Below are 70073 nucleotides of genomic sequence, written 5' to 3' on the forward strand. Positions count from 1 at the left end.
TCAATCTCTCAGGGAGGCAGCTTCAACACTTTTGGAACTCCCTGTTGATTGATACCTGGCAAGTGCCTTCGATGTGCTCTTTCCAGTGCCTGCTAAAAACAGCTTTCTTCAGGCAAGCCTAGCTGGGCGTTTAAAAACCGACATGTGTTTGTAATCAGTTTCTAGTGTAAATGTTGATTTTAATTATATTTTGATGTCCCCCCCCCCAGAATTCCTGTTTTCAACTTCATGTTTTATTGACAATTTTTATTTATTTATTGCAATCCATTTAGAGCTTCTATTTACACAATCAAGCAGGATATAATTTTTGTGTCGAGTAAGCAGATTACCAGAAGAACGAACAGGCTTTGTAGAGCAGGGGTGGAGGAGATTTTTCAGCAGCCCTTGGGGGGGGGGGGAACACCCCCCCCCCATGCCGGCCGGGACCAAAAGTGAGCGGAGCAACACTTTGACCTCTTTGACCTCTCTGAAGTAGGTTACTTTCTTGCCACGCAAAAAGCCAGCCAGGGGCTTCTACAAACATGCACACACTTCTTCCAGACAAGCAAGTGGCATCATCCCAGCTCATCTGCTCTTACCAAGTTAGGCAACAGTGTTTCAGGAGGGATCACTGAGGGGTTGCAGTCTGGGAAAAGAGTCCCGGGGCCCAGGCAGCTGAAAACAGAATTCCTAAATTAGTACTGCACAGACCTGCTCTATTGCTTTGGCTGACTCTGGTTTGGACACTTAATCTACCTGGGAGATCACTCTTGGTTGTGTGCGTTTGCACATTGTTTCCACCTATAATTACCATAACGGTCGTCCCCTTTGCAGGACATGGGGGGGGGGGGGCTATTTGTAGCTGCTCACCTGCAGGGCAGGTTTGGCTTTCTAAAGGCACCTAGAAGATTTGTGCAAATATATACGGTATTTCAAAACTCCCTTTAGGTCAGATCTATACTGCTGGAGTGGAAACAGTCCTCTTCCCTGTGGGAACACAGTGCTCCAAGTGCCCCCTAGTGGCGACTGTATTCCATAGCATGCCTTCAACCTGTGCTGTACTGTACAGTATATGCCAGGGGTCCCCAAACTAAGGCCCGGGGGCCGGATGTGGCCCAATCGCCTTCTAAATCTGGCCCGTGGCTGTCCCGGGAATCATGTTTTTACGTGAGTAGAATGTGTTCTTTATTTAAAATGCACCTCTGGGTTATTTGTGGGGCATAGGAATGCGTTCATATTTTTTTTTTCAAAATATAGTCCGGCCCCCCACAAGGTCTGAGGGACAGTGGACCGGCCCCCTGCTGAAAAAGTTTGCTGACCCTTGGTATATGCCTTTAAGGCACACTGAAAGAACACACACACACACACTGTAGTTAAGGGTTACTGGGCACTGTAACTCTGAGATGGGTAAATTACAGCGCCCAGGATTCTTTGAGGCAGGGGAATGTGCTTTAGAGGTACAGGCAGCTCTTCTCTGCTTCATATATCCCTCTCTGCTTGGACTTATAGCTGTGGTCAGCAACTGATTTGGCTGGAGGTTGCTGGAGCCACAGTCCTCAACCACCCTGATTATCTTCCTTGACTGGCTGCAGCACCGGTCACTTAGATCCTTGGAAATGCCAAGAATTGAATCTGGGACCGCTGGAATGCAAAAGCATTGCACTCTACAAAAAATCCTCCTTTCCACACCCTGAAAAACCAGAGAGCTTATAAAAGAGCTCACCTGCTGACTAGCAGGTTCAATGGGGAGTTATTATAAAGTAACTCTGGACAGGATTTCTGCATCAGGAAATGGGATGACTCATATTAGTTTGTGTTATTATGCAGTCCATTTTTTATCTCACTCGGGACAGCCTCCAAGCCCATTTTATCCCCACAACAATCCTGTAAGGTGGGTTAAGCCTTCTTCAAATATCTGAAGGGCTGTCACATGTGGCAAGTTTGTTTTCTGCTGCTCCAGAGGGTAGGGCCAAACAATAGATGCGACTGGTTAGAGCAGGCGTCCTCAAACTCGGCCCTCCAGATGTTTTTGGCCTACAACTCCCATGATCCCTAGCTAGCTGGACCAGTGGTCAGGGATGATGAGAATTGTAGCCTCAAAACACCTGGAGGGCCGAGTTTGAGGAAGCCTGGGTTAGAGTGTGGTGCTGATAATGCCAAAGTCATGAGTTCGATCCCCTGGCTTACAGGCCTGTCGCATATCCCTGCGATGCAAGGCTTTTGACTGCATAATCCTCGGCGTCCCTTCCAACTCCACAGTTCCATGATTCCAAGTCTTCTTGTTGCAGCCATTGCTCTCCCTAAACTTCTTTCATTTCTGAGATGGTAATCTGAGCCTTATGCTTAATAGCTTAGACCTCTTTTGTACATAATACTGCTTACAGGGCTTGGGGTGGAGAAAGAGAGAGCACTGGCCTTTTTCATGGCAAGATTTATCTTGGAACTATGACTCTAGGGTGAATGTTCCTTAAAACAACTCACACTGCAATCCTAGGCATGCCTACTTAGAAGTTCCCCTATTGCAACCTTAAGCTCTCCTTTTATAAAAAGCCTCAAGGCTAGAAAGGTGTGTGGCTATTATGCTGCCATGCCCTGATAGTTAAAGCATATCCATCCAGAAAACAATTGTTGGCAAACCGATAGCAGCCTCCAGGGCATGGAATAAAAATATTTTTTGATCCAACTCTTGTGTTGTTTCAAGGTGCATGCAAGTTTCATCTCTATCTATCTATATACAAAATGTAAAAGGGACATGTTTGTTGGTCTCCACTTTTCACCGAAACTGCTTGACCGATTGTGTTCAAATTTGGACACAACGTCACACGCGGATATGCGAGGGTTTGCATACCATTTGCGTAGATAGATGTCACATCTATGGCAGGTAAAGCAGGTAAAACCCACTGTTCCAGAACACAAAACTCAGACAGCTGGGGATGCTGGGAGCACAGGAGAGGTTGCAAAACAGCGCTCTCTAGTGACGGCTACACTGGTACTGCAGCTAGTAAAGCTTCCCTCTCCACAGCATCTCCGCTTGGCTTTGCAGACTGGGCTGAGGGGGCGGGATAGGTTATGGGTTGGGACAGGATGGGTGCAGTCACAGGGATGAGCCACAGCAACGTGTGGCCGGGCCAGCTAGTGTGAGTGTGTGTATATATATATAAATCATAAATCATAGAATCATATCTTCTACATTAAGAGAAGCTGGCAGAGGTGGGAGGGTGGGAAGTGGGAGGCACTGGCCCAGAAATGCCATGGGGTGCTTGGCACTGATTCTGAAATCACCTATTCCCATCAGCTCCAGCCAGCATGGCCAGAGGTTAGCCCTCAATGAATCACAGAATTGTAGAGTTGGAAGGGACCATGAGGGTCATCTATTCTAGTCCAACCCCTTGCAATGCTGGAATCTTTCGCCCAAAGGGGGGGGGTTCGACCTCAAACCCACAACCCTGAGATTAAGAGTCTCATTCTCTGCCAACTGAGCCATCCCAAGTTATAGTCAACCAACATCCTGGAGGGCCACTCATGGGTATACTTGGGGGGGGCAGGGAAGGGCAGCTGCCCCCTCCCATATCAATAAACTGAGGTTCTGTCCCCTCCCCAACAAAAGCCCCCCCCCAAATCCTGGTTATGCCAATGGGGGCCCTGGTCATTATTTATAAATTTGAAACTCCACATATAAATGAGCGTATGCAAATTTTATGAAAAACTGCACAACTCTTTTTCCGTGGGGGACACTCCAGTGCACAAGTGGTCACCCTATTCGTTCTTGCCTTCTTAAAACATAGAAATGCCTCCGTGTGGTTCTTGCCTTCATTAGCTTTGCAGGTGTCCAGTAGGAGAAATATAAAACAAACTGCAACCTACACACGGGTTACGTTCCAGGGATTGTGCCTAAAGTCAAAATCTTAAAATTGTAGAGCTGGAAGGGTCCCCAAAGACATCTAGTCCAACCCCCTGCAATCAAACCACCAACCTTCTGGTTCACAGCCGGATGCACTGACCCGTTGCCCAAACCTACTGAGTCCAATGCTGGGTGGGACTGCCAAAGTCATTTCCCCCAGAACCCTGCACCCATTCTCTCCCATTTATTTATTTAGCCACCTGCAAAAAAAGCTGAATATGCGTAAGTTAAATGCATGCTAAGTTATGGGCTTCCGCTTACTCACTGTGCTGCAACTAGCATTCTCCCAGAGTCCCTGTCAGGGTGGAAAAGGCAGTGTATGAATGAATAATATAATTAGTTCCCGTGTTTTCCTCCTTGCAAATAGACGGTAGAGAAGAGCCCCACTCCATTTGCTCTCTGGAAATGCCGAAAAAACTACATCTCCCAAAAACTCCCTACGGAAGATACGCAGTGCACGCCGGGAGCAACGCCGCTGCCCCAGTGTGGCGCTGCATGTCGGGAGCCCTAATGCCAAGGAACCACTCTACAAGCGAGAATGGACCGCCCCACCGCATAACGCGCCTGCCCTACAAGTGTGGCGGGCCTGAAGGGCCTCGCGGGCCGTGCCCGAGCCACAACGGCCTCCCATTGCCAATTGCGGCCCTGCTTGTCGCGGTGCACGATGGGAAGTGTAGTCCGCTAATTGTTGGAAGGACGGGGGGGGGGCTCCGCCGAACGCGTCACGGGGCGTCCGCGCTGAGCGTATTGGGAAAGCGGCGGTCGGCCGCATCGACGCCGTCTCCCATCGTGCACCGCGCCGCGGCCTGATGAGGCCTCGTTCCGGCTCCATTGGGCTTTGAGGCGATAATGGATATCAGAGCGAGATGGGCTCAAGGTTAAGTCTCTCTTGGTTTTCTGATGGCCGAGCTGCGTCTACGACACTCTCCGCCCCGCGGCTTTGTATGACCCTCTTGGCTTCCCGTACGGGAAGGCTCGAGCTTCCTTCCCAGCCTTCCTCTTTGCCTCACAAGAGGGTCATTTTGCTCGCGTCTCCGGATAGGTTAGCCGTCCTCGCGCGGGAGACGCTGGGAAACGCAGTCCCTCCCTTGCGCTCTGCGCTGGGGAGTCCTGCTGGGCTGTTCGCCGAGTGACTCCATCTCCCGTCCTTCCTCGCGGCGGCCGCCCAGCGGTGCGCTCAGCATCCTGGGATGCGTAGTCCCCTGGCTCTAGCGGGCAGCGGGGCGTTTCGGGGCCAGGGGACTCCATGTCCCATCATGACCTTCGGCAGGAGGCCGAGCGGCCCGCCTCCGCGGCGCCGCTTGTGGGAAATGGAGTCCCGCCTCCCTTAGCGGGTAGCGAGGCGGATGGTGGCCGGGACTCCATTTCCCATCCGCTCCCGCGACAGGGCCGGGCTGGGCCGGCTCCCGAGCTGCCTCAGACGGAGCCAGCCAGCCAGCGCGGCCCCCCTTCCCTTTTCCCCGGTCCCGGCCTCACCATGAGTAGCGGCAGCGCCGGCTCTTCCCGGCCCCGGACGAGCTCCTTCGCAGACCCGTCAGGCGGGGCTCCCGCCACAGCGTCCACCGCGCCAGGCCCGACCTCGGGGGCAGCGCCGGGGGCGAAGCCCGGGGGGGCTGCCGGGCCTGGCCCGGGGGGAGGCGGGTCCAGCACGGCAGTCGGCTCCTTCCCGGGGCTCAAGCTGGGCCGTAAGTACCGCCTGGGTCGGGGGTGGCAATGGGGAAAGGGGAGGGGGGACAAAGAAGGGGTGGGGGAGGGGAAGGGGTGGCTTGAATGAAATCGACCAGAGGAAGAGGAGAAGGGCAGGGGGCTGGAGAGAGGAGGTTGGGAAAGGGCGAAAGAAAAGAGGGGTGCTAGGGAAGTGGGGGGATGGACGAGAGCTTGGGAGGCGGGGACAAAGGAGGGGGAGATGTGGGGAGAAATGGGACGAGGGGGAGTATTTGAGGGTGCTTAGCGTTTGGGGTGGCTGGCATAGGATGGTAGGGAGGAGTCTCCCTGAGCCACACCTGTTCTTGAGGGTGTTGCAAGTTTTGGGGGCTCCGGAGGTTTAGGGAAAGGGAAGCGGGGTGGGGGGTCGGGGTCCTACTTGCCTCCCTGGGCTCCTTTGGGAGGAAGGGTGGGATATAGGCCTAACCAATGAATGAATAATCGAGGAGGGAACAGGTTGGAAATGTGCCCCTTAGGTTTGAGGAGGTGTGTGTTTATTTTGGAGGGGTTTGCTAATGGGCACCAGCGCAGGAGAGAGCAGGGTCACTTGGCATCTCAGAGTGGTGGTGCAGAAGAAAAGTTGGCCTAGGTTGGTGCAGGGAGAATCTGCAAGGGCTTGAGGTTCTCAGCTGGTGGGACCAGGACTCTGGGAAAAAGGCTATTTGAGGTCAGCAGCTGGACAAGTGGTCCAGAATTATACTGGTGACGTCAGGATGAAATCATTGAAGCCGGGAGGTTAGTAAGGGTAGCCAGGGGTGTTCATTTCCATGGGGTTGAAGGAGGCAGCCTGTGACGGCTGCTGGAATTGTCTATGCTTTCCTTAGTGCCAATCTGGTGCTGAGATGAGCTAGTTTGCGTAGGAATGACACAGTGCCCTCCAGGAGGGGGTTGCAATGAAAGATGGGCTGGACCATGAAGGGGAGGGAGAGGAGGGAGAACGACTGCTTGGGTGAAAGAGCAAGGAGAATTGGAGCAGGGTCTGGTTGCCTGGTAACAGGCAGTTCAGAATGGGCGTGGCTGTAGCAGCACAGGTAAGGCAGTGCAGGTGTGTGGTTGAAAGATAGTGAGGGGTGGAGGTGTTGGGTGGAGGGAGGCTGAGGCTCGGCTGGACACTGAGAAGGGAAGCAATGTGCAACATGAAAATTTAGGCTTTTAGGGGCACAATCATAATTCTATCAATTAGCAATGGCACTTTGAGAAGAGTGGGTGTAGACCAAGACCCTCTAAACCTCCTAATCTCAAAGCACATTTTGTGGGTGTTGCTGTCCACTCCCTTTGGATTACCAGTTGGGAAAAGGACAACCACCCTACCTAAAAATCAGATTTTGGGTATGCAGTTGCTGGTCCCTATTATCAAGTGCTTTGTAAGGTTTAGCTGTAACGTAGGGAGTTACGATGTGACATTTTTTGGTTACTCATTTGGGTTGCCTTAGGAATGTTGTGTGTTCGGCAACAGCTGTTTGGTACGGGTGTGTAGGCCATTGAACTCGGTGATGAAGCAGCTAGGGGGTGCTGAGGGTCACCTAATGGTGTCCTATTTGGAGCATGTTGACACTGTGTTGTGTTGAGGGTGTGGATATGTGTTTGGGGAGCGGAAGTCAAGTGGTGCTTGAGATTCCCGCAGCATCTGGAACTCCCACCCCTTTTCTCAAACATTCCCCTTCTTCCAGGAGATAGCGGCAAGGTGACCACCGTGGTGGCCACGCCAGGTCAGGGCCCCGACCGCCCCCAAGAAGTTTCGTATTCTGATATCAAGGTCATCGGCAATGGGTCATTTGGGGTCGTCTACCAGGCCCGACTAGCAGATTCCGGAGAGCTGGTTGCTATCAAGAAGGTGCTGCAAGATAAACGCTTCAAGGTGAGTTGAAAGGGAAAGTCTGTCAATGTGTCTTGCTGATTTTGCCACTTGGGATTCTGTAGCTCACCTCAATCGTCTTGCTTTCAGAACCGAGAGCTGCAGATCATGAGGAAGTTGGATCACTGCAACATTGTTCGCCTGCGGTATTTCTTCTACTCGAGTGGGGAGAAGGTACGGGCAGGGGAGGAAATGGAGAATGGTTTGTTCAAAATGTCTGGCAACATTGGTTCCTGTTCATTGGCCACTCTTGCTGTGGCTGATGGGATTTAGGGGGTCCAGCAACATCTAGAGGGCTGCAGATTCCTCACTCCTGAGTTAGGCTGAGAGAGCAGCTGTGCTAAGGCAGCCTTTGCCTAACTGATTCCCTCCAGATGTTTGGGGCTACAAGTCCCATAGTCCAAAGGGGAACAAAAACTATGCCAGGCACCCCCAAACTTGGCCTTCCAGATGTTTTGGGACTACAGTTCCCATCATCCCTGACCACTGGTCCTGTTAGCTAGGGATGATGGGAGTTGTAGTCCCAAAACACCTGGTGGGCCAAGTTTGGGGATGCCTGGACTATGCTGAGGTCATTCATTCAGCTCTATGGCCATATGGGAATTTGAATCTGGGTGTCCTCAGTCCTACTCTATTTGCTATGCCCTTCCATTCTGGTTCTTTTATACCTGAGGGTCCAGTGGGGAAAGGTTTACGACGAATTTGGATGATTTAGCAGTACAGTGGTACCTCGGGTTAAGAACTTAATTCATTCTGGAGGTCCGTTCTTAACCTGAAACTGTTCTTATCCTGAAGCACCACTTTAGCTAATGGGGCCTCCCGCTGCTACCGCCCAATTTCTGTTCTCATCCTGAAGCAAAGTTCTTAACCTGAAGTACTATTTCTGGGTTAGCAGAGTCTGTAACCTGAAGCGCCTGTAACCTGAAGTGTCTGTAACCTGAGGTACCACTGTATATAGTTCACATGATTGGCATGATGAAAGCCACAGTCAGATTGTCAACACTTTGTTCTTACTCTAGGGATAGTCTTACTCTACTTTGGTAATCCGAAGTGGCAATAGCTGTTACTTTGTGTTCCTTTGTGCTACTTCCTAAATCCTGGCTGTTGGGGTGCAGGCAAAGCTAATAGCGATAACAAAATTGAGACTTCTCTTAATTGACCTCTTTGTTTCCAGCCCTTTGGTGTTTTTGCCAAGATCTAATTGAGGCGCATCTCATCAGAGCTCAGCTACAGGATGCGTTTTCATTGCTGGAGCTGAACTCGAGAACACCTGGAAATAGCAGAATGCCTTTGAGCATAAATACGTAGCACTTAAGTGCTGAGGAAGCACCTGGGACTTGAGCTCTGCCTTCCAGATAAGCGGGAGCATGCGATACATTTCTCGTTTTAAAAATTAAGTCCTCATTTTTCCTGTTGCACTTCTATCCTTCACTGCTGCAACCATATGAGCTCTTTATGTAAAAGTCATTTCATACTATATGAGAGTCTGTATATCTTTTCGAGATGAAAGCTGGCGTTAGGGCAGTCCTAAGAGGTGTATCGTCAGGGTTCCATGTTGCCCACATGTTGTAAGGTGGAGTTTGTCTGGAGGTTCCCTCACTTCCCTCTTTTTTGCAATCTGTTGCAGAAGGATGAAGTTTATCTTAATTTAGTCCTGGACTTCGTGCCCGAGACGGTCTATCGCGTGGCCCGACACTTCACCAAAGCCAAACAGACCATCCCTGTCATCTATCTAAAGGTGAGCGTCATTCCTGCTTCAAAATGTTCCATGCCCAAGAAGACAGTGGCACCCAGGACCACATTTGCACATTGCACTGAACCACGCATTGCTCTCTTCCCTCCTCGTCTAGCAAGAGTGAAAACAGCAAAACACCACCCCGGACTTAGCATTGCGTCTGAACCCGGGGTGGTTTTGCTCAAACTAAGATCAGGAAGCCAAGGACGAACCTTTGCTTCACGTTGTGGGAGGAGCCTGCTGAATCAGACCAAAGGCCTATCTTGCTGAGCTCTCCATTCTCACAGGGGCCAACTGGATAGGAAAGCCTGGAGCAGGATTTTCCACCTGTGATTCCCAGCAGCTGATATTCAGAGGCGCAATGCCTTCAGCAGCAGAGGTAGAACATAAAACTTATTCAGCTGCCACATTATAACCCCACCACATCTGTAAGAACTTGATCATTTAGTGCGGCAGCACCAACACGTTGGAACTCCTTGCCTACTGATTTCGGGCAGGTGCCTTCATTGTATTCTTTTCAATGCCTGTTGAAGGTATCCTTTTTTAGATAAGCCTGTCCAGACGTTTAGAAAGTTTGCATGAGTTTTAAATTGTTTTACTCTATTCTATCATGGCCTTAACCTTCTGTATGTTTTAAATTATGGTTGTAAATTTTTAGTGATAATTTTATTTGTGGTTTTCTTTTTATAATCAAATGGTATATAATTTTTATGAAATAAATAGCTAGTCCTTCATGGAGTTGCCTACTTCCCTGTGGTTCTTAGATGGAGGGTGGTGTATAAATTTAATAAATAATAGTAACTATTATTATTTATTAAAAACTTATTTTATAGAAAGTTGAGGTTTCCTGGAAGCAGGAGTTGAGTGCCCATAATGTCATATTTTGCATGCTGTACAACGACAGCATATGCAGAGTCCTGGGTGTGATGAACGCTTCAGAAGTTCTGTCTGCGATGCAGACAGACGAGCCCCTGGGCCCATTATAGAGCTGCTATTCCTGGTTACAACAAATATCTCATGGGAAGATGGCAATGGCCAGAAGACGTCTTGTGCCCCCTACCTCCTTTGAAGGGGCAAAAGCCCCCCATGCGTTCCCATTTTATTGTGCATAATCGGAAGGCTCTTTCTTGCCTCCTCAGGATCTTGCAATGAGCCTCGGGTATTAATAAAGTCGATTAGGATCTCCCATCGTTTTTGAAAGGTTTATTTGAGTAACACGGATCGAGAACATGCACCTTCATTGAGTTTGTGGCAGCAAACACCCTCATTTTAAAATAAAATATCCCTGTTGGAAAGGGATGACGAAAATATTATTTTAATTTATCGCCTGCCTTTCACCCCAAGATTAGCTTGTAAGGAAAAAGAAGTGTTGGGACCTACCCCCTTCTCTGATTTTAAATATTGCATGTTATGTAGCAGGTGTGTGGAACCTTTGGGCCTTCGGATGCTATTGAATTACAACTTCCTTCATCTGTAGCCATTTGCCATGCTTTCTGGGGTTGATGGGAGTTACAGTTCATCAACATTGAACAACCAAAGGTTTCCCCCCCGCTTCTTATATAGGAAAGGGAGAAACCACTTTGCTAACATCCACTGATCACAGTTTCCATTAGCCCCAGCCAGCATGCCCAGTGGTTAGGGATGATTGACATTATAGTCTGTTGTTGTTGTTTTAAGGGAAAGGGCTTTTAAGTAGTGCTGTGCTCTTTTTACTAGTTCTGAATTTTACTAGATCTGTTTTATATTGTTTTAATACTATTATAGTCTTAATTGCTTTTTAACTGGTTCCTTTTATACATTCTTCACCTTCTGTGTTTTATCTATGTTGTTTTAATTTGTGTAAGCTTCCTTGAGTCCTGGTCTGGGGGGAAAGGAGGGATACAAATAAATATAATAATAGTCCAGAAACATATGAAGGATTAAAGGCTCCCCAGCCCTTCCCTGAGGCACTCATGTTGCCCCTTCCCAAGCACAGCTATCTTTTCTCCTCCTTTTGCTAACCTTTCTGAGTGAATGGAGTGAGGTTTTCATTTTTCATTTAATACTTTCTTACTTGCCCTTTCCCACAAGGTGCCAGGATGGGTTACGACAGGATATGCAATTTGTAAAATAAAATAAAATATCACTATAACTATAAAGCATGAAAAATTGTTCCAAATCGAACAGGATAACAGACATTTTTGTCTCTAGCTAATTTTTAGACTCCCATTAACTATTTTGCATTTCTAAAATACTGTATGTGTATATTCATATAAAGCTGTGTCATACTGAGTGAAGCTACGGGTCCCTGTAGCCAGTATTATCTTGCCTGACTGGCAGTAGCTCCCTGGGGTCTTTGAGGGCAAAGAAGGGTCTTTTTCTGCTCCTTCAGATGGGATATGCTGTGAATGGTACCTTGTCTTTGTGCAGTTCGTCTGCTGGTGGGGTTTCCCTATCAATAGCGAATAACATCTCTGCTTAAGTATCTGTACTGACCTATGAAATGTATCTTAAACATCAATAGACTTCCCTTCCTGATCCCGCCCCTTTTCTCAGTTAATTTTGAATTTTAATGGCACTTCCAGTCCTTTTGAAGCTTCTCCATAGATGAGGTTTCTGTGGTTCTGTTTTCTTCGATTACTGCTGATTTTGTTTTGTTGGTTTTACTTCTCTTGCAGTTTCTGTTTTTATTTGGAAGCAGCCCTGAGTTTGATTTTATTTTTTTCTTTTATCCTAGAAAGGCAGTGTGTAAATAAAATTGGTGCCAAGTCATTGTAGCTTTTCTGATTGTAGGGAATCCTAAGAATAGGAATGGCAAGGTTGGGTGACACATTTTTTTGCCCAACAGTGGCCAAAGTGAGGTTCGTGGTTCTGACGTGGCAATGATGCCCATTTGTGTTGTTGAACCACGGTAGCTGGGAGTCAGAGGTATATTGTAGTTGGACGTGGAGATATGGGGTTGTATGTGTGTTTCCCTTGGTGGCAGAAGGCTCTTTAAGCCGCCAGAGGCCCCAGTGAACAGAAAGGTGGAGGGGGACATGATTTTGTTGATTTTCCCTTATGCTCCCTCCTCAAATCTCCTCCAGTGGGTTGGGGGACCCTTTGAACAGTGTGGAAGATGGTGCTGGAGCTGCAGGAAAAAGGGGAAATTTACATAAATCACCTCTGCCCCCCCTTTCCCATTCACAGAAGCTTCTGCTGGATCAAAGAGCCTTTCCACAGTTGGATACAACCCAGTGCTAATTAGTTCGTGTGGATGACAGCCACTGATGAGAATCTTATGCATTTGCAGAGTGCCGCAGTTCAGGGCAAATGCAGGGAACAACACGCCCATGTGCCACAGTCTCTTTTACACTGAGGTTTATAACCCGCTCCCCCCACCCCAACAATGCAGATGCTGAAAGCGGCTAACAAAATGGAAGCAAAATAAAAATAAAACAAAAAAACAGTCCAAATAGATTCATAACAACAACACACCAGAAACAGAATTTTAAAGAAAACGCCTAGCTTTTGGTAGTTGCTACCAGAAGATGGCTGTTTGGTAATCAATATGTGAACTTTGGCCTTCTTGAATGGGATACGTGTGTATGCCTGTTCTCTTTGAGTTTTTCCTCTCGTCTTAGGCTTCTCTCTCTGGCCTGCTTTCTTTCCCCCTGAGACTGCTCCCTCTGTTGGCCTTCCCAGACATGTTTTCACCTCTGCTGGACATTGGCTTTTCACACACACACACACACACACACACACACACACACACACACACAGAGAGAGAGAGAGGGGGGGGGGCTTCCTAAGATTCTCTGATTTGCTTTCAGTTTAGAATCGGAGCAGCTTAGCAAATGGCAGCAGGACAGTCTTCCTCTTTCCGAGCCCTCTGTGACATTAAGGAAGCCCCATGGGGTGCACCACACCGTAAATCTTTTAGTTCAGGATGTAGAACCTGTGGCTGCCTCCAGGTGTTGCTGGACTACAACTTCCATCATCCATGGACATTGGAGCATGCCAGCTTGGGCTGATGGGACTTGGAGTCCAGCAGCATCTGACGGTGGCCACATCCATAGGGTTCCCACCCCTGGCTCCGAAGTCACATGCTGACGACCACTGCATCATCCATGACATTAAACTCCATAGGTTGGTTATACGTTGAGCCTAAAGTGCTTTCCCTTGCTTGCGTTTTTAACTTGCTGCATGACTGAGCCAGGGTCTCTGAGCAAAACATCTCTATACACATTATATCATTTAAGTTATTGTTTTAACCTAAAAGCCTGTCTCTTCCCTCTCTCCCAACTAGGTGTACATGTACCAGCTGTTCCGCAGTCTTGCTTACATCCATTCTCAAGGCGTGTGTCATCGGGACATCAAACCCCAGAACCTACTGGTGGACCCCGACACAGCAGTACTGAAGCTTTGTGATTTTGGCAGGTGAGAGAGGCACGGAAGAGGCTGTTCACAGCCCACACACCCCCGTACAATGGACTTCGGTCCTTGTGTGATGGATTTACAAATTACCTTGGTGCTGCAAATACACAAGTAGACTTGTTTCTGTCCGTGATCCATAATTCACTCAAAATATTCAGCCAAAGGTTTGCTTGGTTATGTCATACTCATATGTGCGACTTGACTTCTGCCGCCTCTCAAGCCTCCCTTTTCCCTCTTGCCATTGCATAGCTCCATCATTCTACAGGCCTCAGATGAGGCTTCTCCACCAATTAGATCCTTCCTTCTTTCCTTCTTTCCTTCTTTCCTTCCTTCCTTCACAGTGCTTTCCCTTCACATTTTTGTTTTTTTTAAAAAAATATTTTTATTAATTTTCCAATTAAAACCAATTATATCACATTCAATATTTCAAATTATACACATATATATATCAATCAAACCGAATGTTATGCCAAATCATCTAAAGAATTTTTTATTTGGGTTCCCATGCTTCAAGAAATTGGGAATTCCTCGCAACTGTCCACTGCCGTCTTTTTTCTAAAGTTCAAATCGTCCTCCAAGTTCATAATAATCCAGATCTTCCCCTTACAGTCACATAGATGTTTTCCACTTTCATCCGATTGTTTCCCAGCCGCTGAGATAAATATCAAACAACGTTTCACAGATGTTCTTTCTCCTGTGTGAGTTAATCAGTCCAGCCTCCCCATAAATCTTCTTAATGGAGCTCCTTGTTGCGTCGAAGCAGCCCGAAGCAGCGCCATCTCAAAAAGCTCAAATCACTTTCGCTTTCTCTCATAGTCATGAAGATTCACGATCATTATAGAATTTACAGCTTTTTCAGGCAGGAGACCCAAACATCAAACCATAAACTCTTGGTAAATTAATGGATCTCCTTGCCCTATAGCTGAACTTAGCTTCAGGTCGCTGCTCCAATTTAAAGTGCGTCACAACTCATAAATCCTCCGAGCGCGTCCAGAACTCCTTCCGCCCAACTAGGGGGAGGCTTTTCTCATCGGCAACTCCACATCTTTAAAAAAATATGCTCAGTAACAATAGTTATAAAGTTCAACTCACACAGTCTTTTGCTTCTCTTTCACTCCAAACAAGCCAGGACATCGCGTCCGGGAAGGTACGAGGCAACAATATGAAGGAAAAAAAAAAAAACCTCGCTTCCCTTATCGCTCCGTCCCCATCAATCCTTCTTCCAGATGCAGTACAATCTTTGACTCCTCTCCTTTCAGCAGCATAAATTTCTCAGCAGTAAACAGCGCTTCTTCCCCTCCTTCTGAAGTATGTCCATAGATTTAAGCCTAATTATCTTCTTTAACCATGGAAATCCCCGCCATGCAGATTAGCGTCCGGGAGTCCTGGCCCTCGTAAGTGCTCAGCCCAAGCTCCCCCCACTCCAAAAACAGTCGGAGTGGGTCTGGGGGCATCGCGGGCCAGCGGCCCCTCTCCGTAACCCCCGGAGAGGGTAGGGGGTTGCCATTTACTCCCCTAGCAACCGCCAAATTCCTTACGAAGGTCAGAGAGATGGAAAACAGGTCCGCCATTCCTGCAGGCGGAAACCGGACTTCCCTTCACATTTTTGACCGACCTTTCTCCTTCAGCAGTTTGACCACCCTGTGCCATCTCAGGGTGGAAAAGGAAATGGAGACTTGTAGGCTCCAGTCTTTAATAAACAAAGGTTGCAGCTGGCTGACATACAGTGGTGCCTCGCAAGACAAATGTAATTCATTCCGCGAGTCAACTCGTTTTGCGAAAAATTCGTTTTGTGAATCGCGGTTTCCCATAGGAATGCATTGAAATTTCTTTTTTTCGCCCATAGGAACGCATTAATTAAATTTCAATGCATTCCTATGGGAAACCGCGATTCACAAGATGAACTTTTCGCAAAACGAATTCGGCTTGTGAGTCACCATCAGATCGCAAGATGCATTTGTCTTGCGAAAAATTCGTCTTGCAGGGCATTCGGCTTGCGAGGTACCACTGTAGTTGGGGTTCCGAGTTCCGGATGCAGGTTTACATACAATTTTGTGTGTTTTGTGCAGGGTGGATTTGATTTAAATCACATCAATTTAACTGTTTAAATCAAATCAATTTAGACTGTTTTAAATCCTTATTTCCTGATGAATAGTCTTTGGACTATAATGTAACTTAAACAGAAAACTAACTTTAAAAAGATTTTTCCTCCAAAAGCATTTTATTTTTAAAAATCCAATTTAAATTTAAAAAACCCAATTTAAATAAAAAAACTGATTTTATTTATTTTTTAAAAAATCATTGATTTTTATCCATCCTGATTTTGTGGTCATAGGCCATCTTTTCCCTCCCTTCCCTTTCATCTTACAATGACTGGCAGCTTACCTTGCAGTCGACGAACTTCATGCTGCTTTCATAACTCACTCAAGCAGCTATTTGGTGTTGTTTTATGCTGGTTGACCTCTTTAGGGGTAACATCTTAAACCTGCTTTGGGCCCCTTCTTCTATTATCCTCATCAGCCCTCTGAGATGGCGAGAAAGAGAATAGCCAGCCCAAGGTCACCAGCAGCAATTTGAACTTGGGTCTCCCCAGTGCTAGTGCAGCACCTTAATTATTACACTATGCAAGCTGTTTGGTTAATTCATTCAATTGATGAATTAGTGACTTCAGCAGGTGGTTATTTAAAAGTCCTCAATCAAACAGTAGGCTTACTTGAGCTATACATTGTATACAGGAGATTCGACTAAATATTCGGAAAAACTTTCTGACAGAGATGTTCAGCAGTGGAACAGATGCCTACGAGAGATTCTGGACTCTCCTTCCTTTGGAGGTTTTTAAGCAGAGGCTGGATGGTCATCTGCCATGGATGCTTTAGCCAAGATTCCTGCATTGCAGAGGGCTGGACTAGAGGACCCTTTGGTCCTTTCCAGCTGTAAGATTCTATGACCCTCACAACAATCCTGTGAGGTAAGTTAGGCTGAAAGAGAGAGTGAGAAAGTGCAGCTGGTTGAAAGGTCACTCGCTGAGCTTCAAGGCTGAGGAGGCATTTTACCCCAGGTCTCTTAGTCTGACACTATAACTCAGTTCTCAGAGGATGTGATGTGCCACACTGGTGTGGCAGGAGAGGATGGCAAATGTGGGAAGATTCAAGGATACTCAAAAGAAACATTCAAACATTTCAGTGTAGTATACTGTAGTATCTTTTTTCTTTTTGCAGCATACACCTAGATACCTTTTCACAATGAGACAAGAGCATCATGTGATGTTGAGGACAATCCTAGTTGTGTTTTCCAGTGTATTTCTTCTCAGTGGCACAAGCAAAGTTTGATTCTGAAAGAGTGGCCCATAGAAAAAAGTTTGAGAACCACCACTCTTAACTGCCGCAACACACCGTCTTTATCACAGCCATCCATACTCTGTTTTCCTTTTCAGTGCAAAGCAGCTGGTGCGAGGAGAACCCAACGTTTCCTACATCTGTTCCCGCTACTATCGTGCTCCTGAGCTCATCTTTGGAGCCACAGACTACACCTCAAACATAGGTGAGTGCCTGACCCCACCCACCCCCTGCATCTTGCATCTCTGTGAGGTTCAGACGCCTCTGCAGAGTGAATGTCCTTTCATTGTAACAAGTGAGTGGGACCTGGTGGCTGACAGAAGAAAGCTTTTCTGAATTCTGTAATGCCCCGAAGAGGTGGATGCCTGAAACGTCACCCACTGTGAGATGCAGTACGTCCCAGCTGGCATTATGTCATAAAGCAGGGGTGGGGAGTATGTGGCTCAGCAGATGTTGTTGGACTCCCCACCCCATCAGCCCCAGAGGTTGTGGTCCAAGAACATCTGGAGGACCAGAAGTTCCCCATCCTTGCTATAAGGAAGCTGCCTTCCAGAGTCTGCACCATCTAGCTCATTGCTGCCAACACTGACTGGCAGTGGTTCTCCAGAGTTTCAGACAAAATACTCTTACTAGCTGGATTGGAGATGCTGGAGGATCTAACCTGGGTCCCTTCCACCTGCGGAGTTTGTACTCTACTTCTGGTCTATGGCAGGAGTCTCTCTCCTCTGCCCACCCACTGCTAAAAGGAGAAAGTTGAAACTTCTAGGCATGGGTGCTGCTTCCCTCCCAGGACACCAGCTTTCAATGAAGTCCCCATCTGCTTCCTTCCTAGATATCTGGTCTGCTGGCTGCGTGCTGGCAGAGCTGCTTCTGGGGCAGCCTATATTTCCTGGGGACAGTGGAGTGGACCAGCTGGTGGAGATCATCAAGGTAACAAATTGATCACTTATTCTTTCTCACTGGGCCACTCCAGCTCAAGTATTCAAATAGATAATCTTGTGGGCTCCCTTAGTGGTTTTCAGAGATCCTTCAGGAAACTACTCTTGCCTGGTGAACCCTGTGCATTGCAAATGAATTCTGGTGTGCCCCTGCTTGGTTTATGTGGGTTATAGTCACACACCTTACCTCCATGCACAACCAATGTGACAGTAGACAGGTGATGGTGCACAAAATGTATTGGGGTGGGGGGAAGCGGCAGTCTCCCCTTGATCTTGTCAATGAGGAGCCACTGAAAATAACTTGAAGCCCACCCAGAACACAGTTTGAAGGCCACTGGCGTACTCTTTCCTGTGCTATGAAATGGACATACCTGGTTAGAAAGGGTTTGTTACATCAAACAGAGGACTGGGTCATCCTTCCCTTCATGACAGGAGCGAGCCAGCAGTAAATCACGCCAAGCAGGTTGGCGTTATCTCTTTACTAGTGAGAACAGGATCTGCACAGGTGTGTCAGGCCTAATGAGCGCAGCAACTCATCTCTGGCAGGTCTTGCCCCATGAAGCCATTGCTGAGACTGAAGGTCACTGCCTCCCCACAGCTGCCTAAGTTTCCTCCTCGCTAGGGTTTTCCCCAAGCTATCTGAGACTGCACCTGCGTGAAGCTAACTTCTCCACCCTCTTCATGCCTCTCCTGGTTCTGGGAGACGAGGGAGTGGAGCTAGTTGCAGCAGGAGGGGGAGACACCTCTGCCTCTTCCCCAGTTGGACTCATTTCAGCCTCTTGGCCTCCTGTTCTGCTTCTGATTCAGATTCTGCACTTCTCTCTGCCACAGACTCTCCCTGCTCACTAAACCCTGTTGCCTCTTCAGCTTCTGGCACCTCCTTTCCCAGTCTTCTCCCCCCCCCCCCCCGATCACTCATCATTGTCCCACCATCACCACTCGCCAGGCTCTGAGCCTTCTTCCTTTGGGGTTTCCCCAGCTGGTTCCTCCCACCATCCCTCTGTGTCCAACCAGTCTGTGACCCTTCATTTGGACAGAATTCCTCCCATCCCATCGAGATGCCAGTAAGACATTGTGGGTAGAGGAGGAGAACCGAGAAGTCATCCTGATATGCTTTGTGACTAAAAAACGTTTCCCTTCTGTGATTGTTGAGTGTGACCCCCCTTTCTCTCTTCCCCCACCCCCCAAAGGTGTTGGGGACACCAACGCGAGAACAGATCCGAGAAATGAATCCCAACTATACGGAGTTTAAGTTCCCCCAGATTAAAGCACACCCCTGGATAAAGGTAAAGATGATGGGGGAAATGCCGGGATAGGTGGAGGTTCCTGAGAATGTTGCTGTCCTCTGCTCAAAGTGGGGGGAGGCTCTTGCACAGGCTTGGGGAATAGCATCTACTACGCTGGATCCCTCTCTCCCCACTCCCCACCCAGTGGGCCAGGTTGGGCAGGCATAACACCGCATAATGACACTGCATAATGCTGGGTGTAGTGCAGGTGGGCCCAGTTAGGCCTGAGGCTTCCCCACAGCTGCTCAAGGGTATCGTTGGAGAGGAGTTTTGGGAGTTTGCAGCACAGGTTTCACTCTCCATTACCTTGTACGTTCCAGAGGTTTCTCCTAATTGCTTGCCATTGATAACTTGAACCCACCAGTTAGGGTCTTGTCTTGTGAAGCAGCAGGAGAAAAAAAAATCATTCTATCTATGTCAGCATTTCCCAAACTTGGGTCTCCCACCTACAGCTTGGGAACTCTAGTCCCAAAACAGCTGAAGACCAAAGTTTGGGGAACACTGCTATGTGACAGCAAATACCGTATTTTTCCGTCTATAAGACGCCCCCATGTATAAGATGCCCCCTAATTTTGGACATTTTAAGGGGGAAAACCTACGTCTTATACACGGAAAAATATGGTATTTACATATTTATCCCACCATTCTTTATGAAGAGCTCAGGGTGTCAAAAAGGTCTTTATCCTTACAGCCAACCTGTGAAGTAGGTTAGAAGAGAGCAAGGGAGAGAACAAGAGCGATCCTGGTGCAAGGTCACCTGATAATCTTCAAGACCGGACAGGATCTCGAGCTCTGATATCCCTAGACCGGCTACATAACTCTAGCCACTATGTCGTGCTATCTTTGAGAGCGCACACTACTCTCTTCAAGACTTTTACCAGGGACTCCGGCAGTTCTCTGCTTAAAAGTCATTGGCCGTGATAAAGGTGGGCATATTGCAGAAGATGCACATGTGAAACCTGTTCCTTGCATGCAACTCAAGTAGCATTTTTCAAGTGGACAGGGAGTGGAGCTGCATTGCATTGTGGATGACCTCTGGTGCCCCCCATGCCAGGTGTTCAAGCCTCGCACGCCGCTGGAGGCCATCTCGCTGTGCAGCCGGCTGCTGGAGTACACGCCCGCCACCCGCCTCTCCCCACTGGAGGCTTGCGCCAACAGCTTCTTCGACGAGCTGCGTGAGCCCAATGCTCGGCTGCCCAACGGCCGCGACCTGCCCCCCCTCTTCAACTTCAGTCCTGTGGGTAAGTGGTTGGCATCTTGGAAAGCAGGCAGAGTGGTGGGGTTGGGGGTGTCAGGCAGGGAAAGAGAAGGAGGCCTATTGTCAGGGTCCTAGAGGAAGCACAAAACATTTGCTAGAGAAGACTTTGATGCAGGTTAAATTCCATCCCCAGATGTGGCCTCACTGAGCCAGGAAATGAGTGGATGCATTTGAATGTTGATTATTCAGTTTATTTTGCTACTCCTCTCCACAGTTTTTCTTTTGCTGCTTCATTGTCCTCCCCATTTTGGGTCTTTGTTATCCCTGCTTTGGGGTCAGAATGTAAAGCTCGTCCCACAAGATGGTTGTGGGCAATGTGGGCCTCTGGGGGTAAAGTCAAATCACTGTGTTAGCAGCACCAATGTGACCTCCCTGGGGTGCAACCCTGAGCAGTGTACATGAAGGTCTTGGACTTCCCAGACAATGACCCCACTCACAGCCTCGCTGATGTGGTCCAGAAAGAAGCAGAGCAATGTCTGGCACCAGCTTGGCTGCAGGAGTTGCTGGAAAGAGTTGTACAAGGTGCTATCCAACAGCCTTACAGACTCCGCTGCAGATTTGTGCAGCGTGTACTCCTTAGCCTTTTCTTCTTCTTAAGATACCCTGTGAGGCAGTGGAGGTTTAAGATCAGAGCTTAAATGGGCTCCCTTCCCAGATTGACAAGCCCCACCTGCCCCTCACTTCCCTCTACAGCACGTATAGAAACCACCTTCTTGACTGTTGGACCCACTATTGCTCCAGTCTGCTGGAGCCTGTTGCCACGTGCAGGGGAAGTCCCTAACTCACTGAGGGTTTGAGACCCAGTGCCACATCGTACTCCATGTATTCTCCACAATGGAGGTAGTTAACCTATCCCTACTCCCCTCGTTAACTGTTTGATCAGAACATTAAGAAGAACCTCAAGCTCAACCCTCTTAACAACAGTTCAGAACCTCTGGAAAATTTCTGAAACACCCCCACCCTATTTTTTGCAATTGTGGACTAGAACTCACTTCATCAGATGCATGAAGGATTATCATCCCTTGACAGATACCTGTATGGCTGATCCAGTCTCTCTTCCCTTGCAGAGCTATCCATCCAGCCAGGGTTGAACACAAACCTCATTCCACCACACATTCGATCCCAGGCCAGCTCGGTGGGAAGTGTGCCTGGCTCCACATCTTCGCACAGTGAGTGCCTTCATCCTCTTGAGATTTGGTGCAAGAACAATGTGGGCTTGGGTGGGTTGTTCCTTTCAGTGGTGAATGGGTGCTCAAGTAAGGCCACTCTGATGCATTTTGGGAACGGAGTAGAGGGTTCAGTATTACGCCTGAGGCCTTTCCTTTCTCTCTCTGCAGGTGAGGGGAGAATGGGAACCGACAGGAGCCAGGTTACACCCGGAGACGGAGCAGGACCCATCGCCAACACATCCTGAGGGGCTGCTGGGCCGGGGGGCAGGTCCCCTCCACTTACCCCCTACCCTCCAGGCCACCCACATGGACTTCTCTGAACTGTGAACGGTGGGGGGGGGGAAGCAACGGTGTGGCCTGGGGGATCATGTGGAGCTTGCCTCCCGTTGGCCAGTGGGGAGGCCAATCGGAGATGAGACGGCCACTTGGATGGGAAGGGGGAGGGGGCGGAATTCCCTGTCTCCCTGAATCACTTTGCGGTTCCCTCCCATGTTGTCCCATGATGCCTCGGCACGGGGAGAGGGCAGAAAAAAATCCCATGGCTTAAGGGCTCCCTTTTTCAAAAGCAGTCAAGGTTGGTGCCTCTGGGGAGGGGGAGAGACCCAAGAGCTGCCATCCCACCCCACCCCCATTTCTCTCCTCCCCTCCCACTTTTCCCAAGGATGGCCCAGTTCGATTTTAACTTGCTCGTTTTTAACATCCCCGAGGGATACAAAAAATGTTTTATTTCCAGTCTCATGTCACCCACGCTCTCCGAACTCCGACCCTGTGGGCCTCTCCCACCGGTCTGGTCCCTCACTGGGTGTCCCTCTCCCACCTGAGACCTGTCTGCCTCTGAAGCACGGATGCTGTATTTTTAAGCGGGTCAGTCTTTTCCCCCTTTGGTTTTCTTATTAACCCCAATAAAATTCAACTTGTCACTTTCAGGTGGGGAATTAGGACCATTCCTTTTCCCTGAAAGGCCTCCCTCCCCTCATCATTTTGCTGGCTGTGCCTCCACCACAATCTCTTAATGGGAACAAGAAACTCCTATCCCCCTTGCCTTGGACTGTGAGGGGGGCACAGCCAACCACACCTTCCTCTTCCAACCCTCCCCTACGTCATGGCACCAGGATTTCTTGTGGGAAATCCTCTCCCCTTGCCCTCAGTACAGGCTGGCGTTGGAAGCTGTTCCTTCCCCAGGCAGGTGGATAAATTTACAGCAGAGCTTGCATCTGCTCCCCAGCACCGCAAATCAATGATGTGGGTGGATGAGGGGGGATGCTCTCTCAAAGCGGGTGGGAGGAGAGGGAAGGAGAAGACAAGTTTTAATTCCATGCCCTTTCCCTCTCCTGCTGTAAATACATCTCTTCTTCCCCACCCCTCTCCCTCAGTGGCTTCCTTTCACCATTCTCCCTGTAAATAGATTATACTTTTTTTTCTTAATGCAACGTTGCAATGATTGCCCCAAACCCCATTTCCCTCTCCATCTTCAGATCGCTCTAGGATTGAAGGTCCCCCCCTGGGGAGCCAGGGTGCAGCCTGTGGATAAATTCCCCCCACCTCCCCATGCCCATTCCTCATCACTGCCCCCCCTCCCTTCCAACATTGTGTGTTAGTTTCTTTCTTAGGTTTTTTGGCTGTGTACAGACATCCGGTTCAATAAATTATTGGCATGAACGGAAAGAATGGCATGGAGCTCCTTATTATGGGTTCGGACCAGGGAAGGTCTTGGTAGTGTGGATGAGCTGGGAAAGGCAGCAGGGTGAAGCCACTGGCAAGGAGGGAGATTCCTGGTGGTTAAACGTTTGGTGCTTCCAACCAGAGGCGAGACAATGGGCTTCATTTGCTTCCAAGCTTACTTTCATACAACCACGGCTTCCCTATGCTTAAATGTCCCCTTAATGTAGGGACCAAGAATTGTGTGCCATAAGCATGGAGGTAAAGCAGACTTTGGTAACTAAAGCTCCATTGTCAATGAGCGTTGGACGTTGCATCCTAGAATTGTAGAGTTGGAAGGGACCGTGAGGGTCATTTAGTCAAAACCTCTGCAATGCAGGAACCCACAACCCTGAGATTAAAAGTCTCATGCTCTGCCAGCTGAGCATATAAAGCAATTTCTACACAAGGAAAGACTTGCAAAATGTGGCACTGTTTTTGTTCAGTGTCATGCATGTACTACAGACCCAGGAGTAGGCACTTCACTAGCACTGCATATGATGACATCTGCTTTAACCATTCCCGCTAGTTAAACTTGAAGCAATTTCTTCACTGATGTACGCAAGGAGCATTTGCATTTCCTCATAACTCCAAATCCTTTTTATAGCTTGTTTCTCTTGACACTGTTCCCTCATGGTGAGATCAGGAGCCTCAAGCTTGCATGCTCCACTCCCCTTGCAGAGAACACTGAACGACCAAACAGCGAGATTCTGCAATTACTTGAGTTGTGGCTTCTGCCCAGTCTTTGAGCAGCAAAGCCCAGGGAGTAACTCAAGTTCAAAGAACAATGCAGTTTCCTGATTTTGTTGCTGATGTCTCCCATGAGGGAAGTGAGCACAGGAGCTTAGGCCTGCTTGTATCCTTTTCCTAGAGATTACCTTAGCCTTCATGCCACCTTTCTGCATAATTGCACACTTGGAATACTATTTTTAAAAGAAAAAACTGCTCCAAGGCTACAAGTTGGTTCCACACCCAGCTGCAAATGGCAGTGCTGGATTTCCTGGATTCTGCATAACTTTTGCGGGGCAAGAGGGTGAGGTAGAAAAAACTGCCTCCCTTCAAAGAGGTATAGATTTGTCTGCAGTAACACCAGTGCCTAGATGTTAATTCACATAAAACATGTGTACATGCTATAAATAACTGTGGCCTCACACCAACAAATGGATATTAAATAGTTAGTGGAGAAAAGCCCTTTATTTAGTCCATCAGTTTCACAATGTGGTACCTCAATGTAACTAGTTAATACTCAGTTTTGTTAGCATGAATCTTTGCAGCCTGCCACCTGTGTGTTCCTGGGCCGATTAAAATGTTAACTAGATTTTGAAAACCTGGCTCTGAGTTTGAAATAACCTTTTAAAATTTGACTAATATGAGCTCTATATGTTTCCCTGTCATAACATGTCCACATGCCCAAACCAAGTGTCCTGATGCCCAAGGATTACATCTCACATAGGGCTCATTCAGACTATGGCTTTCCCCCAGGGAAATTGACCTTTACCACTGAAACGGAACAAAATTCAATTGGGTTTTACATTGATTGATGTTTGCTCCAATTCAGCACTAAATAGCAGGTTTTCCCAGGGAAAGTGGCAGGGCAAATAAAAGATCGCTCAGACCTGTACCTCAAAAGCATGGGACAAGCCGAAGTGTAGACAATAATGGGCAAGCATGCATTTTTCACCATCTGTAAACCACCACCACCCAGCTTGCTGTTGGGGATACCACTAGCCTCTGTGGAGTTGAAAATCTGTGCATGTTTTAAGCTGTATGTTGCTTGTGATATCTAGGGGCCCAGAGGCACAAGAAGGCTACAGTACTGCAACAAGGAAGGGATGGGAATAGATTGCAGGCATAAGGAACCAGTGTCCCTCCAGATGTTGAACTAAAACTACCATCCCTGAACATTGGCCAGAATGGCTGGGGCTGATAGGCGATGGAGCCCAAGAACCACAGGTTCCTTGTCCCTGATCTGAGGTCCCAGCACAAAAATTAAACCAAAAGGCTCTGGGTATGTTCAACTCTGCAGTAAATGGGACAGTGGAAGCGTAGCTCTATGGTGTGTGTTCTGTGAGTTATAATAATGCAAGCATGAACCAACATTTGCTTTCCAAAATAGTCTTATGACTCTTCTCCTTCCCTCCCTTAATTGCAAGTGGCTAAACACCTTTCAAAGTCTATCCTGCGGCTGCAGCTAATTTTAAGAACTCTCCATAAGAACTTTACCAGCAAAGGTTAAACCTGAACCTCTCTGTACAGTGTATATAACACACGGGGCTCTGGACTAGCCAAAGAGCAGCTGCGTAACTTGATTACAGTTACTGCAATTGGACTGGTTTTCCTCTAAAAATACCACAGGTTTTGCTGCTATATTTCAGGGGTGTTTGCCATTAACTGAAAATAGTGATACACTCAACTTTTGTATCAGAGGTCAGTCTCCTATGCATATTTGTTCTAGTAACGTTACAAATACTGGAAGTATTGTGCATTTCTGGAAGAAAAATGAGCTATCCTTAACTAATCTTATCCTTCCTGTACACAGATAAAAACACTGTAAAACATAGCTAAAGGAACCAGTCTGTAGGTATGCCTCTTTCACAGTGGTGATGTAAATGGCTGTTCCTAGAAAGATCCAATATAACCCACTCAGCACAAACAGTTTCCTGGCAAATGTTCAGGGCTACAAAAGCAACAGCTTCCTTTTCCCCTATGCTGCTATCTCCTGCCCTGAAAAACATCTTAAACTAAAATCCAAGATTCCTATCAGTAGTTGAAATAAAAAAGACAAATTCAAATTGATCAAGGTACCCCAAGTGACCTAAACAAGATATTGGTCCCATTCCCCCACTTTTATTTAAGAAAAAAATAAAAATAAAACTGGACCAGACCTTCAGCAAGGGTTACATCTTCAAAACGAAACAGAGACCCTGTATGTCAACCTGTTGCACAGTAGGGACAGTTTTAACAAACATGGCTCATCTGGTGAGAGGAGCTGCATGTGTCAACCCTTCTTTCTGTAAAATTATCAAAGAAGTATTTTCTCATTAGGGTATCAAAATCAGGCAACAGTACCTCATCATGAAAAGCAAAGGCTTTGCTTTCATTGCTCTCTGATCAACAGGAAATTATGCCATCTATTTCCTAGGAGTGGATGAACAGTACTAGAGAGTTGAATTTTACAGACAAGCTAGCAGCAGGCAGGCACATTCCTAGAGTCTCATAATCAGAGACACAACAGGAATAATTTAGCAGTACAACAGAACTTTTTGCTTCAATTTACAATAAACATGTAAGTTGTGGCAGAGACAAGCAGTCTGACGCCATTCCACAGCACTGCCCGCTGCACACAAAAAAGGCATTGCCTCAAGAAACCTCCAGGTGAGGCTATGAGCCAGGTTCCACCACAAAACTGAACAGATTGCATCAGGACACTAAGATTGGTCTGCAGGCTCTGTCACTGGTAGACCATGCTAAACTGATGCATGGAGGAAAGGGAGCTGTACTCTCCCTCCTGCTGACCTGCATAGAGCCCTTGAGCAAAGAAGAGACTGTGTCTGCTCAGTCCCTGTACAAAGGCAGTCACCTAAATGTTGCCTTCTAGTGTCGTCTGGTAGATCTCTATAGTTTCTACCAAGGGGAGGTGCTCAGTGCTTTCAATGATAGCAATAGCCTCCCCAAACTCAGTGCACATGATAATCTGGGTGGGCTGGCCAGTAGCCACGAGAGACCCTGTAGACTGGAGCGCCTCCTGACTAGAAGCCAGTTCAGTGTGAGTCTTGCGGTGACTTCGCAGGTTGGAAAGAGTCTTGAAGGTCTTGGGGCAAAGTGGGCAGGGGTGGGGGCGCTCCCCGGTGTGAATGCGCCGGTGCTCAGCAAGGTGCATGGACTGCACAAAAGACTTGCCGCAGTCTGGGCAGCGGTAGGGGCGCTCACCGGTGTGAAGGCGCCGGTGCTCCCGCAGGTGGGTAGCCTGCCGGAACGCCTTACCGCAGTCAGGGCAGGGGAAAGGGCGTTCCCCTGTGTGGATACGCTGGTGCAGCTGAAGCCCAGAGGCTGCCACAAAAGTCTTGGCACAAACAGAGCACTTGTGGGGGCGCAGGCCAGCGTGGCGCTGTTGATGCCGGCTCAGCCCGCTGGGAGTGGTGAAGGCTTTCCCACAAAGTGGGCAAGGGTAAGGACGCTGGCCTGAATGTACCAGCTGGTGTAGCGCAAGCTTGGCCAACGAGCCCATGTACTTGCCACAAGACATGCAGAGGAAGGACTGCAGAGTCGCCTGGTCACGGCGCCTAGCACAGCGGTGCTCCTGCAACTTGGAAGCCGTAACAAAGAGAGCCCCACAATCCGGGCAACGGTGAGGCTCATGCCCAGAATGGCTGAGCCGGTGCAATTCCAGGAGGCGACGGCGTGGGAAGGATTTGTCACAGTCTAGGCAAGGAAAGGGCAAACACCCCGTATGCACGGTCCGGTGCAGAGCCAGTTGATGGGCTCGGGAGAAAGCTACTCCACAGTCTTCACAGGAGTGAGGCCCCTCTCCATTAGGTGCCATATGCAAGAGGCGGTGCTGGCGAAGATTAGAGGACTGGGTGAAGCGCTTATTACACACCTGGCACTGGTAGGGGCGCTCTCCAGTGTGCGTCACGTGGTGCCGTGCTAAGTTTGCCTGGGAGACAAAGGTCTTGCCACACTCAGAGCACTGAAATGGCCTTTCACCAGTGTGTGTCCGCATGTGGTTCCGCACATGCACCAGCTTCTTGAACTTTTTGCCACAGGTGGGGCATTTGTGCTTGCGCTCCAGAACGTGCACCACTCGCTTGTGCCGCACCATCCGGATGTGGGTGGAGAATGCCTTTCCACACTGAGGGCACAGAAACCCAGCACTGGGCACTTCTACTGATGTCCCTGGCAGGGAGGAGGCAGTGACGGCAGGGGAAACTGAGCCATTTACAGTTGATTCTCTGTCGCTGGGCGCTGGTTCAGGAGGTTGGCTGGGTGCCTGATCCCCGGCCCCACGAGTGGGTGGAATGCCACTCTTGCCAGCATGTGTGCGCCGATGGTAAAGGAACTTGGTCATGTTGCTGAAAGTCTTGCCACAGTGGCAGCGGTGCAGGGGATTGGCTGTATGGCTCTTGCGGTGCATGATCAGAGTCATCTCAGTAGAGAAGCCAAGCCCACAGTCCACGCAGAGGTAGAGTGCCTCACCTTTGTGGATGCGCATGTGCTGCTCAAGGGATGCTGCCTTTTTGAATATCTTGTTGCAGTTGGGACATTCGTACGTGCCATCTACGTGCACTCGCTGGTGAGCCAACAGCCGCTTGGCTGTTGTGAAACCACGCTGGCACTCGCCACAAAGAAACTCTTCACTGCTCCCCAAGTGCTCCTGCTGGTGCCTCCGCAGCGCCTCCACTGTCCCAAAGGCCTGCTTACACTCACGGCAACAGAAGGCCTGAGCAGGTGGAGGCACAGCAGGGGGTTCTTCAGGGCATGGCAGCGGGGACACACGTTGACTGCAAATCTCCTGAGCTGCTGTTTCAGATGACTCACTGCTCTCTTTCTCAATCTCAGTGAAGTGTTCACCCTGGTGATCTAGCAGCTCCTCAGGAGTTGGGAAGAGGCAAGAACACTCTGAGCACTCATAGGGATGCATGAGTGGAGTTGGCTGAGGTGTTGGAAGTGAAGCCTGAGAGGGTGGTGGGGAGGATGGCTGGGAAGGTAGTGGAACAGATGATTGGAGAGGGGGCAATGGAGTTGACTGGGAGGTTGGTGGGGCTGACATGGGAGCCTCAGGTGAAGTCTCTTGTTTCTGGTGTGTTTGGCGATGTGCTAGCCATAGGCTGGTAGAAGGAAAGAGTTCATTACACTCATTGCATTGGTAGCGGATCTGTCCACTGGTAGCTGGCGGAGGTTGAGGCCGGGTTGGCACCTCCCTGGGGTGCACTTCTTGGTGGGCTAGCAGTTCGTCAGGTGACCAAAGGACACAGCCACACTCCAGGCACTGGTAGCGGTTGTCCTGCTGGGGCCCTGTGTCTACAACAGTGGCAGCAGCTTCAGGCTCATAGGCCTCGCCTAGATGGCTCTGGTGGTGGATCAGCACCTCCTCCAAAGTATTGTAGAGGAGTCCACACTCTGAGCACATGTACTGATGCTGGAAGAACAAAGAGGGAGGCAGTTCTTCTTCCATGGTAACTGCAAGCTTTCGCCTGCAAGGTGGAGAGAAAAACCAAGGTGAGTTAAAGGACCATGATAGATTATAAAAGAGAAAAGCAGTGTTTGAACACTCTGTATAAATGGATAGTTGTTTCAGCCTAAAAATAAAAAAAGAGGAAAGGAATATTAATTTTTGGAAGACACCATCATGTATTGAGAAAGATAAGGGAATAACAGGAAAGGTAGATAGATTAGGAGTGTCTGTCTGTAGTAAATGATAGTGGGCATTTTGATAGGGTGTATTATTTTAATGCCTCTTGCAGGGTTGCTGGGAGGATAAAGGGAGAAAGTCATGCATAGCACCATGAGAGTTCGTATAATGGAGGTACAAAAAGAACAACAAAAAGAGCAGGGAGATGTCTGCTGCGGTATGCAGAAGTACCTAAACAGCTGAGAAGAGCGATGATACCAGGAATGGAAAAAACTGGTGTCAACCCCAGGCGATCCTGAAAGAGTTTTACACACAACCCTTCAAGAGCTCCTTGTTCCCCTTCTTTCAGTGCCACTGCTATGGCCATTTAAAGGGGTGAAGGGGCGGCCCTGTTGGGTATTGCTAGTATGCCTTTGGCCCCGCAGATCTGTGCGGAATTCACTGCAATGCCGCCAGGAGGAAGAGGGGGCGGGGGGCTCGGGTGGTGGGAGGAACGCCACACTCACCCGGCCCGTGGGCCTGTCCCACTCCTGCCACAGCTGCTCGCCCGCCCTCTTGCCTGCTCTCAGTCTCTCTCTGTCTCCTCACACAGGCCCTGCTTGGCCTAGGCTGCACCGCGCCCTCTCATTGACTCCTCCACAACCGCTGGGAAGCCAATCAGCTGCCTCGATACTAAGGGGGCGGTTCGGCTCCAGCGGCTCGGTGACGTGAAGTCCAGCCCGCCCTCAGGTGGGGCCAGCAAGCACAGGCGGGGCGAGAGGCACCCATTCAGGAGGGAGGCAAAAGAAGCGTACTGGCGGCTCTCTAGGTCCGCCCAGTCACGAGGAAGGAGGTGACAGTACTGCGCTTTGCCGCCCCGCCTCCCTCTTCTCCCTACGCATGTTACGTAACTCCTGTCGCCGCTGCATCGACGTACAGTATCTATTTTCCCGGTCCCTCGCTTACGCAATCAGCGCCGTCTCCTTCACACCGCACGTCCCGTTTACGTAAACATTGTAAGTCTGAGGGAGAGAGGCGCCGAGTAGGGGGAACTGCGCTGCGCTTATAGCGCAAAGCCGCCCTCAATTGCTACATCACACCACCCAATCAGCTAAATTAAGCCGTCACGTAAAGAGCGCGGCGTACAGCGGCGCCGGCTACGAGCGAGAGCAATTTATCAGGTCTGCAGTTGCTTTTGCTGCCGCCGCCGCCGCCGTTGAGGTTCTTTCCAACTCAAAGGAGGCTCCTCCCCCGCACGTGGGTCACGCGGACACCAGCGGTCTGTCCGCGTGAGCCGGGGGAGGGCGACGCACGTGCCGCCGCCGGCGGTTATTCGGATTGGCGGCAGGGCCTGCGCGTGCGCAGCCTGGGATCCTGCGACGCCAGTTGGGGGAGTGGAAGACGCCGGACAGCCCGGGCGCATGCGCGACGGGTGAGGTGGTGGGAGAACCGTCCCTGCTCTTGAGGCTCGGTTGGCGCAGGCGCAGTCGTGTCGAAGCTACCAGAAAGATCGGAACGGCGGCGACGTCCGGCTGTAGCGGCGGTGGAAGACCCGGTGAGGGGGATTTATTCGTGTGTGGGATTTATTTTTATTGGGGGGCGGGCGGGTAGGGAAATAGGTTTGGGATAGGAATGGCGACAGGGGAAAGGAAACGAGGCGACTTCTGTGGTGCGGCTTTGAGGGGAAGGGGTGGGGGGGGGACGGCTGAGGGAGCCGTTTTTCCCTGAGGTAAACTGGGAAACGGGGCTTGGGGGGCCGGCAAGAGAATATAGGCGAGGGAGGCAGAGGAGCGTCGAAAAGGGGAACAGCTGTGAGGCGACGAGGGTGGAAAAATACTTGAAGGAGGCGGGGGGGGGAAGTGTGTATATGAAGAGCGGGGGTGGGTGGTGTCTCGTGGGGGGGGGGAGAGTCCCAGAAATGCCCTCGCGAAAACATGGAGAGGTAAAAGAACACGTAATTACGGCGGTGGTGTGAGCCGGAGAGAGAAAAACAACATCGGCGGGCGGAGGGGAGGAGAAGCCACGCCCAGAGGAGCCCCACCCCGCTCTCAGAGGGACTGTTTATGCAAATAGGGGGCGGAGCCTTGACTGGCTGGGATAGCGGGGGGAGGGGTGTTTGGATGGAGAAGAGGAGGTCACGGCGCACGCCAAGATGGGGCTGAGCCGCAAGCACGGGGCTAGTCCACACACACCTCTGGCTGGTTTGTGCTTGCTCTTGTGACAAGGGGGAGGGGAGACTGCTGCTTCCTGTGGCTGCTGCCATCTTGTGGCGCATTTTGGGCCCTGCATCCTTTGGAGGAGGCAGCCACGGCAGCGGCCTTGAGAGAGCATTTTCTCCCCTGTATCTTTGCTCCTTCCACATCGCATGTTCCCTCTTTTGGCTGGGACTCATGGCAGAATTAGAAACGTTTTATCTGTGTTATTCTGTGTGTATTCTGCCTCTTAAACAGCTTTTTAGGGTGGGGCAAAGTGGTATGCTCTAATCACCCCCATTTCTCCTTTTACAGGCATTTGTGGAGTGTTGGGATCCTCCCTCAAGACCTCTATTTCCCCGGCTCTCTTATAGCATATTATAATCATACACAGCCTGCCAAAACGTGTCTCTTTCCCGTGGTATTGAGAGCACAGCACATCTGTTCTGTTAGCTCATAACAGTAAATCCCTCTTGGGGTTAGTGTCTCCATATGGCTGACATGAGAAGGCCAATCTTTACCCACATATGGGAGGAGGAAGAATGTCTAGAGTACTATGGGATGATTTCCCTGCATCGAATGTTTGAGGTCATTGGTTCCCAGCTTACAGAAAATGACATGGATGCACTCTCTTTCCTTCTGGATGAGACACAGCCTTGGACTCACCCATTGGATCCTGCTCTTTGGGCTGTGGCAGCAGCAGAAGAGAGTGGTTCTGAGACTACCACACCTGTGCTGGAGAGCTGGAAGAGGAAAAATCAATGGCGATGTAGCTTGGGCAAGACTGATGGTAGTCTTGAAGTTGCTGCTCAGAGGCAACTGCCCAAGAATGGTGTACAACTGCTCCTGGAGCTAGAGAGGAGGGGCAAATGTGATGAAACCAACTTCGTGCAGCTTCTGCAGCTCCTGAGAGTACTGACAAGGCATGATCTGCTGCCATATGTCACTCTGAAAAGGCAGCGTACAGGTACTGAGCCAGAAAAGTAGAGAGCAAGTGGGTATTATCTGTTTTCTGAGCATAGATAGGTTGAAATTGGTGGACCCAAGCCACTCATTTCAGTGAATATACTCTGAGAAAGACTAACATTGGATACGATCTAGTGTCATTAACTTTGACTTCCTGACTGAATTGAGTGAAATGAAGTTCTTTCTTGAATGGACATAATCCTAGCTTCCAACTCAGCTTTCTGGCCAGAATTTTAGCAATAGAAAGATAGGGGGTGGGTATCTTTAAGGTATTACGTCCTCTATTGCTTAGCTTAGAATATTCTGATTCTATGAACTTATGATCTTATTTGACAGGTTTGATGTTGCTTTCTTCTAGAACTGTTGTTCCCAGTTGACATAGTGTCTACCTTTTTTTTTTAAACCATAGTTTCTCCTGAGAGATACACCTATGGACCATCTGTCCTTTCATCTGACCGGCAGATGGACAACTGTCTCAATTCAGCCTCTGCAGAGCCTCGAAATGATCAGTGGGAGACAGGTGTGTGAGTGTGCAGCCTGCGGGGGGAGGTGTATGGTTTCATCCCTTTTGTGTAGTAGTTAATATACAATGCCATCAGTTTTTACATAGCTGTTTTATGTCTTGTCTGCTTTGTAGATACATTTTTAATAGTTTCTAATTTCTCCCTGATGAAAGGTAGCAATTCCTTTTAAACAGTTTGCATTTGATATCAGATTATTTGGGGGGGGGGTAGGAGCAGGAGCTGTGTGGAATCTGAGCTTTCTTTGCCAGGCTTTGGTGTAAATAATTGCCTATGCCTGGCTTTTTCTCTCTAGGCTCCAATACGAGCAAAAGGAAGCGAGTAAGCAGAGGCCGGTCAAAGTCTACTTCCCGCAGGCGGCGGGGAGCTAAATCAACTAATGCTCCAATGCAGGAGGTCCAAACTCCCACGAAAGTCACCTGTGGTAGGTGTCAGCCTTGCATGTGCTTTTTTCCCGGGGGTGCCCTTGAATTGAACAAAGTATTTTTATAATGCCATGAAACCATTCTAAAATGCTAATTAGCAGCTTGGTTTCTGTTAAGGGTCTGATCAGTGATTCATCTTCTCTCTGGCTGGAGCCAAATGGGGAAAGGGTTGGGGGAGGAAAATATATATATATGTAGCTGGAGTGCTGTCAGTTTTGTTCTATGTCAGTGAACTTGAGTTTTGGCTTGCACTATTAATTTCTGTACAAATCTGGCGATAGGACTTCATTCCAGTGCAGTGGGGGAATGGGAGCTTTGGCCCCCTCTTTGGGGTGAGGGTGGGAAGGTTCTAACCCACTCCTTGTTATGTTGTCTTCAATTCCCAGGGTGATCTGTTCGGTACCTATTTTATTGATAGTGCTCTAGAAGGTCCAGTTCTATTTATTTACTACTTCAATTATATACCCTGCCCTTCAGGCAGAGTTCTCTGAGAGCAACATAAGACCAAAAAGAAAGCTTTATAAATGAGGAAAGGATACCTTCAGACTGCTAATCCCTTGGCACCAGTTGCTGGGAGGGATGTGGAGGCTGTTAATGTCAGTACAACATTACATGTGATATGCTGGTTTTGGAAAGAGACTGGTTTAGCTACTCTGATGTTATTTTTTGTAATAACAAAACACATCGTTGCCATTTTTCTGCTTCAGTCATCTCCAATTAAAAATAAATTCAACCTTTGTTAAAACTATTTCCAATTAATTCAATGAATTCTTCAGAACAATGAGGTTCTGGAGATTTTTGATGTGCGGCACATAATTTCTTAAAGAGTAACATAAAACTATTTTGAGGATTATGAAGCTAGTTATCTTCAGAAAGTACGATTCCTAAGCAAGGGAGTCATGAGTGCCATAGCTTCAGCACTGAATAGTATTAAGAGGTGGTCAAGCTTATGAATGACTTGTCCACGTTCTTAAGTTGTTTCCAAAATTGTACGTGCTCACCAGTAACATATAACGTAATATTTCCTGGAGAGCCTTCTTGTACATCTTTCTGTTAGATGCATCTGTTGAGTTTGCATGTTTAGTTTATAGCACACTGCACTACGCACTGGTTCTGTATCTGACTTTCGAAAGGGGTTTATTCTCCTGACTTGGTCGGTAGCACCAACCCATCAAACTGGATTTTTCTTAAATCCCAGACTCTCCTCTGAATTCATATTAAAACTCAGTTAAATGAATTATATCAAAATTTCTGGCTTGATTTCCAGTTCAGTGTTGAATGTCTATCTCTAACACCAGCATATACTCTTTTCTAACTTAGAGCTTCAGATACGTGTTGCTATATGGAGAGACATTCTGTATAAGGAAACTGTGAAACATCTATTTGACAACACACACACACAGTGTTTACGGTTTTCTTACCCAGAAATGCATTGTGTTGCACGTAACATTTGAAGCTGCTCTCACTCAGCAGGCAGGTGCTAGGGGCTGGTTTAGATCCCTACATAACTCAATGTGCTATTGTCTTTGTGTCAGTGCAATGCAAATGAAACAAAAGCGAATGCACAAAAACACTTGTCTTACCATCTGACCAATTTACAGGCAATGGGTTCTAACGAAGAAGGTTCAAAAATAATACAATTAGTGTCAAAACTGCAACTTCAAGGTGCAGCTATAAGGCTTCTGCCGGGTAGGTGCAAGGATCAAACTGTAAGCTCCATTCAACACTAGATTGTTGCCTGTATACTTGATGATGTTGCCTTGCTTCACTGGGGCAGAGCTTGACCCTTGTTTTCCAGGCAGCTGCTTCTGAAATAAGCTCTGCATTTTATAACCCTTCTGAATTGCACACCTAAGCTTGGGAGTTTGAAACTCATCTCCTTTTCCAGTTTGCAACCTCCTGAGCTATTTCAGCCTGCAGAAGCTAGAGCTTAGTTACTGAAAAAGAGCATACAAACCCCCAAATGATCTCTTTTTTTGTTGCTGCTTGATTTCTGCCAATTCTTTCTCAATCCACCATTTAAATTCCAGGTTACTAAGCAAAAGTTGATGATAAAGAGACTCTGTCTCTCTTGTGCACTCCTCTCACAGAATGGTCTCGCAAAGGTAAATGAATCCATGCACCCAGATTTCCACCAGTTCTATGTGAAAGCAAATCTGTGTTTAAATGTGTGCTGAGTTACCTATTTCCAGAGGAACCACAGGCAGCCCACCCTGCATGCCAGCCTCTCAAACAGCCAATTTGTAAAGGCATGTTGGCTATTCTCATGGTCAGTGGGGACAAGGCTGCATTGGCAGCTCTTGGGATTGTAATCGTGTACAGAGCCACTCAAAACTGGCACTGCAGGGGGCTTATGCTGCAAACCTCCAGCAGAGTGATGTAAACGGGCTGGGGGTATTAAAGCTATGAGGACTGAGCCTCTTGTGGGACAGTCATCAGATGATGTCTCAAGTGCCAGTCAATTAAAGGTTTTGCTCTACTAGATAAAGAAGCAAATAGCTCTCATATCATGTGATCCCTTAGTTATGTTAATAGCTACTGCTGCAGATATCAGGCCATTGTGAGCTGCTATGGAATCATCCTTTTCCTTAGGGCATAAACATTCCCTTAACTACTTTACCTGTCCTCCAGATGCTTCCATCAGTTTTCTTGGACAGTTTTCCCTCTTGCTGGTCAACATTTATCATTGATGGATGAGCTGCTAACAATTAATAGTTCTAAAATCTTCCACACTTCTCACTTCAAAATCCACTTGCATTGCTTGGTTATTTCTCTCATGATAAATCTGTCAGCACAATGGATGTTAACCTGCATTGATACATGTGCCATTTGGTGGTTGTCAAGAATAAGCAAGAACATGCACCCTGTGTCCTTGCAGTGAGAATTCCCATGTTGTATCTGGTATCTGCAGCAGTCGCTCTTTATCAACTTACCTAGAAGTGAGGCCAGGGTTTTCACACCATTTTGTGTTCTTTTGCCATATTGAATCTCAGAATGATTTCTTGATGTTGCCATGTGCTAAAAGTCTTGAACCATGTTTCTCTCGGTCCACAGTTGAAATTCATCCCTGGAAAAGCATAAGTATTGGCCCAGGCAAGCGGGCCAAGTACCAGACACTGGCATAAATACCCAGGCAAACTAAAAAAAGCAAAAACTTAAGTGTGGCCCTCATGATAATTTCAGCTGCCTCTTCACCGCTTCTCCTATGTTAGAAGCGACCTGCATCTGGACCCTGCAGCGCTCTTGTTAAACAAGCTGTGAGGGACACTGCCTTGGACTCTGGGACTTGTTGCCTTCTGCACAATGGAGGCATTTTTGCGCGGTTAACATTGTCTGTAATGGGTTTTGCTGGCCTGTAAATATGTGTGTCAAAGGTGGGTGGGAAAATGTGGTATATTGAATTGAATTGAATTGGTACTCTATGCTGTTCCCAGTTCTTTTCTGGAAAACTGATAACTTGAGTTTTCTTATTCTAATGCTGAACACACGCTAAAAGAGTTGCATGGATGATGAGGTGACAGGCCTCAATCTCTGAAACCATCCTACTTTAGTGGTAATTAACTTGGAGGCTTCTTCACTCTTGTTACTGTGATTCAAACTTGGGAAAAGACATTGGCAGAAGCCTCTGCAGTATGTGGCTCAGTGGCGTGTTTTGAAGCTGTCTATACAGAAACTACAGTGGGATTATTTCACTGGGACTGGGGCCTGAAAGTGGAGGGTTGGGTGGGTACCATGTTGTTTGTGCTGCCTCAGTTGGTTTCTTTATTGCATATATAGGTCAAGTGTCTAATTAGATGCAGCTGCTCAGGGCTTGCATTACTACTGGCTGAGCATGGCCATGGAGCAATTAACCACCTTGTACAACTGAGTTGTGCAGAAACCCTCTTCCCACAGTCCTGCAGTTGATGTGCATCCTGCTTGTTTTGAAATAAAAGCTGTGGGTTTCCCCCCTGTGGCCAATAATTTGAGGCTTTTATCCTGTCCTAGGGGAGGAAGAGCCCTCCAGGCACTTGTGAGACATAACTGACACAAGAGGTGCCAGTATGTTGATGCCAACTCTGACAGCTGCTATCATTTTTACTTCAGAGAACTGTTTATATTGGAAAGTGGGTGGGATGGGTATTTAGATGAAATCGTATGCCAAACCATGGATGCAAAAGTTGTGTATCTTAAGCTGAGTAATAAAATGAAACCTCTGAGTTACTATGCATATAGCATATTGGGTGGGAGCTTGTGGTTGGAATGTGAGAAAGGTTTCCAGTGGGTCCTACAGCTGAGCTCTTAATGTGCTGCCCTATCAAGGCAAAGCAGTTGCTGGTGTACACTGTAAAGAGAAATTGTGGACATCTCTGTTCCTTACTCAAGTTTTACAGTACGTTGTTTTTCTTGGGGTGGAAATGGCACTGCTCTTAGTATAAGCTCTAGGCTTTCTTACATGGACTGAAATGGTGCTGTTTACTGGCTAATCTGCCATGGACAATTGTCAAATTGAATTTGTTGCACAGCTCTGCTGTTGCCCATCTGGAAAGAGGGGTTCTAATTGTCATGCTGCTTGAAAACTAGCAACCGGCTACCAAAAAGCTGCCTTGTAGCTAACTAGTATGGGTGGGTGTGGGCTCCAGGCCGTACAAAGTTGCTGGTAAAGGGCTGTGACTGCACTTTGAGTTAATGCTTCTACAGGTGACGACCACAAGACACAGAGAAATTAAAGCTGACGGCCTTGTTGAGCGTATGTAATACACCACCTGCCTCATTTTTTAAAACATATCCTACTCTGTATTTGTTCCATTTCTCCCTCCCTCTTGAACCTTTTAAATTTTTGGCTACAATGCTGATGATACTTTGGGCAACTGAACAAAACACAAACCTGCCCAATGTCCATAGTTACAGCTGAACTTCAGTAATTACTGGGGCATCTAGAGCATGGTAATACACTTCTGTTGCAGCAAGTCACTCACAAGATGGCTAGAACTTAATTAGCTAAAATTTAAGTTTTTCCTGCCAAAGAGTCCGGCTGGCTGTTGGTAGTTAGCTTTAGTTCAGAATCTCCCCAAGTCGTTTCCCTTCCAAGTCGAGAATGGCTCATGGCCCTTAATAAAGCAGTGGTCCAGTTTGATAATGCCATCATGTAACAAGCTATATTAACTTGGAAAAATTCTTTCCAAGGTTTTGGATTGAAAATGGTGGGAAGCCTTTTGAAGAATTTACTGTTGTGGATGACTTTTCAGGATTGGTGCAGATAGCTCAACAGGAATGATTTGGGGGGGATACTAGAGGAATGTTTCTGGGGTGAGAATTGAGATGTTTTTAGTAACTGATTATTGGAGTTCAGCTGTAACTTTGTGCCAAAGGTAGACTTCAAAAACGAGAGTGAACACCCCTTGCTGGGATTGACCATCTTAAGGAACCTGAACTCTTCAGGAGTCTTAGGTGGCCTGCATCTTCAGCTTGGTTGGTATTGATGTTCAGCACCTGCTCATGGCTGTTGAACAGCCCAACCCTGGAATACTGTTGCATGACCGTGTGTTTGTCTGCGTAATCTGTTTGTGACCTCCAGCTCTAATGCCGCTCTTTCTCTTCCTTTCCCCTCCCTCTCTCTCTCTCTTTCTCTCTGTTCTGTGTGTCTTGCTCAGACATCCGGCTCCGTGTTCGTGCAGAATACTGTGAGCATGACCCTGTCTTGCGTCAGAATGTGATGTCAAACAAGCAGAACCATCTGGAGCGGCAGTTTGATGTCTTTGGACAATCCAATACCATCCTCAAATCCCGTGACCTGGGCTCAATAATCTGTGACATCAAGTTCTCAGAGCTGTCCTACCTTGATGCCTTCTGGAACGACTATATGAATGGCTCACTGCTAGAGGCACTGAAAGGGGTTTTCATCACGGACTCTCTCAAAGAGGCCGTGGGCCAGGAGGCTATTCGACTGCTAGTCAATGTGGATGAAGATGATTATGAGGAGGGTCGCCGTCTGTTACTGGAAAGTGTTATTCCCCAGGCCTGGTAACTTTAGCTACTAGGAAATTTAGGTATGTTCTCTTCACTTTGGCTTGCGATAGTATCTGTCGTCTTCACACTCTCTGAAAACTTAGCATTTCCCCCTACTTGCCAGCTGTCTTCTTGCTCCATTGGCTCAACACAGAGTATTAATTTTGCAAGTGGCGTTAGGGGCTTTTTGTCTAGGTGTTAGATGACATGAGATGTCCAGTGCTTCAATAAATTTAAGGAAGAGACTAGCTCAAGGCAGTTGAACAGATATTTCCAAACTACAAAACCAAAATAGAGTTACATCCTGTAATTACATATTGAAGTTTTGGGGAAAGGTCTCTGATTTGCATACAACATAAAATGTAAACACACACATAAATGTAAAAATAAATATATAAAAATCAAATAGTTTAGCTTTGCTTTTAACTAATAAGTCAGTTTTTCTGCCAGGACAATTTCAGATGTTCTGCAGTTGAACTATATAGTGAATTACACTGCAACAATATGCCTTTGTCCTAATTTTGTGACTTGTTCAATTTCCCAGAACCTGTTGACTAAGGTCTTCTGTTGACTGATTGGTGTAGGACAAGATGGGAAGCCTGGAGCCCTATAGATGTTGCTGCACTGTAACTCTCATCTTCCTCCCTGACCATTGACCATCCTGGTTGGGACTGATGGAGTCCAACAACATTTGGAGTGCCACAGGCTTGCCACCACTGATAAAAGGGCTAGCTCCATCGCTGCTCTTTTTCAGGAAGACTTGGGTCCGCCATATATATTTTATTTTAAAATTTTTTACAGAAATTAAAAACATGAAAGATGAGATTGGTTTTCTTAAAGCCCTCGAACCAGAAAATAGAAGAGTATCAGAAGCAAAATAGAAGAGTATCAGAAGCATAAATCGCACAGGTGTTAGCAAATGAACAGTCCCAAAGGATCTCAGTGGGGGTGGGGAACCAGCCCTTCTGGTGCCTGGATGACAACAGATAAATGCGTAAGGAGTTGGCATCCATTCTGGTTGTCACTCTTAATCTTTTTCTTCTTCTTCTCACAGGGCACTTCATTTTTACTCCCCGATTACCACATGGCTTACCTGAATTGGATGTAGACTTCAGGAAGGAAATTTCTTTTTAGCAAAGGAACCTTTGTCCTGTCGCGGGGCAGGGCTGGATCTTGACAGCGATGGGACTTCAGGTAGTTAGAATTGTGCAGCAGCTGCTCTTGTATAGGTTGAAGCTTTGAAAGAGCAACTGGGAATGGTCTTAATTGACATTCAGGTGTAAGTAGGGCTTGGCTAGAGGCACCCACTCAGCGTGGATTCCTCATTTTGAAGTGAAAGGGACAGCTTTTGGAGAGCCATTTAGTCCCGATAATGAAGCAAAAAAGGGGCTTTGAAACCCTTTTGGAATAAATTGGTATGTGCATCATGCTCACTACCAGTACTTGTGTTTTTGACCTCTATTGCAGAGGTGGAGAGCATCTCATTTTGCAGAGTTGCAGGTGCACCTCTTAAGGCCAGTAGCAGGGCATGCTATGTTGCCTACTTTCCTGGAAAAAGAGAAATAACCTATTTTCCTTTAAATCTGAACCTAGGGGTGAGCTTCCATTCTTAAGTATACATCCAAGTCCCATGGCAGGAAAGCCAATGATGATAGAAGTGGAAACTTGAGTCATTTTTTGGAGGAACTTGTCAGTTCTGTGGATATTTGTACACAATATAAATAATAGGGTTCAAAAAAAGGTGGTGCAACCCTTCTGGTTGAATTTCTGAGCTGAGGACACTGCTTGACTGCAGTGGGAGGGCCAGAGGCCAGAAACATGTAATTTAAAAAGTTGTATTTTTTATATTAAGACTTTTTTGACAAATGATTCTTAATGTATTGTATTTGCAAATGTCAATAAAGAATAGTATTTGCAACTGCTTGGATTCATATTTCAATTTTACCAGGATCAGAGGCTGAGATACAAGAGTCCTGGCCTACAGCTGCTGCTGTAGTGATTAAACCTTGTTCCCTGTCCAACAAGGAAAGGCAGTTAGGCTGGTATGCCTGCTTCCAAAGGGAGTTCCTGGCCACCCAAGAGTCACTGAGGTGACTAGTTTGGCAAGGGGGCAGGGCCTATACCCTTCCACACAACAGATGGGCCTATCCCAAGAGCAAGGAGAGGATGAGCAAGGACATTTATAGAGTGAATTCCTCCATTCTTTATTAGTGAGAAGTTCTGAGAGATGATGGGTACCTGGTCATAGAAGCTGTAGAATCATAAGAGTTGGAAGGCAATCAGAGGGCCATCTAGTTCAGGGGTCAGCAAACTTTTTTGGCAGGGGGCTGGTCCACTGTCCCTCAGACCTTGTGGGGGGGCCGGACTATATTTTGAAAAATATATATGAATGAATTCTTATGCCCCACAAATAACCCAGAGATGCATTTTAAATAAAAGGACACATTCTACTTATGTAAAAACACTAGGCAGGCCCTACAAATAACCCAGAGATGCATTTTAAATAAAATAATACATTCTACTCATGTAAAAACAGGCTGGTTCGCAGGCCGGATTTAGAAGGTGATTGGGCTGCATCCGGCCCCCGGGCCTTAGTTTGGGGACCCCTGATCTAGTTCAAACAACACCCCCCCCCGGCAATGCAGGAATCCTGCCCACAGCCATCCCTGGGTGGGCTTGAACCATCAGCCTTCTGGTTAACTTTTAAGACGCACTGACCCATTGCCACTGCCTGACTATGCAGACTAGAATACAGAGGATCTAGATACCGGCCAGACTCCTACCTCTTAATTCATTAAAAATAATCTGTTAATGTAGAATAGGCAAGTACAGCTGTTGGGCTTGGCTATCCAGATTCCAAGAGGGTGAATGCCACCAGGGAAGGCAGAATACAGTGACACTGAAGATTCTCTGCTTGGCCATCTACCCTAGATGTGGGCCATCAGCCAAAGAAATTGAATGGGCAATAGCCCAGTACATCAGGTTTTTCTGCCTTCTGCTGTTTATGTAATGCTGAAGGCAGTGTTTCAACTGGAACTGGAGTTCTTAGGAACACTCCCCAAATAATCAGCTCACGGTAGGGTCCTGAAGAGATTTCCCCACTGTCAAGGATTACCTATCCGTAATCTCATAGGAACTATCTTTTGTTTTTTGTCCTGCTTGTACTTTGAGCAGGGATATCTCTGTTGATTTTCTTGCATGGAATTCCCAAGGCAGTGTATATGGTGACCAGACCCAGACATGCTTGGCAGCCTCAAAATCAAACCTTCATACTACCCCCCTGGTGTCACCCTCTTTAGGCCCCAGATCCTCCTTTCCCAGTTCTTTTTAGTCAACAAATTTAATCATGTCAGTGTTTGGTTTGGTATTTTCCCTACTCCAAAACTGTTCTAGACCTATAAATCATTACCAAGATCCTGAAGAGGTATATACAGTATTTGATATGAAGACTGGCAACTCCTCCCATCCACTTCCTCTGTTCCTGAGAGGAGATCCCACAGCTTACGTCCTGTGCAAACAACTAAAGAGGTTTTCTGCACTGGTCCAGTAAAAACGCTTTTGCTGCGCTATACAGACCAGAAACAGTTCTCTTTGCAGAGCTTTAAGCACAGCGGCTGGATTCTTCTTGTTGTAGAATTCTTGTAGCTTTGCAGCAGAAAACGACTCACCAAAGCTCAACTTTTGAAGACAGCTTTATTTCAGAAAAATAACAGAAACACCTCCAGAGCTTTCAGACATGACTGCTCCACACCCCACAGGCAAACAAAACAAACGCTCTATATATACTGAGCATCTTAACAACTTAACGACATCACATGACCTTGCTAATTTGCCAGCGTCTCAGGTTTAAAGTCCTAACACCCCCTCTCGCTGGCAAAAACATAAACAGTTCTACAAAGTTATTTCAGACCCAATTCTTCACAAAATTCTTCATGACGCTGAAACCCAAGCGGTTTTGTAAATCCATCAGCTAAATTTTCATGACTTGGACAGTAACTTAATTTAACAATTCCCGCTCTCACTGTTAGACAAACATTTTGAAATCTGATATCCAAATGTTTTGTACGACCTTTAAATTGACCATTCTGTGCTAATTTAAGACATGGCTGATTATCACCCCATATAGTGATGGGCGTGATAGACTTTTCAAACTTGTGTGAACTAGAAGGTTTCTCACCCTCATCCTCAGACTTAGATTCCTCAGCCTGTTCTGGAACTAATTCTCGCCTTGGGACCTGTGTCTGATCTTTTTCATTTGACACATCAAATAGTATGTCAGAATTACCATGGATTCTATTCCAACCATCTTGTTCACAAAATTCAGCACTTCTGCTGATTGTGATTTTTGTTTGATTACCTCCTACATTTACAAATCTCCAACCTTTTGTGTTTGCTTGATAACCACAGAAAATCATTTCTTTAGATCTGGGATCACCTTTCTTACGTTGTGCCCTAGGCACCAGCACATAAGCACGACATCCAAAAACTCTTAGATGGTCAATTTTTGGTTTCTTACCAAACAACATGAAGTAAGGAGTGTTGCCTACTGTGCTGTTGTACACTCTATTAAAGGAATAATTTGCATACAGTGCAGCCTCTGCCCAAAAACGCTGTGGTAGTCCAGAATCAAACAGTAAAGCAGCAATGGCTTCTTGCAATGTTCGGAATTTTCTTTCCGCAACTGAGTTCTCCTGTGGTGAATAAGGATTGGTAAGTCTATGGACTATACCTTTCCGTTTTAACCATGTCGCTAGCGTGTGGTTCACATACTCCCCACCGATTGTATCTTGCGCACCCTAGTGTCAAATTTACACTCTACTTCTTACACTCTAATTTGCCAGCGTCTCAGGTTTAAAGTCCTAACAACAACTTGGATATATGCCTGTTGTAATTGAGGAGTCTTTCAGAGGCTTCTACTCCTTTCCCTTTATCCCACCTGATTCCATTAGGCAGGAACAGCTGTGGGCCCTGTCAGTTGCCTAAGGATCAGCTGCTGCTGATGGTCCAAAGTGTGTTGGGCAGAACAGAGGCAAGGAATAACACAAGCATCATAGTTCTAGTTACAGGTAGGTAGCCGTGCTGGTCTGCCGTAGTCGAAACAAAATAAATTCATTCCAGTAGCACCTTAGGGACCAACAAAGTTTGTCATTGGTATTAGCTTTCGTGTGCATGCACACTTCAAGAAAAAAAATAGTTATGGCATGAGCTTTCACAGAGTAGAGCGCTGAGCCCATTTCTTCAGATGCGTGAAGTGCCACCAGGATCTGGCCATGAGACCACAGAGAGTTGCAAAAAATGGCCTGAGCTGCTGGTCTCCCTCCAAGTTGAGTCACAGACTTCCCTCTGTAACAGAGTCAGGGGGACCTGTGGTCCTCTATAGGTGGTTGAGATGCCATTGCCATCAGCCTGGGGGCCCCAAGGGCCGGGGTGATGGGAGTTGTAATCCAGCCAACATCTATAGAGGGCCACAGATTATCAGCCCCTGACCTAGTCCCTGGTCTGTGCAAGCCCTGCCGATGGGATAGCTCAGTCGGCAGAGCATGAGACTCTTAGAGTCGTGAGTTCAAACCCCACGTTGGCAAAAGATTGGGTCACAGGAGGTTGGACTAGATCAGTGTTTCCCAACCTTTTTCTGACTCTGACCCCTTTCCAACCTTGTTACCTTCCTGTGGACCCCACCCCCATCCAACACTATTTAAGTGTTTTGTTTGTAAATAGAACATGTTTTATTTATAATTTTTATAATTTATACAAAATAGAATTACATAGGATGATAAGAACATAATGAATCATAGAGTTGGAAGGGACCCCAAGTGTCATCTTTCTAGTGCAACCCCCTGCAATTTAGGAAACTCAGCTAAAGCACCCATAGACAGAACCTCTGCTTAGAAACCTCCAAGGAAGGAGAGTGCAGAACCTAATGAGGGAGATCCATCTTCCATGTATTATAAAAAGTACACAACACTTAACTTGACCCCAGTTTTTTGACACAGAGGTGGAAACCTACTCTGTTTCAAAATCCAAAATCATATCCTCCCAACATTTCTTCAATGAAAATAGGAATGTCCTATTCCTTAATAATTAACTATTTATGCCCTGCCCATCTGACTGGTTTGCCCCAGCCACTCTGGGTGGCTTCCAACATATATAAAAACATAATAAGACATTAAACATTAAAAAATCTTCCCTATACAGGCCTCCCTTCAGATGGCTCGGGTTAGATAACTTCGTACCCTCCAACACTGCTCCAATGAAAACAGGGATGTCAAAGAAAAGCGGGATACTTTGGGATCAAATCAGAAACGGGAACGACTTCAGTAAATCCAGGGCTGTCCCTGGAAAATAGGGACACTTGGAGGGTCTGCAAAAGGCGCACAGGGAGTTCTGTATATATGGGAGAATTTTAAAACGCAAGTGGTCCTCACCTGGTACAAAAAGATACTGTCATCCAAAGAAGCCCTGGCTGCCTAGATAAAACACTACAGCCCCCCACACCTTTACCTTGACAGTATTGGACCACTTCGATTGGATACTCCCAGCTGATGTGGACAGACACCTCCGATCTGGAAAGCCCACCACTTGCCCTCTTGACCTGTGCCCATCCTGGCTGATTACAGCGTGCCCAGACGAGGTGCGTGCCCCCCTAGGTGTCATCATTAATTTGTCCCTTGGCACAGGGGCATTCCCAGAGGAGCTGAAGGATGCAGTGGTGCGTCCGCTCTTAAAGAAAACATCATTAGATCCTTTAAATCTATCCAATTACTGCCCAGTTTCGAATCTTCCGTATCTCGGTAAGGTGATTGAGAGAGCGGTTGCTGAACAGCTTGGTGGATTTCTGGATGAAATATCGGCTCTGGTCACCCTAACAGATGATCTCCGTAGGCAGCTGAATCAAGGCGGGTCAGGCTGCTGATCCTTTTAGATCTGTCAGCAGCCTTCAACATGGTCGATCATGAACGTTTGGCCCAGCACCTTGCCGATGTGGGGTTCAGGGCACAGTCTTACAATGGCTGCGCTCTTTTCTTTTCTGGTCGGGGACAGAGGGTGGCATTAGGAGAGGAGCTGTCATCGCAGCACTCCTTGGTGTGTGGAGTGCCGTAGGGCGCAATTCTCTCCCCAATGCTTTTTAACGCTTTATGCGCCCCCTCACCCAGCTTGTCCGGAGCTTTGGTCTGGGCTGCCATCAGTACGCTGATGACACCCAACTCTATCTGTTGATGGACGGCCAACCTGACTCGGCCGCAGACACATTGGTCAGATGTTTGGAAGCTGTGGCTGGATGGTTGCGTGCGAGCCAGTTGAAGCTAAATCCTTTGAAGACAGAGGTCCTCTGGCTGGGTCGGGACAATATGGGGCTGGGGGCCAGCTCCCATCTCTTGAGCGGGCGCAATTAGTGTCAGCGTCTTCTGTCAAGAGTTTGGGTGTAATCCTCGATGCCTCCCTTTCTATGGAAGCGCAGGTTGTAGCTACAACAAAGGCGGCATTTTTCCACCTCTGGCATGCTAAGCAGTTGGTCCCTTACCTCTCTCACCCTGATCTTGCCACTGTGATCCATGTGATGGTCACCTCCAGGCTTGATTTTTGTAACTCACTCTATGTGGGGCTGCCCTTGAAACTGACCCAGAAACTCCAGCAGGTGCAGAATGTGGCTGGGAGGCTCCTTACGGGGTCTTCGCTGTGGGATCACATTCATTCAGTGCTATACCAGCTGCACTGGCTCCCGGTGGAGTACAGGATCAAGTTTAACGTGCTGGTTTTAACCTTTAGAGCCCTATATGGCCTAGGACCCTTGTACCTATGGGACCACCTCTCCTGGCACACCCCACGGGAGGACCTTACAGTCTGCAAATAATAACACCTTGGAAATCCCGGGCCTCAGAGAGTTTAGGCTGGCCTCGACCAGGGCCAGGGCCTTTTCGGGTTTGGCCCCAGCCTGGTGGAACACTCTGCCACAAGAGATCAGGGCCCTGTGGGCATTGGTGGAGAAAGAGGAGTGCGGGGGGAGCACACCGTCCCCAGCAACACTATCCCAGCAGGGTGCCATTGCGGCTGCCCCCCTGGCCCAGCAGGTGGCGCACCATGCCCCCAGGACACGCACCATGCCCCTGTGGGCTGTGTGCCCCTTCCCCAGGACGTGTGCCACCCCCCTGCTGGCGGTGCATCCCACCCCCGCCTACTCTCTGCCCCCGGTGCTAGAACATGAAGCTTCACCACTGCCCGCGGGATTTGACATCTTTCTGCAGGGCCTGCAAGACGGAGTTGTTCCGCCAGGCCTTTGGTCAGGGCTCAGCCTGACTCCCCTTTTTGTAGAAGAACTAATATGAAAGAGGCCTCCCAGCATTCTCACAGGCCCATATAAGATCAGCGTAAACAGTTGGGCCGATGAGGACTTACTGTTCCCAACCCTAACGCTGCAGAAAGCCATCTAATTAGACTTTAATCTGATTTTGACCTTTCTTTAGGAGGTAATTTAATTATTGTTTGATTTTATACTAATGTTATATATTGGATGTTAGCCGCCCTGAGCCCGGGATATAAATAAAAAAGTTGTTTGTTTGTTTGTTTGTTTGTTTGTTTGTTTGTTGTTGTTACCTAGGAGTAAGGCCCACTGAACTCAGTGCAGCTTTCTTCTGAGTAGACACTTAGTTATATACTAGATGCAAGTCAGCAGCAGCAAAAGACCCTGCTCAGCTAGGGCAGCTACAAGCAGTGGTCAAAACGGGAGCCTCAGCGATCTTGGAAACAAACCAGAACTGCTCCAAGAAAATGTGTGTGGCAAAAAGAAGCGCTAGCCTGCCCCCTGGTGGCCTACCCCCTTACCTGCTTATGATCGGCCAAACAGATAGCCAGCTATTTACATAATTTTCACCTGTGCCCCCCTTGGAATATGCTGGGACACCCCCCGGGGGGGGGGATATGGCCCCCAGTTGGGAAACACTGGAGTAAATGACGCTTCTGGTCCCTTCCAACTCAGTGGTGCCGGCATCCTGGAAAATGTGGCCACTTAAATACCCCAGCAGTATTCTGCTGCAAGTCACACTGGATTCTATAGTTGCATCATTAGAGAGACAGAAACTAAAAGTTTCTTGGACACTCGAACCTGATTCTCTCTCTCCTCTCCACCCTGCTGCTATCTTACAGTGTTCCTTAGGGTGGGGAACCTTTTTGGTCCTGAAGGCCAGATCCTTACCAGAATTGGCTGGGTGGGACAAAATTGATTAGTCGGCCCACCTGCCAGTCATATTGGCATCACTGTTGCATCATCCACCGGCCCAAATCCCCTATGTGGCTTTGCAAGTTTTCCCATTAAACCCCTGATTGTAGGAGAGCAGAGATTGTCTTAAAGGCGTTGCCATAGAAGCAGCTTCTCCCCTCCTTTAAAGGCTCTGCCACCTGAATCAGCCTTTGCCAACCTGGTGCCCTCCAGACATTTTGGACTACGACTGCCATCAGCCCCTGGATAATACAAGAAGGTGAGGGAAGTTCTCTGCTGGGAGCAGGGCGGGGGGGGGGAGCAAAAAAGAACACCCCCACAATGCACACAGGCAACCTCATTCTTCCCTGTGCACCCCTTTCACTGGAAAAGCAGGGTCCTGGAGGAAGGTGCATTGTAGCATTGCCCCACAGAGGATCCTGTTCCCTCTCCTCCCCTGTGCTTGGACGCTGTCCCTTAGCACTGGGGCCTTGGGACAGTGAGCACACGGGCATCAAAAACTAAGGAGAAGGGCAGAGCTTTCAGATTTTGTCAGCAAGGATTTGTAGGGGGTGTGTGCCCAAGGGAGAGCAGGCCATTATATCAGACTCTAGCAGCTGTAGTCTCAAGTGGGATTATTTCCCATCACAGCCAACCCAGGTCAGAAGGGTGTTAGAGCTCACGTCACACTCTCATCCCAGAGGGGCTACTGAGATCCCCCCCCAGTCATCTTTGGACCATACGCTTCCCAGAAGACTTAGAGAAGGTTAGGAGAAAAAAGCAGGAGCTTGGCTCCTAAAAATGCCCAGGCCAATCTGTTTTGGCCAATTTTTTTCTGTTTGATCAGCTCAGGATGTCCTTAACTGAGATCTCCTGGGCTGAGACAGGGTGGCAAAACTGCCTCCTTAATTGGTAAACTGCAGCTTGGCTGAACGTGGATGCAGATCAAGCCCTGCCACCTTGCCTTGTGGAAGGGGATAAATTCTTCGGGGAAATCCCCATTAGTGCTTTCCGACAGTAAAGAAAATGCAGCAGGCCACATCATCTCACCCCCACAAAAACACCCCAAGTCCTGCATACATCCTCCTGGTTTTTCCTGCAGCTGGCGTAGCCTTGTGGCTAAGATGCTAATCTGTAAATCAGGAAGTGCCCAGTTTGAATAACTAATTACTGTAATTCACTAAGTGGCCTTAGGCAAGGGATTTTCTTGTAGCCTCAGCCCCCTTACTTAGGGTATAATTTTAGTGACTACCCGACAGGGCTGTTGTAAACAACCACAGCCAGATGATGCATGTGAAACTCTTTGTACCTTTGGAAGCACCACAGAAATGCCAAGTATTGCTTAATCCATGCAAAAACTTCCACTCCAGACCTTCCTAAGGGGGCTGGCTAAGCCCTCTGCCTTTGGAGACAACAGGCAGTCTAATCTTTTTTTAAAAAAAAATAATAATTTCTAGACTGCTCTTCATCTGGGGACCACAGGACAGTTTACAACATAAAAACCCTAAGACAGAGAGTGTCTCCTGCACACACACACACACACACACACACACACACACACACACACACACTCAACCTTAGAACCCACCAGTGGGAGGAACCAGTACTTGTGTAGAATGTGTAGAATTGTCTTCCACAAGCTGGTGCAAACCATCTCAAAAGCTCATCCATTGAATTCTCACCCACTTATGTAGCTCAGTTGGTAGAGCATAAGACTCTTAACCTTGGGGTTGTGAGTTTGAGTCCCAAGTTGGGCAAAAGATTCCTGCATTGCGGGAGGTTGGACTTGATGACCCTCCCTTCCAGCTTGACAATTCTATAATTGCGACAGGAAAAAACACCCCATCGGTGGTAAAGCATCTACTGTACTAGACAAAATAAGTTTAATTGCAAGAGTGACCCTGCCTACTTTCTCCATTTGGGAGAAATATGAGAACTGGAGAGTAGACCTCAGCTCCAATAACCTTAAAGGATGATGATGATGATGATGATGATGATGATGATGATGATGATGATGATAAAGACGATGACAACATCTCCATGGCAGCCTGGGAGTTCTCCAAGCCCTGAGCTGTCTTAAGTCTGGATAGATCTCTCATCAAATCCCGGTCTCATCTCTCATCTGGATAGATCTCTCATCTTCAAATCCCGGTCTTGCCAGATCATTGGAGGTACTACCTCCATTTTACCTCTGAACAGTGCCAGGTCCAAGTTAGGTTCTCCCATTTGCTCTGACCTTGGTACCAGCATCTTAATGAAGGTGACAATCCTTCTAATGATGTTCCCCTGAGAACAGAGAATCCCATCTTTACCCACATCTAGAGCACTTACTACTCAGTTCAGTCTCCTGGCAGAATGCCTTCAGCAACCAAAAACCGCGTCCCGTTTTGCCTGAAAACCTTTTTCCTATTTTAATCGCCATTTTAAAAGGCATTAAAGCAAGAATCATAAAAGCAAAACAACAACTTGACATCTTGAATGCAACTCGGGAAATTGCCTTTCCCCTGCAATATGGAAAGGGTACAATTTTTCCTACCCACCTCCCCACCCCAAATGGCTTTAGACTGGGTATGTGTGTCTTCTCTTTTCTTCACTATCTTTTGAGATGGGTTCTGCTACAGATCAAATGACTACCACTGCCAATATCAGCACCCACGGTGAGGATACTGGTAAACTGAGAAGAGGGATTTAGACTGGACCATTTCCCAACTTGAGATGACCCCAGTGGTCTACTGCTATGAGAGAGGGAGGGAAAAACCTCTCCCTATCCAACTTTCTCTGCACCATGAATAATCTTATGAGCCTCTAATCACACCTTACCTCATTTCTAAACTAAATAGCTTCATACATTGCAGTCTTGTCTTTGCAGTAAAGGAGCTGCAGCCCTCCCAGATTTGTGGACATTCATCAGTGACCTGCTTTACAGGCTTCCCACAGTTTAGATGGACTTGGTTCTCAAACACCTTGGTACTCAAATGCCAAAAACCTGGAAGTAAGTGTTCAGGTTTTTGAACTTTTTCAGAAGCCAAACGTCCGATGCGGTTGTTGCCTATTGTTTCCGGGACACCTGTACCAATGCAAAGCTGCGCCTTGGTTTTCGAACATTTCGGAAGTCAAAAAGACTTCCGGAATGAATTAAGTTTGGCGCTTTTGTTTTTGCTATTTATTTTGAGTTTTTGTTTTTAGGCTTTTTGTGTTGATTAGTTTTTGTGACTGTGTGGAACCCAGTTCAGCTACTGATCGATTGATTGTGTGACTGTGGAAATGGATAAAGCCCCCCCCCCCCCATCCAAACAATGACTAACATCAGTGCAGGTATGGAAAAAAAAATAATTTTAATTTTTATCATCTACAATACTATATTATTTATTGTATAGTACATTATTGCTTTCATTTTATGGATCAATGGTCTCGCCAGATAGTAAAATTCATGTTAAATTGCTGTTTTAGGGGTTGTTTTTAAAAGTCTGGAACGGATTAATATGTTTTGCATTACTTTCTATGGGAAAGCGCGCCTTGGTTTTGGAACACTTTGGTTTTGGAATGGACTTCCGGAATAGATTAAGTTTGAGAACCAAGGTACCACTGTATGCCCATATTGAGACAGGCCAGTAGGAACCATGCACAGCACCCCAAGTTCAGCCATGGCATACCTATATTTTACAAAGGCATCAGCAACTAGCATTTTGGATTTTGCTGAATCTTTTTTTCTTTTTAGTTTTCATTTATACTTTTCAAGTCTATACATTTCATTAGTTATACAATCAATTTAACATTTCAAAATCTGACTTCCTCCCCCTCTTTCTGCGGTTCCTTAATTTTAATTTTTAATTTTTAATATATTCTGCATATCCAAATTCATTTCACTTGCTCATTTAATCATCTACTGTAGATATATATTATTATGAAACTGCAGGTTATTACAATAATCCTGCTATGTTTTTTTCTGTTTATCTGTTTACAATTTATCTATAAATACTCTAATAAACCATTTCCATTCTTTTATAAAAAGTTTGTTATCTTGATTTCTTATTTTTCCCGTAAGTTTCACCATTTCTGCCTATTCCATGAGTTTTTCTATCCATTCTTCCTTTGCTGGGACTTCTGCTTCTTTCCACTTTGGGGCAAGTAGCATTCTTGCCGCTGTTGTAGCATACACAAATAAATTTCTATACAATCTAGGTGGTTCTGTCCCTATAATTCCCAATTGTTTTGGGGACTTTGCTGAATCTTATCGCCTCCTGTCTTAAATGGTACACCTGCAAACAGAGCTGTCTCCAGAATTTCCTCTCCCCTCCAGATCCATTGTCCACATTGGACCCTCCCCATCCATCCTAAGTGATATTTCTAGGTCTTCTTTAATCCTCTCTATGAAGAGGGGAAACAAACGGCTGCTTTTTCAGAGTGGCAAGTCCGCTGCTAGGCTTGGGGACCTGACACACACTCAGTATTGCCATCCTTTGGCATCAGACCAATATGTAAAGTACAGATGTAGCTGATTTGTGGTCAAGTCAGATCCATAGCTGTCAAGTCTCCCGTTTTTCACGGGAAACCCCCGGATTTAAATCAATTTCCTGCTGGTCTCCCGAATTGAAAAATATCCCGGAAATCCCCCGGATTTGCAGCTCCTACTGGCGCCGGCGGCCATGTCCTGGCTCCCGGCTGAAAGTTCGCTCACTTGGCTTCGGAAATCGCCTCTGTGCCTCTCCAGACATGCGTAGAAGCGACTTCCGGTGCCGCGCCGCCGCTGATCCCTTATTTTCCTATCCGGAAGTTGAAGCCAATGGTCAGATCAGGCATTCACCTAGTCTGAAATTGTTTACTCTAGCCTTCCCTGATCTGCCACCCTTGGGATATTTTTGACTGCAATTCTCATCAGCCCCTGGTAGAATTTGGTGCTCCACTTCTGGCAACAAATTGCATTGCCTCTGCTTCTAGCACATACTGCAACCTGAAATGCTCTTGATCGAAAATCGAACCTTGGACTTTCACCCATGAACTATGGTAGCAGTCTCTCCCGTGATTGGGAAGGGTGGGATTCGAACTCATTACTTCAGTCATCTCAGGACTGCTTTCCATGACTAAACCCAAACTTCAGCACATCATCTTTCCTCCTCCCCAATCCTAACTAAGCCTCTGTTCCTTTTGAAACAGGTGTTTGTGAATCAGGCAGCAGTCGCAAATTAACACCACTCGCTGTTTGTCAAAATTGCCACCAGGTGGCTCCACTAAGCTACATATGTCCTCCCCTGCTACTCGGATATTTTGTCTATACAGTACTGTACTGTATTTGTCCAGTTTCTTTTCTCAGGCCCGTAAATGACTGCGATTTCCCCAATTATGAATCAAAAATGTGCCGCTGATCATTAATGAGGAGGGCAGGATCTTGGATTGTAGCAGATTCCCTCCCTGATCACATTGCAAACTTGCTCCCAAGTTGCAAAATTAATCCTAAGGCTTTAAAGGGCTCTGATATCAGAGCATAAGCCTGTGGTTTATTGAGTGGCCTAGTGGTTAGCAGCATGGACCGGGCGCTGGGAACAGAGGCTGTGGCCCAAGGTCTGCAGCTCAGATCAATTTAAGGGCTCCTTGTGTATAGTGCAGACCCTCCAAGTGCCCCTGTTTTCCAGGGACAGTCCCAGATTTACAGAAACCGTCCTGGTTTCTGATTTGATCCCAAAATGTCCCACTTTTCCTTAGGACATTCCTATTTTCATTGGAGTAATGTTAGAGGGTACGGAGTTATGTGACCCCCGAGCCAAGGAGATAAGGCGGAGCAAGGTCACGTGGTACCCGCTGCGATTTTTTTTGTCTTTTGTCATCCTCCTCACGTTGCAATTTTTGGGAACGTTGCCCAGAGTTGTTTAGCTTAAAATCCGACCACCGATTGCATAAAGCCACCCGCTGGGGATGCGAGCAGCGCCCACTGGGGGGTACCAGGCTGATTGCTGGGCGTATTTGTGCAATCAGCGGGCGGATTTTCATGGCGGTGATCGCACCAATCGCGAAAATCCACCCGCCGGGTGTGAGAGCACCACCATGCCGATCTGCCAGGGGGGGGGGCAGGCATGACACCTAGGGCGGACTGCACCTCCACCCCACCCCCCTTGCGACGGCCCTGCCTATACAACCTTTAGAAGACATCTGAAGGCAGCCCTGTGTAGGGAAGTTTTCAAATGTTTTATTATGTTTTTACATATGTGCAGAGTGGCTGAGGCAATCTAGTTGGGTGGGTGGGATATCAATAATAAAATTGTTGTTGTTGTTGTTGAAGAATAGGACCTCCCTGTTTTCATTAGAGAAATGTTGGAGGGTGTGAATATGAGGCAGCTTGCCCACACTTGATCTTAGCCAAAAGGCCGTGAAGCGACCCTGTTGCAACAGATATGCAGGGGGAAGTCCCTATCAACAGAGGGCCCTGCAGTCAGCCTGTGGGCCTTTTGTCGTGCAGCCCTTGTGCAAGTCACAAGCTCAGACGAAAAGGGTCCAAGTGGGTTGGACAGCTTTGCCTGGGAATGAAGCATTGCCTCCCGACCCAATCGCTGCTGCTCATTTGCCAGCATCTGACCTCTTCCCCTCCACAGCCCACGCTTGTCCCTTCCAATGTTGATTGTGCAAAGCCCTCTGGGCAGCGAGACCGTGCTCCTTGCAGCACCTGAGCAAAAGTGGAGGCATGAAATATTCTTAGTCCAAAGTCCCGAGCAGATGTTAAAAGCAAATAAGAAGGAAAATAAATCAGAGGCTCTGGGTACTTCCAAGAGGAGACCTCCGAGCACAAACGGGTCATTTGCAGCCAGTTTTTCCTGTCTTCGTATTTGGTACATTTGCTTCCAAACATTCCTCTGTGTGTGATTCATGGTCATTCATTGCTATTCTGGGCAAAACTTGGTAGAATGTTTCTGTGGGGCAGGGGGTTGTTCCTTTCCTCCATCATTCCTTGTCTGCCCTCCGCTGTCTTCTGCTCTGGTCAAGGGCTCAGCTACATTAGTAAAAAAACACCAATGCACTATAAACATGTAGCAGTAGGTGGCGCCGGAGAGCAAAGAAATATTCTTTGTCATTTTCTCAAAGAGAAAAACAACTAGCAGACTTTTAGAAGACATCTGAAGGCAGCCCTGTTTAGGGAAGCTTTTAATGTTTGACAGTCTATTGTATTTTAATATTTTTGTTGGAAGCTGGGGAAACCCAGCCAGATGGGTGGGGTATAAATAACAAATAATAATAATAATAATAATAATAATAATAATAATAATAATAATAATAATAATTTATTTCCCTTTTGTTATGACAAATAAATTTCTGACTTACTTATAGCATTTCCTCCCCTGTGTGTAGATCCTACCCCAAGTGCTCAGGTATTTCTGTAGCTGTGCATGCAGACTTAAAAACAAAAATCTCAGGAAGTGCACATTACCAGCCTGATGCTGCTCAATAAGCATCCATCGTGATTTTCTGCTGGGAGGTTCAGCGACATTGCTCCAAATAAAACATAACCTCTCACTTTACAGTGCAGTTTCTCACCTTTCGGGAAATAGCACAGGAAGAGCCTGCTGGATCAGGCCAATGGTTTTTTTTTTAATTGCATGTCTGAGATCAGGGTTTCAAAAGCAGTTTGGACAAACTCATGGAGGAGAAGGCTACGTACAGTATATCAATGGCTACCAGCTATGATGTCTATGCTCTTGTTTCCATAGTCAGATGCAGAAATCATTCTGTATACCAGTTGCTGGAAGCAGGGCCGGATTAAGGGTTGATGAGGCCCTCAGCTACTGAAGGTAATGGGGCCCTTTATATGTCCAGCTGTCCTTTTGTCAACAACAAATTGCCGCTGTTTTTTGTGTTGAATATATGCTATATGGTAATTTGTGGACCTAATAGGACCCAGGTGGCGCTGTGGTTAAACTACTGAGCCTAGGGCTTGCTGATCAGAAGGTCGGTGGTTCGAATCCCTGTGACGGGGTGAGCTCCCGTTCCTTGGTCCCAGCTCCTGCCAACCTAGCAGTTCGAAAGCACGTCAAAATGCAAGTAGATAAATAGGAACCGCTATAGCGGGAAGGTAAACGGCGTTTCCATGTGCTGCTCTGGTTTGCCAGAAGCGGCTTTGTCATGCTGGCCACATGACCTGGAAGCTATACGCCGGCTTCCTCGGCCAATAATGCAAATGAGCGCGCAACCCCAGAGTCGGTCACGCCTGGACCTAATGGTCAGGGGTCCCTTTACCTTTAATAGGTATCTAAAGCCATTTGCGCATGTTGCCATGTAACCACTCCATGCAGAATGTAGGCACTCTAGATACAGAAAGGAGCAAACCAGTGATATTTTAGGGAGCAGACTAGCAGGCGGGGCCCATTAATTACATCATTGGAGCCTACACAACACGAAACACTGTTGCTGTATGTTTTATTTTATTTGGTTTTTTAAAAATCTTATATTTTGAAAATGTACACCTGGTGTTTTTTTCCTTTAATTTTTTTTGGGCCCCCCCAAGAGAGTGGGTCCCTAAGCTATAGCTTGCTTAGCTTATACGTAAATCTGGCACAGGCTGGAAGTCACAGTAGGGGTGAGTGTTCATGTGGCTAGGTCCTTTTGTGGGTTCCGCACTGGTTGGCAGGCTCTTATGTTTTAATTTCTCTTTGTACCTTGTTTTGTGGACCCTTTTAGTTGAAAAGCGGAGTAAAAATCTTTGCTGCTCCTGCGACTATAAAATCCTGGAACACTAGCAGGATTTTATTAGCAACACGCTATTTTGTGCACATCCTGAACCTAGGATCAGGGCAGACCTTGCTTGGTTCACAGCAAAGACCTTTATCAAGATCTGTGGCTTCAGCTACACCCGTAGACAGAATCAAAATGGGGCACAGGATAGGTATCAAAATGTGCACAAGTCTCATCAACTGCAGGTAGGGGTGGGGGAGAAAGCCAGTTCAGTTCACATTTGAAAGGTGGACTTAATTTGAAGCGCACTTCCTGCAACAATGTGTGAATCAAAACAGAGCCAGCCTTTGAAATTTGCACTTCTCCAGGTTTTGTGGTGCAGTTCCCCAGCTGAGTAATATTTGCCAAAAAATAAAATAAAAATGCATTTACCAGGGCAAAATGCGTATACAAATGCCTGGTGAAAATGCCTTAGCAAAATCTAGTCAGCAAAACTGCATATGGGAAAAAAAGGTATATTAGGATAAATTCACACTAGAATGATGGTGAATTTTCAGGAGGCCTTCAAGCAAAATATTCGCAAATCGATGTGGAAATGTGAAGAATTTAGGTAAAATGAGAAACTGAAATTAACATGTTTTCGCCCATTGAACTGCAGGCCTTTCAAAACCTGGGTTGCATCTCTGCTAAGCTCCTGGCATTGCATTGGAAAAAAACACCAGTCTCACTAGGGCCAAGCCTATTTAGAGCCTCCCACCTTTCCCCTAGCCCCTTTCCCTTTCCTGTTCCTATATTACTTCCCTTCCTGTCCTCAGACTTTGTTCAGTATAATCTCTCTCTCCAGGTCACTTACAGACTCCAACTGTCTTTGCTATTTCATGCTTTCTTGAGGTTGTAGGTCTTTTGGGGGTGGGGTGTCCCACACTGTTGTTCTCTCCACACCTGCCTTAACTCGTCTGGGATAGGGATGTACCAGACGAGACAGAGGACAGCAAACACTCCAAGTGCCCCTGTTTCCCAGGAACAGAAGCAATCCTGGTTTCTGATTTGATATCAGAATGACCCGCTTTTCCTTAGGATGTCCCTGTTTTTATCGGAGAAATGTTGGAGGGTATGGAGTTATGCGCCCCCCGAGCCAAGGAGATAAGTAACTATACAACCTTTAGAAGACACCTGAAGGCAGCCCTGTATAGGGAGATGTTTTTTCTGTTTTGTTTTTAAAGTTTAATGTTTTATTATGTTTTTTAAATACGTCTGGAGCCCCTCAGAGTGGCTGAGACAACCAAGCCAGGTGAGCGAGGTATAAATAATAAAATTAGTGTTATGGAATAGGACGTCACTATTTTCATTGGATAAATGTTGTAGGGTATGGGACCGGGGATCTTGCAACTTTAATAGCTGCATTCAGGAGAGATTCGCAGCATTTGTAGCTTGCAATGCAAGCTTAGCTTTCTGGAATGTCTTCTTCTGCACTATTGTTAAAGGTGCAGGAGTCCTGGTCCTCTTTTGCATCTGAGCCCCAGAGTCTGAGCTGTCTCCTGGAAGTGTATGGGTCCCCAACCTATCATTTTCTCTTGCTATTTGACTGCACCATCTTCCGCCCGGCCCTGCAGAGAGAGCCTGGAACCCCTCTAGGGTGCGGCGAGATAACCGTGACCTAGGTGGGACATTTCAGTCACATTTATTTTCCTAATTAAGGCTGACCTTTGCAAAATTTTGGAACATTTCGAGAGGTCCGGCGGATGGCAACACGAGAACGGGCCTTCTGTGCAGTGGGTCTCCCCAGGGACACCTTTAGGAAGCCAGGCGAAAACGTTCCTTTTTAACCAGGCCTTTGGTTGACCTGATCAACATCCCATACCTTTTTAAAATGTGGCTCATTTGGGAATGGGTATTATTGGGTTATTGCTTTTATTTTTATTTTATATACTGGGATATTTTTATATTAACTGCCCTTAGATCTCTGGTTATAGGGCGGTATATAAATTCAACAAACAAACAAACAAACATTTTAACATATATTGTGACGGCCGAAACAAGTATTTCTGTTGCCTACTGCATATTTGCCTGTGCATTGTACAGTACACAATTTAAACATCTGTAAAAAAAGAGCAGCATTTACAATGGAATTTAATTAATTTGTTTATGGAAGTTATATGAATATTGCATGGGACTAGATGACTAGTTCTACGATCAAACCTCTGGACTGCAAACCTTCCTGGATTGCAGGGAGATGAGTATTTTTCGAAGCTGACATTCCCAGATCATTTGGTAGGGGGCGCCACTATACTTTATTAAAGTAGCTTCCTCACTTGCCATTCTAAGACCACCTTGATTGTAGCAATGCTAGTGCTCCTGTCCACTCCCTGCATGAAATGGTGGCAGAGAGAGAGAGGGGGAAAGAAAGAAAGAAAGAAAGAAAGAAAGAAAGAAAGAAAGAAAGAAAGAAAGAAAGAAAGAAAGAGGGAGACAGATGCTGGGTTTAGCAACTGGTGGCCTTTGAACCAAACTGGGCTCTCCGGACACTGTTATTTGGGCCTCCATTTTGCTGAAGGAAGTTGCCGCCCTGGCAATGAGATTTGGTAGGAGGCCATTTTGAGGTGTGTGGGACCTCTGGCCTGCCTACCCAGACTCAAAAGTAGCTGTTTGGCAACGGCCAATTGCTCAAACTGATTGCCCATTTGAAACAGAACTAGACAGGCTTTGGGATTTCTCGGTTCTATTTATTTTTGGAATGCGAGAGATGTCTTATAAGCAAGGATCATGAACCGTTGTCCACAAGCAAAAGCCTCCAAGCATGATGCGACATAAGTATGGTCCCCCCACTGCCAACAAACAAACAAACCCCGCCACAATTTATTACATATGTTAATGTAAATTTAACTCATGGCAATATTTATTCGCCATAGTGTAGTGTCACAAAATAACCTTTCAGGGCTCGGCCGCTCAAGATTACCCGGCATTCGCTTTCGAGAAGATTTTGCTGCTCAGCCCCCACCCACCCACCCCCAAGCCCACCCCCACCACAGCTGCCACACGATCCCTTCTGAAGCCCTTACAATGGCAGCTTCCACTCGAGACACAGCACCGAGTTCAAGGAAACCATGAATTGAATATAAACAAAACCCACTCTCTTTTGTTACCAAGAGTCGCCAAGACCAATCGCGCAGCAATCTTTTCCCGCAACTCAGAAATCTTTCTTCTAGGTTTGCTGGGGGCTGGTTTTCCATTAGGATCCCCCACCCCACCCCCGCGTTGCCACCACCACAACTCCAGTTTGCTGCATCTGGTCAGTGGTAAGGCATCACGTCGCTGTTTTCACACACCGCAGGCATTTGCTCCCGGGAAATGCGTGCCTGTCAGTGCTACGCCAGACAACGTATAATCCAACAAACAACTAGCTTTCTGATGAAATATATGAATTAGAGAGGGAAGGGGTCTCCTTAGCTTTCCCCCACAGCTCTTAAGTAGTCCTTGGGCCTTCGCCACGTCGCAAAATGGGAGATGCAATGTTTGGGCAAAGTTTATTAAAGAGGAAAGTGAGGTGTTTTAAATGACGCTGCCTGAGACATCTTAAACGAATGGCGTGCAGAATCACTGTTGGCCCTTGCTATATCTGGCCATGCGACCCTGCTTTCTTTGCAAGCATGGATTGAGGTTCGGTGGTCAGACACATGGATGAAAATGGCAAACAAAGCATCAGGCATGTCAGCTGTGGTTTGGGAGCACTGGCTGGGAGAGCGAGGCTGAATTAACTGTTTGTGAAGCATGCATTTTGAAGCCACCGAGTTTTGGATCTCAAATTAATTACAATAATTAATCTACTCTGATATCTCAGTTAAAAGGGTTAGAGGATAAGTCAATTTTGCAGCAACATTTGGTGCAAAGAGCCTTTTTTTTTCCAGGCTGCGAGTCTGAGTTGTGGCACATGACATGGTTCCCCCCCAACCCCCCACAAACTAATAGAATCTGTATTTTTCCACTTAAAAAGACCCTGTGTGTTGGTCTTCGCTTGCTAGTGTTCTACGTAACACTAAAACCACTCTCGGTACGATGTCTAGAATCATGAGTGTGTATCCTTTACAAATATTTTAATTGCCATTTACAGCAACCTGTAGATTTGGAACAAATATGTATATATATATGTCTTCAGAGACGTAAGAAAATAATAACCCATTCCAGATTCCCATTAGATAAATACAACAGTTTTTTTTCCCATTTGGCTTTTCTGTTGCAAAAATGCTTCATTCTCGGCATTATTGTCATTTGTTATTCCCTTGATCCTGAAGATGCATCTTCAGACAACTTTAATTATTGTACAGGATTTCCCCAATTTTTGTTTTGCGTGGAATGCTGAATTCATGTTGCATGTAAATAAGGACTGCATGTAATAAATGTTTAGATTTCAGCGTACTGTACAGCAAGAACACATATAAAGCAGTACAGATTCTGTAAAACCGTTATGACATGCAAAGTTCTAGGTGTGGTATCAAAACCTAATGCCCAATGTGATAATTTTTTTATGTTAGCATGATAGTCATCTTAGCAACTTTAGCAGGCAGTAATTCATCCTGTTCAGTTGCTAAGACTGGTTTTCAAACCAATAAATACCCACACAACAGACACAGAATTACGGATGTATAGTGGATGTTGTGCATATTATTAACATTACCTATTTGGCTAATGAGAATTAATTCCGAGTCTTCCAGAGCATATAACAGGGAAAAGCCCCAGCAATTTTTACTTTTTATTTTTGCAATGAAGCTGACCAGCTGAGAAACGAAGCCCTCGGACAAACAAAATATCGCAATCCAATGATACACATCACATGCTGTAGGTTTAATTCTTAAAATATTGGCTTCAACTACTTTTGAATGTCCACACACATTAGAAAGGGGCCGGGAATTATTTTTCTAACTTAATTACAGCTATTTTTCTTAGTATTGTATATTTTTACACTGTCTGGGAGCAAAGTAAAAATATTTCATTTAACAAGGAATTTCTGGGTGCATTTTCTTGGAAAGTTAATTAAAAGTTAGATGCCTTATGTAATGTTTCAGTTATTTAACATACATGTAACTAAATGGATTTGAAAGTTAAATATTAGAAACCCAGTGCTGTAAAATTTGGGCTTCATGTATGCAGACCAGAATTTAGATTTCAAAGGTCTATTGAAGATTTTTCTTTTTCCATTTTATACACTACTTTGAATTATTTAATATGATAATCTTACTTTTCTGTGTTGGTAATTATTCTTAAAATTCTGGATTTGGTGATATTTTCATATTAATTCTTCATATAAAGTGATTGAAAATATATTTCCAGTAGTCATTAAAATTTGCTAGGCTTTAAGCTTCTGTATCTAATCTATGCTTATTCTTTTACATATAACATATCAATTGAAAATTAATCAAAGAGTATTAAATATAAAGTTCTAAATATTATACCTATGTTCATTTATCCACAGCAATCCCTGTTTTTAATTACTGCAATTTGATTATGCTTTTTCCTGTTTTCACCGTATGCAAAATCTTTACTTGGATTTACATATAACTATAATATTTGGAGTGACATATGTAATCTTATAAATTTCGTTTCCCTTACATATCAATTCCTAGAAGTTAACACTACATTGGGATTTTCATTTTTTTGCTTTGCATATAATACTGTTTACCTTGAATAGAATTTACATGAAATGTAAAAATATTTCTAAATGTACCCACTAATTTTGTTTTCCAATGAGTAATATTCACCTTGTGCTGATTGTATGAATGTCATTTGATATTGTTCTGTTTGCAAATGAAATAATTAAATATTTTGTTGTGTGTGTGTGTGTGTGTGTATATATATATATATAATATACATATATTCATAATAATCTATATATTGTACTATAATAAAATGCACAGATTCTTCAGTTTTGCCACATGATTATTTACATTTAAATTCTAAGTAGCATGCAGGAACTTGTATAATCTAAGTAAATGTAATTTCAGCTGTGGGTCAACAATTACATAAAGCATTTAATATTAGCTGCATTTTTCAGTGATTTCAAAGTAATACTATGGATCATAAATATACATTTTAAAAGACTGTTTTGCATATTTAAATAAAATCTTATTTAGAGTGTATGACTATCTTGCTAATCAAAAGAGTTCATAAAAATGTAACTTTCTCTTTTTGAAATTGTCGCACTACTACTTCTTAATATGCACTTCATGGAAACCTCTTAATTATTTTAGCATATATGACTTTTAACTTCAAAAATGTCAGATTTAAATTAATTAACACGTTACTTATGTAAGGCTTTGTACATGGTACTTCCACTATAGAATAGTATTTCATAAAATGCTTTTAACCCCAACATCTACTTCACACAGTTTTTAAAACCAAATTTTACATTTAATCCTTATATAGTTTTTACTCTACTTTCTTTTATAATAACTCCTTATATGTATCTTTTGCACTTGCTAGTCAGGATACAATAATTTGAAATCCTGAGTATAACATTGTACAAGAACACCTAATCCCCCCTTCAGCAATGTTCCTGTCCAGATTATATTACCTTTGATTCCCCTGAATACTAATTACATATTTCAAATCTCCAAAGTGTGCTGCATGTTTTCCCTGCATGCCAAAATGTTAAATTCTGAATTAGGATTATCCATACAAATCCTTCACTTTCTATAAAATGTTACGTTCTTTATCACCAGGTCTTTTTCATGGCCCCTTTGTGAAAGACTACACAGAATTCTTTCCTCTCCATTTCTATCTAGAAGGCAGATCTATGCAGACGGCGGGAGCAACGTAGAAAGAAAACTTTTGCATAGTTGCATAGAGCATTAAAACTCTTCCTGATTTTGCATTTAGTGATAGTGTGAAGGTGCAAAATAAGGAGAGGGGGGAAGGAAGGTGTTTACAGACTACACACACACACACACACACACACACACACACTGCATACAATACACCCCAGGATCCTAAGCATGCCCAAATAGAATCTCGCCTGATGCCTATCCTACCCTCCGAAGTCCTCCCATTTTTCCATTCCTATTTTCCTTCCCATTTTAAGCCGGGGGGGGGGGGGGGGCTCATCCTGCTCCAGGATTCAAGAGAGCTTTCCCTTCCCACCCAACCCCTAAGGCTTTTTCACCCTAACCCTGTCCTAACTCTTATAATTCCGCCCCCCCATCTTAAAGTTCAGAAGCACCCTTCTCACGCCCCGACTTTGATGCCCTCCTTCCCTACACATAATTTCCAGATCGTAAATAACCCCCACCTTTCTATATTGTCCCTTCCTTCATTTGTCCCCCGCCCCCGCCCCCGCCCCAGCTGGGAACACTCTGGGCATTTTTCTTTCTCCCTCCCACTTTCAAAGACCCGCTCCCCCCACTCAGTCCCTCAGTTTAAGAAATTTGGAAACACCCCCCCCCTTAAATTCGGAAGCTCCTCTTATTTCTTCCCTCCCATCTGCTCCCCCCTCCAATCAGGGCTCCCTTTCACGCGCGCCCCATCTCCATCCCCATCTGCTGTTGCTGCCCTGAGCATCTTTCATCGTGGTGCTGATGCTGCTGCATCTTTCTCGTTGCCCGGGCAACCGTAGCCGGGGAATGGGGAGGGGAGGGGGAAAATGATGGAGAGAATCCGGCGCGCGCCCTGGCTCGCGCTCTGACTGCTGCCGCCGCCGCCGCCGCCGCCGCTTCTGCTATTGCTGCTGCTTCCCCCTCAGCCCCTGTGTATCTGGGCTGCACCCATGCGCGCATGGAGGAGTCAGCTTGCGCCCACCGATGGAAGCAGAGGTAGGTGCAGTCTCTATGCAATCCCCCCCACCCCGCCTCCTCCTCCCTGTCTCCTTCCCTCTCTCTCCCATTTAAAAATCTTTAAAACTTTGCATATTAATATCTGCGCTTTGCATAAATCTCACCCGCTCTTTATTGATTGCAAAATGCTTAATGCAGCAGCTGGTCTATTGCACACACACACACGCATACACACACAAGGCAGTCTATTCCTTTCTCTCTCTTCGTCTCTCAACACGGCAGCTGCAATTGTTCCTTCCAAGAGCTTTCTTTTTTTCCTCTCCCTGGCATATTATTTTTGCTGGTGTCTGTGGCTCAGCCTTTAAGGAAACGGACAAAAAAAATTGCAAAGAGGGAAAAATAATAACGGAGAGATGCATATATAAAAATGCATTTTATTTTTATTTTTTTACAAAAGCAAATAAAATGCAAAAATGATATAGGCGTGTTTTTAAAGGGCATTTTTATTCATTGCAAAGGGGAGGCGTTTTTTGCAATGGCAAAAAATTATATTTGCTGGCCGTTATTTCCTTTTACAAATGGCTTTGTGCAATGAGCGAATGTTTAAAAACATATCTATATATTATTATTTTTTGCATGGATGAAAATAAAATCAGAAGACAGAGAAAACGTTGTAGAGGATTTTCTGTAAATGTCTCTTTGCTTTTCGGTGGCGGTGGCTCGGATTTTGATGCTCTGGCGATGGAAGAAAGAAGGGAGGGAAAAAAGGAGGAATAGACGGAAGGAACCTGAGGAGATGGGGGGTTGTGGCTCCGGCGTTTACGGTTTTGCAAAGCGGGCATATATTGTTAGGAAATGTGTTGCAATATTTGGATTCCTACCCCCCCCCCCGCCCACCCCCGAAGATGGGGTTTGTGCTGTGCATTAGCGGCGATTGCTTTCATACTCTCGGGGGGGGGGGGTTTCTGTGTTTATTGGGGTATAAGTGAGTATATAGACCCTTCTCTATTATAAACTCAAGTTGCATAATGCGCGCGCGCGGGGGGGGGGGTGCTCACCGAAGATGGAATGGTTTGGATTGTCCAAAGAACCGGTGGTGAGGGTGGGGGGAAAGAAAGTGAAGGTTGTGGGGGGGGGGAGAAGGTGCAATGGCCGAAGCGAGGAGGGGGAGGCAGATACATACAACGAGAACTGGACTCTTTTGTCCATGGACAGGGTGGGGGTGGAGAAGAGGGAGGAAAGGAAGAATGTTATTAATAATTATTAGCAGCGCATGGCAGCTATTGTGTGGAGGGGGAGATATTGCCAGGATCTTTAGGAGGTGGGGGCACGTGCAAGGGAGACCTGGGGTAGTGGCTAGATGGGTGAAGAGGTCAGATTCTGACTGGGCTGTGTTTTTTGGGGGGGGTGGGGGAGTGTATGAGAAGGGGACCTATATGGGGGAAGGTGAGAGGAGGTGGATCTGGGGGGGGCAGGGTGTGTGGCTGAGGCAGGGGAGGAGAGTTGGATAATAAAGAAAGGAGACCACTGGATAGAAGAGAGGGGAGCTCCTGCTGAAGGAAGGGGTGTCAGTGGTCTGGATTCAGTGGGGCAGAGAGAGAGAAAGAGAGGGGGGGGGAAGATAGAGCCAAAAGAATGGAGTGCAACCAAAATTTCCAAAGTGAGTGTGTGGGTTGTGAGGGAGGAAGATAGAGAGCAGAGAACACATCTCTTAAGAATAGGGTTAAGAATAATGGATCTAGGGGTGTGGCTGTTACCTTCAGCCGTCCTGAACCCCTAAATCCAGATTCACCTACTCCCCAAATTCATGTTTGGTGTGATAGCTGTCTCTCAGGCCAAGCTGGAACATCATCCCAGTTTTCCAAAAACGGCTGCTATTTCTGTTACTTGAGTTTTTGCATTAGAGAGTGAGCGAATTGAGGGATGCCTTCTGGTCTGCTGTCCCAGAGCCTGTCATTTCCTTGGCGAGTCTCTCTCTCTCTCTCTCTCTCTCTCTCTCTCTCTCTCTCTCTCTCTCTCTCTCTCTCTTCATTGGCATTCCCTAACTTGTCCATAGTTACTTGGAGTTCAGAAATGACTAACTGGGCTGCTTTGCTTATGGGGTTAGGTGGTGTGATATGGGCTGGGCACTTACAGGACATTGCCATGGGGAAATTGGGAGCAGTGGTTATATGCTGTAAAGACCCCCTTATTCCTGACAGGTGGGCACTGGTGTAAGTGAAGCAGGCAACATACTAGGCTGCTTGCCTCTGACCTCCCCCTTGTTCTTTGTCAGTGTGTTCATTTAAGACACCAAATTTTTACCTCTTGTCTGCTTAAACCACCAAGAGCACTCTTGCATTTTTTCTTTAAGCAGTTGCAAGTCTACCTGTGAGCAACGCTGGTAGATAATTCACCAGAAGCAAGCGGGTCTTACTTCTGTGACAGAGGGCGAAGTGGAAATTACTCTGGAGTAGGTTCTGCAAAAACCTAATAAATGCAGAAGCCGCAAAGAGTTTTGCAACAGTCCTTTCCCCTGCCAGTTGCATTGTTGGGTGACCCAACAGCTTTTATTCTTAAATATCCCCATTCAGGCCTCTGCAATTTGAGAGGTGTGTGTGTGTGTCTTATGCCCCAGCAAGTGTACAAATTGCCCCCATGGGTGTGCATAATCCATCTATTTGTCATCTATGGGAGTTTACATTTTCCTATATAGATTGCATCCCTTTCTGTTCCTTGTGTGTCTGAATTGCCATGTCAGTTGTTGGGCTTGTAAGTTTCCTTGAGCGCATAAGAAAGACCGCACAGTTTTGGTTCAGATTATTTATGGGGAACCACTTGTATTTTCCTAGATTAATCCTCACAAAACAGACTGGAACTGCCACCACACATATAAAGATTAAGTCAAACTCTGGAAAGAACTCTAACCTTCTATCATTCTTTCATACCCTAATCTTGTATACTCAAATTCAAACACTTGTGCTCCATATTAATTAATCTGGAGAAGCTAACACCTTCTTGTTCGCTCATGTGGATTAGAATCTTTTACTTCATCCATAAAGATGGATTGAAAGGGTGAACACCCCCCTCCCAGCCTTTTATCACTGGGTTGTGAGTACAGTGTGATTAAAGCTCACTAAGGGGTAATTAATCTGCATTAAGAGATAATGGGTGTGTGTGCCCTGTGTGTGTGCGAAAGGGTTGTTAAAGTGTGTCAAGGGGTGGCAGCGATACATTGTCAAGCCCCCTTGTTTCGTGTGTGGCCTTGTGGTGCGCGCGCCTGTTGATATAATGGGCCAGGTCCTTCTTGGAACAAATCCTTTAGTCACCAGACAGTTCCAAAATCTCTTTGCTATTACTGCCTTTTCCTTGGATTGTGTGAAGGGTTATTCCCTTCTGGGTGTGGGGTGCAAATCACGGGAAGTGCTCCTTTTGCCTAAACTTCAGAGAATGCCTCGTCCTCCCCTTCAGGGCTGGTCCTGTCAAAAGGTTGGGCTCGCCCCCTGACATTTTGCTGCGGGAGGGAACACAGCAAATGTCCCTCACCCTCCCTTCTCAAGCCAAGGTGCATAGTTAATTGGCTCCTAACTGGAATATTTCACCAGAGCTCCTACTTCCTTCCTATAAAACAGAATAATAAAAAAATCAGATGATTCACAATTTGCTGCTCTTTCCTGGCACCTGAAAGCTGCCTCAGGTGGCTGCTTCACTCTACCTCATGATAGGGCCGGCCATGCCCCCCCCCACATCTTTTTACTAGGCCTCACTTTCATAGACCTATCACTGAAACACTGTATTTCGAAATTACATCCCAATAATCTGGGTTGTTTGTTTGTTTTTTAACCTGGAAGTCGCAGCTCCTTGCAGGTGGTAACCCCGACTGGGTTTGAGGAGGGAGCTATGAGCTAGAAATGGTGTTTCTGTGTCCGGTTTCTCTCATGAGGAGCCATAGTAACTGAGGGGATTGGAGTGCCCCTGACTTTGTGAGACCTGGGCCTAGTGACGAAGGCAGAAAGGTTAAAGCTTGAAGATCACAAGATCACTGCTTTACTCCCCATGATCGTTGATCCACAATGATTGTGGAATCTCCCCTGAAGTTTTTCCAATCGCTAATCTGGATTAGAACCCACGAGTATAAATTGAAAGGGGACGCCAGCCCCATGTGTGCAATACAATGTGCTGATGAGTATCGGCAGGCAGTAGCGCCGCATCTTATTTTTGGAGAACGTCCCCATAGAAGTGTGGTGTGGAATCGGTGTCCTTTATTTATTTATTTATTTATTTTATGGCACCCACATCTGCTGTGTGTTGTCTGTGTGTCTGACTCCTGTGATTTAATTGTATTGCTTTGTGTATTTAGCACAGCTCTGTCTTTCTTCTGCCCACCCCCAGTGTTCGCTAGACGCTACGCATAGGGTCGGAGGAGAAGTGCCGCACTGTTCCGTTGTTGTGTGTTGCTCTGTGGGTCGGTGCGGTTGTTTGTGTGTGTCTGCCTTTCTTTTTCTGTTGGGTGTGCATCTGCTGTTGTCAAGTGAGACCTCATTTCTCTGCAGTGACCTTTTTTTATTGCTGCCTGGCATGTGTATGTGCATTTGTATGTGTGGTAACCCTTTCAGCACTGCAGTGCCTCTGCCCCTTGTCTTCCTCTACAGCTCACCCTACTGGTTAGGTCCAGCGCGGAAGCCCTTCGAGGGCCTGGCCTGCGATTTCCTCAAGCGACCTGCTTACTGGTCCCTTGGCAACAGGGTGTCCTTCGCTGCCCCATTTCCCTACATTTCCAAGCCCAATACACGCTGCTCTCTGAGCTTCT

At 46.5% G+C, this 70073-nt stretch overlaps 3 protein-coding genes and 1 long non-coding RNA gene across 7 annotated transcripts; 2 read left to right on the plus strand and 2 right to left on the minus strand.

Annotated features, from left to right (window-relative positions):
* Positions 1-217: 217 nt before the first annotated feature.
* On the minus strand, positions 218-4515 carry LOC148685460 (uncharacterized). Its single transcript, XR_015950691.1, has 2 exons — positions 4146-4515; positions 218-654 (listed from the first exon to the last, which is right to left on the minus strand). It is a non-coding gene; the product is annotated as an uncharacterized LOC148685460 (long non-coding RNA).
* Positions 4516-4604: 89 nt separating this feature from the next.
* Positions 4605-23220, plus strand: GSK3A (glycogen synthase kinase 3 alpha). Of its 2 annotated transcripts, none has more exons than XM_035120298.3 (11): positions 4605-4757; positions 7255-7442; positions 7530-7613; positions 9067-9177; positions 13442-13572; positions 17003-17109; positions 17737-17834; positions 19033-19128; positions 20183-20369; positions 21454-21555; positions 21724-23220. In XM_035120298.3, the coding sequence occupies exons 1-11, from the start codon at positions 4730-4732 to the stop codon at positions 21798-21800; spliced, it is 1209 nt and encodes a 402-aa protein (XP_034976189.2). In that variant the 5' UTR covers positions 4605-4729; the 3' UTR covers positions 21801-23220. The 2 variants fall into 2 exon arrangements, with proteins under 2 accessions (XP_034976189.2, XP_088528741.1); XM_088672615.1 differs by lacking the exon at positions 4605-4757 and adding an exon at positions 5112-5565.
* Positions 23221-26049: 2829 nt separating this feature from the next.
* LOC118086203 (zinc finger protein 574-like) lies at positions 26050-30232 on the minus strand. Of its 2 annotated transcripts, none has more exons than XM_035117586.3 (2): positions 30112-30232; positions 26050-29447 (listed from the first exon to the last, which is right to left on the minus strand). In XM_035117586.3, exon 2 carries the CDS (start codon positions 29426-29428, stop codon positions 26834-26836), a length of 2595 nt encoding a protein of 864 aa, XP_034973477.1. In that variant the 5' UTR covers positions 29429-29447; positions 30112-30232; the 3' UTR covers positions 26050-26833. The 2 variants fall into 2 exon arrangements, with proteins under 2 accessions (XP_034973477.1, XP_034973476.1); XM_035117585.3 differs by having other exon boundaries at positions 29837-30218.
* Positions 30233-31069: 837 nt separating this feature from the next.
* DEDD2 (death effector domain containing 2) lies at positions 31070-41594 on the plus strand. Of its 2 annotated transcripts, none has more exons than XM_088672616.1 (6): positions 31070-31139; positions 32092-32743; positions 33152-33262; positions 33559-33687; positions 39322-39717; positions 40221-41594. In XM_088672616.1, exons 2-5 carry the CDS (start codon positions 32269-32271, stop codon positions 39693-39695), a joined length of 1089 nt encoding a protein of 362 aa, XP_088528742.1. In that variant the 5' UTR covers positions 31070-31139; positions 32092-32268; the 3' UTR covers positions 39696-39717; positions 40221-41594. The 2 variants fall into 2 exon arrangements, with proteins under 2 accessions (XP_088528742.1, XP_034973481.1); XM_035117590.3 differs by having other exon boundaries at positions 40731-41594.
* Positions 41595-70073: the final 28479 nt, after the last annotated feature.

The sequence above is a fragment of the Zootoca vivipara genome, chromosome 6 (genome assembly GCF_965207765.1).
Source record: "Zootoca vivipara chromosome 6, rZooViv2.hap1.1, whole genome shotgun sequence".
NCBI classification, from domain to species: Eukaryota; Metazoa; Chordata; class Lepidosauria; order Squamata; family Lacertidae; genus Zootoca; species Zootoca vivipara.

Coding starts and splice junctions, on each gene's coding strand:
- GSK3A (XM_088672615.1), top strand. CDS start 5,127: ATGTCCCATCATGACCTTCGGCAGGAGGCCGAGCGGCCCGCCTCCGCG. Junction 7,614..9,066: donor TCTACTCGAGTGGGGAGAAG/GTACGGGCAGGG, acceptor AATCTGTTGCAG/AAGGATGAAGTTTATCTTAA. Junction 21,556..21,723: donor TGGCTCCACATCTTCGCACA/GTGAGTGCCTTC, acceptor CTCTCTCTGCAG/GTGAGGGGAGAATGGGAACC.
- LOC118086203 (XM_035117586.3), bottom strand. CDS start 29,428: ATGGAAGAAGAACTGCCTCCCTCTTTGTTCTTCCAGCATCAGTACATG.
- DEDD2 (XM_088672616.1), top strand. CDS start 32,269: ATGGCTGACATGAGAAGGCCAATCTTTACCCACATATGGGAGGAGGAA. Junction 32,744..33,151: donor TCTGAAAAGGCAGCGTACAG/GTACTGAGCCAG, acceptor TTTAAACCATAG/TTTCTCCTGAGAGATACACC. Junction 33,688..39,321: donor TCCCACGAAAGTCACCTGTG/GTAGGTGTCAGC, acceptor TGTCTTGCTCAG/ACATCCGGCTCCGTGTTCGT.